Below are 72,089 nucleotides of genomic sequence, written 5' to 3'. Positions count from 1 at the left end.
AGATTGGCTTTGGAAAGACAGATCCTAGCCATAGAAAGGGAAAGACAAGAGATGGGCCTAGGACCCATCAATGGTGGCAGCAACATAACTAGGGTCAGAGATTCTCCTGACATGTTGAAAATCCCCAAAGGGATTGTAACTAAATATGAAGATGGTGATGACATCACCAAATGGTTCACAGCTTTTGAGAGGGCTTGTGTAAACAGAAAAGTGAACAAATCTCAATGGGGTGCTCTCCTTTGGGAAATGTTCACAGGAAAGTGTAGGGATAGACTCCTCACACTCTCTGGAAAAGATGCAGAATCTTATGACCTCATGAAGGGTACCCTGATTGAGGGCTTTGGATTCTCCACTGAGGAGTATAGGATTAGATTCAGGGGGGCTCAAAAATCCTCGAGCCAGACCTGGGTTGACTTTGTAAACTACTCAGTAAAAACACTAGATGGTTGGATTCAAGGCAGTGGTGTAAGTAATTATGATGGGCTGTACAATTTATTTGTGAAAGAACACCTGTTAAGTAATTGTTTCAATGACAAACTGCATCAGCATCTGGTGGACCTAGGACCAATTTCTCCCCAAGAATTGGGAAAGAAGGCGGACCATTGGGTCAAGACTAGGGTGTCCAAAACTTCCACAGGGGGTGACCAAAAGAAAGGGGTCACAAAACCTCCCCAGGGGAAAGGTGGTGAGACAACCAAAAATAAAAATAGTAAAGAGTCTTCTACAGGCCCCCAAAAACCTGCACAGGAGGGTGGGCCCAGAGCCTCTTCACAAAACAATCCTGGGTACAAGGGTAAAAACTTTGATCCCAAAAAGGCCTGGTGTCGTAGCTGTAATCAGCCTGGACACCAAACTGGAGACAAGGCCTGTCCCAAGAAAGGTTCCACTCCAAACTCCAATCCAGGTAACACTGGAATGGCTAGTCTCCAAGTGGGATCAACAGTGTGCCCAGAGCAAATCAGGGTCCACACTGAAGCTACTCTAGTCTCTGAGGGTGGGGTGGATTTAGCCACACTAGCTGCCTGGCCGCCTAACATGCAAAAATACAGGCAGCAGCTCTTTATTAATGGGACAAGTGTAGAAGGCCTGAGGGATACAGGTGCCAGTGTCACCATGGTGACAGAGAAACTGGTTTCCCCTGGCCAATACCTGACTGGAAAAACCTATACAGTCACCAACGCTGACAATCAGACTAAAGCACATCCCATGGCAATGGTAACTTTAGAATGGGGAGGGGTCAATGGCCTGAAACAGGTGGTGGTCTCCTCAAACATCCCAGTAGACTGTCTGCTTGGAAATGACCTGGAGTCCTCAGCTTGGGCTGAGGTAGAACTAAAAACCCATGCAGCCATGCTGGGTATCCCTGAACTGGTGTGTGTAAAAACAAGAGCACAATGCAAGGCACAGGGTGAAAAAGTAGAGCTGGAGTCTGGAAAAATGGCCCAGCCTACCAAGAGAAAAGGAAAGTCAGTTGGGAAACCAACTGCAACACAGTCAGAAAAAGAGAACCTCTCTTCTCAGGAAGAAGTTCTGCCCTCTGAGGGAACTGAGCCTTTGGAGCTTGAACCTTATCAGGTTGAGCTCTTAGGCCCAGGGGGACACTCAAGGGAGGAGCTGTGTAAGGGACAAGAAACCTGTCCCTCTCTTGAAGGCCTTAGGCAGCAAGCTGCTGAAGAGTCCAAGGGCAAGAAAAATGGAACACATAGGGTCTATTGGGAAGATGGACTCCTGTACACTGAGGCCAGAGACCCCAAACCTGGTGCCACTAGGAGAGTGGTAGTGCCTCAGTCGTTCAGAGAGTTTATTCTGACCTTAGCCCATGATATTCCCCTTGCTGGGCATTTGGGACAAACCAAGACGTGGGAGAGGTTAGTCAACCACTTCTACTGGCCCAATATGTCCCAGAAGGTTAAGGAGTTTTGCCTCTCCTGCCCCACCTGTCAATCCAGTGGTAAGACAGGTGGGCACCCAAAGGCCCCCCTCATTCCACTTCCAGTGGTGGGGGTCCCCTTTGAAAGAGTTGGTGTGGACATAGTTGGTCCACTAGAACCTCCCACAGCCTCAGGAAATATGTATATCCTAGTAGTAGTGGATCATGCTACTAGGTATCCTGAAGCTATTCCCCTTAGGTCAACTACTGCCCCTGCAGTAGCCAAGGCCCTCATTGGTATCTTTACCAGAGTGGGTTTCCCTAAGGAGGTGGTGTCTGACAGAGGTACCAACTTCATGTCAGCATACCTAAAACACATGTGGAATGAGTGTGGAGTGACTTACAAATTCACTACACCATACCATCCACAAACTAATGGCTTAGTTGAGAGATTCAACAAGACATTAAAAGGCATGATCATGGGGCTCCCAGAAAAGCTCAAAAGGAGATGGGATGTCCTCTTGCCATGTCTGCTTTTCGCTTACAGAGAGGTGCCACAGAAGGGAGTAGGATTCTCACCCTTTGAACTTCTGTTTGGTCACCCTGTAAGGGGACCACTTGCTCTTGTTAAAGAAGGCTGGGAGAGACCTCTTCATGAGCCTAAACAGGACATAGTGGACTATGTACTTGGCCTTCGCTCTAGAATGGCAGAGTACATGGAAAAGGCAAGCAAAAACCTTGAGGCCAGCCAACAGCTCCAGAAGTTTTGGTATGACCAAAAGGCTGCAATGGTTGAGTTCCAACCAGGGCAGAAAGTCTGGGTTCTGGAGCCTGTGGCTCCCAGGGCACTTCAGGACAAATGGAGTGGCCCTTACCCAGTGCTAGAAAGGAAGAGTCAGGTCACCTACCTGGTGGACCTGGGCACAAGCAGGAGCCCCAAGAGGGTGATCCATGTGAACCGCCTTAAGCTCTTCCATGACAGGGCTGATGTAAATCTGTTGATGGTAACAGATGAGGATCAGGAGGCAGAGAGTGAACCTCTCCCTGATCTTCTGTCATCAGACCCAAAAGATGGCTCAGTAGATGGAGTGATCTACTCAGACACCCTCTCTGGCCAACAGCAAGCTGATTGTAGGAGAGTCCTACAACAGTTTCCTGAACTCTTCTCCCTAACCCCTAGTCAGACACACCTGTGTACCCATGATGTGGACACAGGAGACAGCATGCCTGTCAAAAACAAAATTTTTAGACAGTCTGACCATGTTAAGGAAAGCATCAAGGTGGAAGTCCACAAGATGCTGGAATTGGGAGTAATTGAGCGCTCTGACAGCCCCTGGGCTAGCCCAGTGGTCTTAGTCCCCAAACCTCACACCAAAGATGGAAAGAAAGAGATGAGGTTTTGTGTGGAGTACAGAGGGCTCAACTCTGTCACCAAGACAGACGCCCATCCAATTCCTAGAGCTGATGAGCTCATAGACAAATCAGGTGCTGCCAAATTCTTAAGTACCTTTGACTTGACAGCAGGGTACTGGCAAATAAAAATGGCACCTGGAGCAAAAGAGAAAACAGCATTCTCCACACCTGATGGGCATTATCAGTTTACTGTTATGCCCTTTGGTTTAAAGAATGCCCCTGCCACCTTCCAAAATCAAATCAAATCAAATCAAATCATTAACATTTATAAAGCGCGCTACTCACCCGTGCGGGTCTCAAGGCGCTAGGGGGGAAAGGGGGGGTTATCGCTGCTCGAACAGCCAAGTCTTTAGGAGTCTCCGGAAAGCGGAGTGGTCCTGGGTGGTCCTGAGGCTGGTGGGGAGGGAGTTCCAGGTCTTGGCCGCCAGGAAGGAGAAAGATCTCCCACCCGCCGTGGAGCGGCGGGTGCGAGGGACGGCAGCAAGTGCGAGGCCAGCGGAGCGGAGGGGGCGGGTGGGGACGTAGAAGCTGAGGCGTCTGTTGAGGTATTCCGGTCCCTTGTTGTGGAGGGCTTTGTGTGCGTGGGTGAGAAGACGGAAGGTGATCCTTTTGCTGACTGGGAGCCAATGCAGGTGTCTCAGGTGTGCGGAGATGTGGCTGTTGCGGGGTACGTCGAGGATGAGGCGGGCCGAGGCGTTTTGGATGCGTTGCAGGCGGTTTTGGAGTTTGGCGGTGGTCCCGGCGTAGAGGGTGTTGCCGTAGTCCAGGCGACTCGTGACAAGGGCGTGGGTCACGGTTTTTCTGGTGTCGGCGGGGATCCAGCGGAAGATCTTGCGGAGCATGCGGAGAGTGAGGAAGCAGGCGGAGGACACGGCGTTGACTTGCTTGGTCATGGGGAGAAGAGGGTCCAAGATGAAGCCGAGGTTGCGGGTGTGGTCTGCGGGGGTCGGTGCGGTGCCGAGGGCCGTGGGCCACCAGGAGTCGTCCCAGGCGGACGGGGTGTTGCCGAGGATGAGGACTTCCATTTTTTCAGAGTTCAGCTTTAGGCGGCTGAGCCTCATCCAATCTGCGACGTCCTTCATACCCTCTTGTAGGTTGGTCTTGGCGCTGGCGGGGTCCTTGGTGAGGGAGAGTACAAGTTGGGTGTCGTCGGCGTAGGAGGTGATGATGATGTCGTGCTTGCGTACGATGTCGGCGAGGGGGCTCATGTAGACATTGAAGAGTGTCGGGCTGAGCGATGAGCCTTGAGGTACGCCGCAGATGATCTTGGTGGGTTCTGAGCGAAACGGAGGGAGGTAAACTCTTTGGGAGCGGTTAGCGAGGAAGGAGGCGATCCAGTCCAGGGCCTGGCCTTGGATCCCGGTGGAGCGTAGGCGGGTGATTAGGGTGCAGTGACAGACGGTGTCAAAGGCAGCCGAGAGGTCGAGGAGAATGAGGGCGACTGTTTCACCGTTGTCCATCAGGGTTCTGATGTCGTCTGTGACTGAGATGAGGGCGGTTTCCGTGCTGTGGTTGGTTCGGAATCCGGTTTGTGAAGGGTCGAGCAGGTTGTTGTCTTCCAGGAAGGTGGTCAGCTGTTTGTTGACGGTCTTTTCTATTACCTTGGCTGGGAAAGGTAGAAGAGAGATGGGGCGGAAGTTTTTCAGGTCGCTTGGGTCAGCCGTAGGTTTCTTTAGTAGGGCGTTGACTTCAGCGTGCTTCCAGCATTCGGGGAAGGTAGCAGAAGAAAAAGAAGAGTTGATGACGGTCTGGAGGTGCGGGGCGATGATGTCGTCGGCTTTGTTAAAGATGAAGTGCGGGCAGGGGTCCGAAGGGGCGCCGGAGTGGATAGAGTTCATGATGGATTTGGTTTCTTCCGTGTTGATGTGGGTCCAGTTGTTGAGGGTGATGTCCGGGGAAGCGGGTTCAGTGGTGTATGGTTGGGTCTGGTGTCCGAAGCTGTCGTGGAGGTCGCTGATCTTGCGATGGAAGAAAGTGGCGAGGGATTCGCACAAATCCTGTGAGGGCGTGACGGCGTTGGCGCTGGCGCTGGGGTTGGAGAACTCTTTGACGATGCTGAAGAGTTCTCTGCTGTTGTGGCTGTTTTTGTCTAGTCTGTCGGTGAAAAAGTTCCTTTTGGCAGTGCGGATCAGGTGGTGGTGTTCGCGTGTAGCGTTCTTGAGGGCGGTCATGTTGTCAGCAGTGTGGTCCTTGCGCCAGGCCTTCTCAAGGGCACGACAAGTTTTCTTTGATTCTTTGAGGGTGTCAGAGAACCAGAGAGGTTTTTTGGTGTTGGTCTGTCGATGCGTGCGTTTGAGGGGAGCAAGGTTGTCAGCGCAGTTGGAGATCCAGTTTGTGAGGTTGAGAGCTGCGTCGTTGGGGTCGGTGGTGAGGGTGGGTTGGTTGGCGGCGAGAGCGGAGAAGAGTTGCTCTTCAGGGATCTTGTTCCACTGTCGACGAGGGATGGGTTGAGTGCGGAGGTGGGAGGTCTCGCGTCGGAATGTGAAGTGGACGCAGCTGTGGTCGGTCCAGTGTAGGGCAGAGGTGTGGCTGAAGAAGACGTGTTTGCTGGCGGAGAAGATAGGGTCGAGCGTGTGTCCGGCGATGTGGGTGGCGGTGTTCACCAGTTGTTTGAGGCCGAGGTTGGCGAGGTTGTCGAGCAGGGTGGTGGTGTTGGGGTCGTTGTTTTGTTCCAGATGGAAGTTGAGGTCGCCTAGGAGGATGTAGTCCGGTGAGGCGAGGGCGTGCGGGGAGATGAAGTCGGCGATGGCGTCGCTGAAAGAGGCGCGAGGTCCGGGAGGACGGTAGACGAGGGATCCTCTGAGGGTGGTCCTTGGGTCGGTGCAAATCTGAAAATGCAGGTGTTCAGCGGCGAGGGGGGGGTCTTCGGTGGAGGTGGTGACGCTGATGGAGTCTTTGAAGATGATGGCGACACCTCCTCCTACTTGGTTGGTGCGGTCTTTTCTGGAGATCTTGTAGCCTTCGGGGATGGCGGGTAGCGATGTCTGGAGCAGAGGAGGCGTTCATCCATGTCTCCGTGATGAAGGCGACGTCCGGGGCTGTGGAGTCCAGGAGGTCCCAAAGTTCAACGGCGTGCTTGTGGACGGAACGAGCGTTGACCAGGATGCACTTGAGGTGGTTGATGGCGCGTGGGCTTGTGGTCGTGGTAGTTGCGTGGTGGAAGATGCGTTTGCAGGAGTTGCAGGCGAAGGGTCCATGGGTGCGTTTGGGGTGAGCTAGGAAGCAGGTTTTGGAGCGCCCTGGGTTGAGGGCGTGGAGGGTGGTGGGGTCGTAGCGGATCAGCGGGGCTTGGGGGAGCTGGGGACCAGGGGTCGTGGCGCTAGGCGTGGGCCAGGCGCGGACGGGCGCCATAAGAGGTAGGAGGGGGGGGGGAGGGGTCAGCTGGGGGCGAATGGGAGCTGGGGGGCGGGGGCGTGCAGGAGGTCGCGGCGGGAAAGCGCGAGGGAGGGGGGGGACAGGTAGAGTGAGAGGAGCTGGGGGAGGGGGTTTAGGGTGGAGGAGGGTGAGTGTTAGGAGGTTTGGAGATTAGGGAGAGAGATAGGAGTAGGGTTGTGAAGATAGGGGAGGGGGGGTTGTAGAGGTGGGTGAGGGAGAGAGGTAGAGTGAGAGGATAGGGAGATAGGTAGTAGAGGGGGTGGCGGGAGGGGGGGAGAGATAGAGAAATAGATAGAGAAAATAGATAGAGAAGTCGATAGATAGGGAAATAGATAGATAGACAGATAGGTAGGTAGGAGGAGGTGGAGAGTGGGGGAGTTAGATAGTGAGATAGGGAGCTAGAGAGATAGGAAGATAGGAGGAGTGAGGGAGGTAGATAGCGAACGGGTTAGCTAGGGGTGAGAGAGGGGGAGGCGAGTGAGGGAGGGGGATGAGGAAGGAGCAGGAGGGCAGGCTCGGGGGAAGAAGACGGAGGAGGTAGAAGAGCCGAAGACAGGAGAACAGAAGACAGAAGAACAGAAGACAGAAGAACAGAAGACCGGAAGAGCAGAAGACAGAAGAACAGAAGAACAGAAGACAGAAGCACAGAAGATCGGAAGAGCAGAAGAACAGAGAAGAACAGAGAAGAACACAGAAGAACAGAGAAGAACAGAGAAGAACACAGAAGAACACAGAAGAACACAGAAGAACCGAGAAGAAGAACACAGAAGCACAGAGAAGAACAGAGAAGAAGAACACAGAAGACCGGAAGAACACAGAAGAACAGAAGGGAAGAACAGAAGAACAGAAGGGAAGAACAGAAGAACACAGAAGAAGATTGCAGAGGGGGAGCGAGGAGGAAGAGACAGAGAGGAGGAAAAGAAGCAGGAGCAGGAGAGAAGGTGAGTGGCGCGGGGCAGGGCGAGGGGCTGGGAGGAGGGGGGTACTTACAGTTAGGTGGGTCTCAGGAACACAGGAACTCGGGAACTTGGAGGAGCTGCAGCGGCAGGGGGAGCGACCTACCCTTGGGTCAAGGGTCGCTACCACTGTCGCGCAGCGGCCGCCATAAGAGGTAGGAGGGGGGGGAGGGGTCAGCTGGGGGCGAATGGGAGCTGGGGGGCGGGGGCGTGCAGGAGGTCGCGGCGGGAAAGCGCGAGGGAGGGGGGGGACAGGTAGAGTGAGAGGAGCTGGGGGAGGGGGTTTAGGGTGGAGGAGGGTGAGTGTTAGGAGGTTTGGAGATTAGGGAGAGAGATAGGAGTAGGGTTGTGAAGATAGGGGAGGGGGGGTTGTAGAGGTGGGTGAGGGAGAGAGGTAGAGTGAGAGGATAGGGAGATAGGTAGTAGAGGGGGTGGCGGGAGGGGGGGAGAGATAGAGAAATAGATAGAGAAAATAGATAGAGAAGTCGATAGATAGGGAAATAGATAGATAGACAGATAGGTAGGTAGGAGGAGGTGGAGAGTGGGGGAGTTAGATAGTGAGATAGGGAGCTAGAGAGATAGGAAGATAGGAGGAGTGAGGGAGGTAGATAGCGAACGGGTTAGCTAGGGGTGAGAGAGGGGGAGGCGAGTGAGGGAGGGGGATGAGGAAGGAGCAGGAGGGCAGGCTCGGGGGAAGAAGACGGAGGAGGTAGAAGAGCCGAAGACAGGAGAACAGAAGACAGAAGAACAGAAGACAGAAGAACAGAAGACCGGAAGAGCAGAAGACAGAAGAACAGAAGAACAGAAGACAGAAGCACAGAAGATCGGAAGAGCAGAAGAACAGAGAAGAACAGAGAAGAACACAGAAGAACAGAGAAGAACAGAGAAGAACACAGAAGAACACAGAAGAACATAGAAGAACCGAGAAGAAGAACACAGAAGCACAGAGAAGAACAGAGAAGAAGAACACAGAAGACCGGAAGAACACAGAAGAACAGAAGGGAAGAACAGAAGAACAGAAGGGAAGAACAGAAGAACACAGAAGAAGATTGCAGAGGGGGAGCGAGGAGGAAGAGACAGAGAGGAGGAAAAGAAGCAGGAGCAGGAGAGAAGGTGAGTGGCGCTGGGCAGGGCGAGGGGCTGGGAGGAGGGGGGTACTTACAGTTAGGTGGGTCTCAGGAACACAGGAACTCGGGAACTTGGAGGAGCTGCAGCGGCAGGGGGAGCGACCTACCCTTGGTTGGTGAATCAAGTCCTTGCTGGTTTGGAGTCCTTTAGCACAGCTTATCTTGATGATATTGCTGTCTTTAGCTCCACCTGGCAGGATCACCTGGTCCACCTGAAGAAGGTTTTGAAGGCTCTGCAATCTGCAGGCCTCTCTATCAAGGCATCCAAATGCCAGATAGGGCAGGAAACTGTGGTTTACTTGGGCCACCTTGTAGGTGGAGGCCAAGTTCAGCCACTCCAACCCAAGATCCAGACTATTCTGGACTGGGTAGCTCCAAAAACCCAGACTCAAGTCAGGGCATTCCTTGGCTTGACTGGGTATTACAGGAGGTTTGTGAAGGGATATGGATCTATTGTGACAGCCCTCACTGAACTCACCTCCAAGAAAATGCCCAAGAAAGTGAACTGGACTGTGGAATGCCAACAGGCCTTTGACACCCTGAAACAAGCAATGTGCTCAGCACCAGTTCTAAAAGCTCCAGATTATTCTAAGCAGTTCATTGTGCAGACAGATGCCTCTGAACATGGGATAGGGGCAGTTTTGTTCCAAACAAATGATGATGGCCTTGACCAGCCTGTTGCTTTCATTAGCAGGAGGCTACTCCCCAGGGAGCAGCGTTGGAGTGCCATTGAGAGGGAGGCCTTTGCTGTGGTTTGGTCCCTGAAGAAGCTGAGACCATACCTCTTTGGGACTCACTTCCTAGTTCAAACTGACCACAGACCTCTCAAATGGCTGATGCAAATGAAAGGTGAAAATCCAAAACTGTTGAGGTGGTCCATCTCCCTACAGGGAATGGACTTTATAGTGGAACACAGACCTGGGACTGCCCATGCCAATGCAGATGGCCTTTCCAGGTTCTTCCACTTAGAAAATGAAGACTCTCTTGGGAAAGGTTAGTCTCATCCTCTTTCGTTTGGGGGGGGGGTTGTGTAAGGAAATGCCTCCTTGGCATGGTTACCCCCTGACTTTTTGCCTTTGCTGATGCTATTTTTTTAATTGAAAGTGTGCTGAGGCCTGCTAACCAGGCCCCAGCACCAGTGTTCTTTCCCTAACCTGTACTTTTGATTCCACAATTGGCACACCCTGGCATCCAGATAAGTCCCTTGTAACTGGTACCTCTGGTACCAAGGGCCCTGATGCCAAGGAAGGTCCCTAAGGGCTGCAGCATGTATTATGCCACCCTAGAGACCCCTCACTCAGCACAGACACACTGCTTACCAGCTTGTGTGTGCTAGTGAGAACAAAATGAGTAAGTCGACATGGCACTCCCCTCAGGGTGCCATGCCAGCCTCTCACTGCCTATGCAGTATAGGTAAGACACCCCTCTAGCAGGCCTTACAGCCCTAAGGCAGGGTGCACTATACCATAGGTGAGGGTACCAGTGCATGAGCACTGTGCCCCTACAGTGTCAAAGCAAAACCTTAGACATTGTAAGTGCAGGGTAGCCATAAGAGTATATGGTCTGGGAGTCTGTTTTACACGAACTCCACAGCACCATAATGGCTACACTGAAAACTGGGAAGTTTGGTATCAAACTTCTCAGCACAATAAATGCACACTGATGCCAGTGTACATTTTATTGCAAAATACACCCCAGAGGGCACCTTAGAGGTGCCCCCTGAAACTGAACCGACTGTCTATGTAGGCTGACTAGTTCCAGCAGCCTGCCACACTAGAGACATGTTGCTGGCCTCATGGGGAGAGTGCCTTTGTCACTCTGAGGCCAGTAACAAAGCCTGCACTGGGTGGAGATGCTAACACCTCCCCCAGGCAGGAGCTGTAACACCTGGCGGTGAGCCTCAAAGGCTCACTCACCCCTTTGTCACAGCACCGCAGGACACTCCAGCTAGTGGAGTTGCCCGCCCCCTCCGGCCCGGCCCCCACTTTTGGCGGCGAGGCCGGAGAAAATAATGAGAATAACAAGGAGGAGTCACTGGCCAGTCAGGACAGCCCCTAAGGTGTCCTGAGCTGAGGTGACTCTAACTTTTAGAAATCCTCCATCTTGCAGATGGAGGATTCCCCCAATAGGGTTAGGATTGTGACCCCCTCCCCTTGGGAGGAGGCACAAAGAGGGTGTACCCACCCTCAGGGCTAGTAGCCATTGGCTACTAACCCCCCAGACCTAAACACGCCCTTAAATTTAGTATTTAAGGGCTACCCTGAACCCTAGAAAATCAGATTCCTGCAACAACAAGAAGAAGGACTGCCTAGCTGAAAACCCCTGCAGAGGAAGACCAGAAGACAACAACTGCCTTGGCTCCGGAAACTCACCGGCCTGTCTCCTGCCTTCCAAAGAACTCTGCTCCAGCGACGCCTTCCAAAGGGACCAGCGACCTCTGAATCCTCTGAGGACTGCCCTGCTTTGACGACGACAAGAAACTCCCGAGGACAGCGGACCTGCTCCAAAAAGACTGCAACTTTATCCAAAGGAGCAGCTTTAAAGACCCTGCAATCTCCCCGCAAGAAGCGTGAGACTTGCAACACTGCACCCGGCGACCCCGACTCGGCTGGTGGAGAACCAACACCTCAGGGAGGACCCCCGGACTACTCTACGACTGTGAGTACCAAAACCTGTCCCCCCTGAGCCCCCACAGCGCCACCTGCAGAGGGAATCCCGAGGCTTCCCCTGACCGCGACTCTCTGAAACCTAAGTCCCGACGCCTGGAAAAGACCCTGCACCCGCAGCCCCCAGGACCTGAAGGACCGGACTTTCACTGCAGAAGTGACCCCCAGGAGTCCCTCTCCCTTGCCCAAGTGGAGGTTTCCCCGAGGAAGCCCCCCCTTGCCTGCCTGCAGCGCTAAAGAGATCCCTTGATCGCTCATTGACTTCCATTGCGAACCCGACGCTTGTTCTAACACTGCACCCGGCCGCCCCCGCGCCGCTGAGGGTGAAATTTCTGTGTGGGCTTGTGTCCCCCCCGGTGCCCTACAAAACCCCCCTGGTCTGCCCTCTGAAGACGCGGGTACTTACCTGCTGGCAGACTGGAACCGGGGCACCCCCTTCTCTCCATTGAAGCCTATGCGTTTTGGGCACCACTTTGAACTCTGCACCTGACCGGCCCTGAGCTGCTGGTGTGGTAACTTTGGGGTTGCTCTGAACCCCCAACGGTGGGCTACCTTGGACCAAGAACTGAACCCTGTAAGTGTCTTACTTACCTGGTAAAACTAACAAAAACTTACCTCCCCCAGGAACTGTGAAAATTGCACTGTGTCCACTTTTAAAGTAGCTATTTGTGAATAACTTGAAAAGTATACATACAATTGAAATGATTCAAAGTTCCTAATGTACTTACCTGCAATACCTTTCAAACAAGATATTACATGTTAAATTTGAACCTGTGGTTCTTAAAATAAACTAAGAAAAGATATTTTTCTATACAAAACCTATTGGCTGGATTTGTCTCTGAGTGTGTGTACCTCATTTATTGTCTATGTGTATGTACAACAAATGCTTAACACTACTCCTTGGATAAGCCTACTGCTCGACCACACTACCACGAAATAGAGCATTAGTATTATCTATTTTTACCACTATTTTACCTCTAAGGGGAACCCTTGGACTCTGTGCATGCTATTCCTTACTTTGAAATAGCACATACAGAGCCAACTTCCTACACCATGCTTGCCCCATGGTCTTCCCTATCCTCTAATAGAAAGGGTATGCATTCAAACTGATCAACTTTGCACTGTGTGCCTCCTAACCCTATAAAGTCACTGCAGTTCATTTAATACTACATTTTCAGTGGGAGTCTAGGGGACAATGGGTGCATAAAGATTCTCTGCATTAAATGCATTAAGACACAGGAAGGAAAAAAGAGTGAGTTTGAATAAAGCTAATTGTGTTATTAAAACCAGTTCACTGATTCTGGATACCACAATTCAGGCCAATGGGGCACATATTGTGGTCTATATTGTGGCTTCAGAAGCAGCAAAAGGCGGCTGACCACAGGTGACCCACCACCTCCGTCATTCACAGCAGCCAGTATGAAGACCAGCAGGGCTAAAGTGTAGGATCAACAAGTAGATCTACAACCTGTGCCCACACACACACTTAGCCCGCAGTCCTCACTCAATTCTCACACCAGCCTACGGCCTCAGATGCAGTGCTTCACTCTTAGACATCCAGCAGCTTTTGCCTGCATTCCCCTCCCACAATAAACACTCCCTTCCGGCTCTTCCCCACCGACTGAGACTGATCTCGCCCCTACACCAGTACACTCAGCCTTTGCCCAATCACCCTGCCCATTCTATCCACCAGCATCAGAATACTTTTCCGTCTTGCACCTGCCATGTGGTCCTGTGGTTATGAATGGAACTAAAAAGGTACTACTGGAAGAACAGATATTCTGTAAGTGCATTTGTGAGCATATGTGCATGTTTGAGTGTTGGGTAAGTTTATATGTGATGTGTGAGAGGTGTTCCCATGTATGTGCGGAGTGACTGTGAGTTGTGTGAGTACACACTTAGCATTGTGAACACTGAGTGAAAGGTGCGCCTATATGAGTGCTGAGTTGGTGGTGTGCCCATGTGGCAGCTGGATGACCACTGTGTGTATGTCTGTATGTAAGAGGAGAGTGAGCTGTGTGACTAATCGCGGAGTGGACAGTCATTGTGAATTCAAAACGATGTATCTCAAAATACTTTTAAGGAACTCATCATGTCATTCATGGTTGACAAGTGGGGTTTCAGGTGCAATTTAAACTAAGGTTATCATCATGTCAATCAGGCACTTAGGGTGGAGAAAATAAATTATCAGCTGATCATGCAATAAAATGTCAGAGTTTTTAGCAATTTCACTTTTCTAGAGGTGTCCGAGTCACTGAAGAGCCGGAGCCAAATCTAGTACTCTGACTCGGGAAGATGGATTTTTAGAACCTCGAGCCAAGACTTCATGTGGCAACTGCCACCCACCTCCCTTTGTCAGTAACTAAGCCCCTGCCTCTTCATCTAGTGGCTAAATTGTGCAACATCAAACAAGGATCCTGGTTTCCCTGTTTGACTAGATTGTAGGATCCTAAACAATTATCGTATTTCAAAATGCCACCTTTTCCTTTGTCCTCTCATTTGAGTGTACCTTTAAAATCCCTCATTTTAGAATGCGTGCTCTACAAAAACCTTGCTTGTATATGTTTGATAAATTTTAATGTTGCTCCGTACGTCATTCAAAACTCTTGCAGGGTTAATTTACTTATATCTTGGTTCACTAATGGCGAGATCCTTGGAGGTATTAATATATCTAGGTTTATGTTTAGAAACTGTGGGGTAGATTTACTAAAAAGCCCATTCAACTCAGCAACCAAAGTTGCAGCACTCCATTGTGTGAGAGTAGATATCTGTTAAGTTAGTGCTGATGAACAACCTGTGCAAGACGCACATCTTTACACGATAGTGCAAGACTGTGTGTGTGATGTGTGAAGTAGGATATGCACTGTAGACAAAATATTGTATCTAGGCAAAATTTTAAACTTTCCCCAATTTGGATGCATGTTGTACACTGCAGCACAGATGCTAAGTGGGAAACATTTGGATAAATAAAAATGTTTTCTCCTTTTCAACACTTGTCTGAAAGAGGCAATATTTTATGGCACATAGCCATGTCTATCATAGTTAGTAGATAGGGATTGGCATTAGAAACCATGGAAACATACAACAATCATGCACTACCCTTTGAACAGCACATTGACATAAAGTAAAGTAAAGCAGAACAAAGTGCTGTTTTGCATTACTTTTAGGCAATTTGCAGTGCAAAATAAGTTTTGCTTGCAAAGATCAATTCCATATAAACATTTACAAACACAGTGCATGAAGTTAGTAAATCTGCTTTAAGACTTCTGATAAATGTCACTTAATGCAGCAGTTCATTCTAGTGTTCTGGAGTGAAAGGCTTCACATTCAATAAATACACTTTTTGAAGAGTCTTTAGCACGTTTTTTACATCACCATTTACATACCATGCAGAGGGCTTTGTTTGCATTGTAGCGCTTTGAGCTAAGACTGATAATTTGTTGAGCTCTGGCTTAGCACTCCCTATTGATATTCTGCTTGCCTACATCTATATTGTCCCAGAAATATACTCCGGGCCACTGGAATATTGTTATTGTGCGGCTGCTGCAATTTTTGCATAATTGTGGACTTGACAGATTTGCCACCTAATCCATGGTCTGCCACATAAACTGCAGATTTTAATTAAAAAAATAGTTTCTAGCTCAAACGGTTCAAAAGTTACTAAAAATGCAGTGACACAAATTGTTGCACAGTGGAAGACCCATTGCAAAGGTTGACTGGTCATCTTTCTGTAGCTTGTTGCTAGTTTAGATGTTAAACTAGTACAATGCATTCCAAGACAGTGTTAACAAGTAAAAAAATGTCTAAATAATGAAGTAATCCTATCACAAAAAGCGCTGCATAATTTGCCTTTCCTTGTTGTACAGTTTACTTAACCTTTCTGCATAATTTAGTCCTCCCCTACTGCATAATTCCAGTGGCCTTAAATATACTCTCCCACTGTGGCAACAACAGCCCTTCCAAGAACGGGAGGGCAGGAAGCACAGGATAAAGTGAAAGTAGACAGAAGACTTGTTTTCAGTTAAATGGCCCTTTGAAGATCTGCAAAATATAGCAAATGCTTCTCTGTTGTCAGCCCCACCCCAGACTGGCCCACAATAGCTCAAGAACTGCCAGTGTCCTTTAAACAGAGGCTGTATATCGTGTGCTGTGGCAGACGATTGGGAGGGGATGGAGGGGGCTAATGACCTTTCAGCCCAATGGGCATTGAGCACCTGGTGGGTAATTTGGACAATGCGAGGAGGGTGGTTAATAGGGAAAGAAACAATATGGTCGAGGGAGCGGTGGGCAAATAAGGGGGTAGGGGTGGAAAGGGCTTGACAACAAAGTGAAATGAAGTTAAATTTTAGCAACTACATCTGGGGCAGAAATGGTCAGTATTTCATCAACATAGCATAGGTAACACACTGACTCTTCAAGTGAGGCACGTGAACATATAGGCTCATAAGAATATTGAATTTGAGGAGCTGGGCCACGTTTTGCAACAGTTTAGGCACACAAACTGGGGGTCTTGTTATGGGCAAATAAAGTGTTTAAAGAGCTTTACTAAAGTAGCCCATGAGGAGCTTCACTGACAATGACGTGAACAGATTAAAGAGACTACCTGCAGGACACTGCAGAGGAAAGACACTGACAACCGGAAGCAGTACTGGTTCGGGCTCCACAGCTCAATGAGAGGTGAGGAGGAGGAGCTGACGAATAAGAAGCAAAGAAATGAGAGGGATGTGAAAGCCAGCAATGGTAAGTAAATGTCTGTAATGGGCGGGTACTAGGCTGCTTTTAAGTTTGTGCAGGCGAAACCTAAATATAGTGTCACATTGTAGATAACAATAGAAACCTAGTAGTACAATACTTTTGTAAACTAGATTTAGGTTAATCATTTCTGTACGGCAACATATTTGTATACTATATTCTGGCACACAATAGGTAGGCTCCTGTAATTCTACTCACACTATACTGTGAAGTCCATAATCGTAGCACCTCATGTGGAAAAATATATTTGAGAGAGCTCTAGGCAACAGTGAAATAGGCAAAATATACTTCATTTCCAGCAAGAAAAATAAAGTAATTTTTGTTGCCATGACCCTATAAAAATGGATAAAACATGGGCTCAAACTGCCTGGGGTCGAAGCAATCTTATGCTCAAAATAAAATAGTTTCTGCCTACCAACAACTTCGACATGAACATGAAAGCAGTTGCACTCCCATATTGTTGGAGTGGTCTCCCTATTATGTGGTCTCACTGACACTACACTGACCCGGCTCAAAGGAATAGACAGAGTATCTAGAGAGTTATTATTTTATGACATCACACCTATATTGTGCAATCTATATTGGCTACTGCTTCTTGTGCACATTGCATAACTACTCCAATCATCATCTACGAAGGAGTACCAGAGAAGTTCTCTTCTCAGGCCATGCTCACACCAACCCTTAGCACAGGGGTCTTCAGACTGGGGGGTGGGCCCCCCTAGGGGGGCCTTAAGTGATCCCGGGGGAAGCTTCAAGCTCTGGTCAAAAGAGTCATCACACAAATAACAGTGTTTTGTTTTAAGTAGAAACATGTTATTGCATTTTTTAAAAGGTAACAGTACTTAACTGCAATGTTTAAATACATCCAGCCATATTTAAACATTGCCATCTTTATAAAATAATTGTGACGAAATTCTGAACGGGGGGCCCAGTAATTTGTATTTTTCAACTGGGGGGCACGGCATTAAAAAGTTTGGAGACCACTGCTTAGCACTATCAGATAATCCTGCAAATTCCCAAGCAAACACTCATTGACAAAGCCAACAGGGCTGGCCTTCATTTTCTGGTATAAGCAGGCCTATCGGCTTTGTCAATGCAATGCCTGGTTGCAGTATCAAAGGATGTTCTAGACACACTGAATGTACAATAAAGCAAATGGTAGATGCTTGACACACTGAATGTTATCAGTTGCCAAGTGGAAGTATCATAGAAAACAACAGGCGTGCTGACTTTTAGCACTACAGAAGGAGCAGGGTAGGTGCCAACATGCTGAATATTATCTTCCTTTTAGCAGCAGAGAAGCTGTGGGACTTATGAATGAGGTTGTCAAGGATGCTAAAAGGTCATTCTTCAAATGGAAACCTAATGCTATAATTACTGGAACAGTATTCTCATATTTCTAGCTAGCACATATAGTTACTGAAACTCCGAGTGCTGCAAGGAAAGAAGTGCACCGCAGCATCAAAGTGAGGTAGGAGGAAGTCTTCAGCGGAGCAGCATAAGGGGAGAGGAGGGTGGCTGGACTATTTCAAAAGGCCCTGTCACAGTTGTAAGAAGTATTTTGTGCCACACTCACCAAATTCTTCATGGAAACACAGTGCTAAAATATAAACATCTGATGACGCATTAGTGCTTACACTTTAATCTTTTAGTAAAGTTGTCAAAGGTTTTTCCCCATTGGTCATATGGACATTTGTTGGTTGGCTTGAAGTGATGTAAGGGAGATGACATTAGAAAGACATTTCCAACTCGTGAAGTCAATGTGAATTCATAGTAAGAGCCAGGAATCACCAATTGTGATTTAAGGAATTTTCTTTTAGGATATTTGAAATCTAGCGTATACATATAAAAAAAAAATACGTTCACAGGATACAATAATACAGCTAGTGAGCTGAAATATCTCAATGGGTTGAGCCATAATAAATTGAGATACAGAATAGTAACAACCACAACAATGATGAAACACATTGTTGTAAGTAGATGTTCCATTAAGGAACTATCAAAAAAATCTAATTAAAATTTATATTTAGAGGACCTAGAAGGTGTCAGCACAGCATAGACCTCTGTAAAAGTCTTAGAAAAAAGGAAATTGAGAGTTTAGCTTTACACTCTTAAGAAAGCTCATCAAGGGGGCTGTTCTCTCTCAGTCTAAAAACATCCTTATCTCTTCTTACACCACCAAGAAACAACCAAATTGTTAACTGAGAGGTGCATCCACACACTCCCTTGAGTTCCCATCCCATAGACACTGGGACTGCAGACTGCAATCTTGAGCATCCCTTAGTCCCGGTACGTGATAAACATAAGGGCTTCTTTGACCATTATTTCTCCAAGTCCACTGCCAGGTGTCTCCTGTCAGACCGCAGTATCAACAGTCTAATACAAACAATAAGCCATTTTCTAGTTAACAAAAAGCATGACAACACACCTTCAGAAGGAAAGAAATAACATACTCACAAGACTGAACACATTTTAAATGAGGTCTCTAGTCAGGCTAGGTTAACTCAGTATTGAATTGTAACTTCAAATACATAATTATACATACACATGTGTAGCTTTAATATTAAATGCAAAACATGATTAAAAGAAAAGCTGATTACATGGTTCAATTGAACATTTGTATTCTTGCATGTAAACCACTAATCTCCATAATGATTACATTCCATTAAAAGATTTAAATGCATCACACATATGCAAGAAATCAAGTCACAAAGTGAACATAATGTTGTGTATGAATATCTAACTGCATAATTGTGACATATAAAGGGTAGAGCCTAAATTATGCTGCTCCACAACTATGAAATGCAATGGCCTTGATGGGCAGTCTATCCAATCTATGCAAAACAAGAAAAATACTGCAGTGCCAATGGTCCAAAAGGGTTGACCAAAGGTCCACAATCTATACTTTGTTTTATTATTTGTTTATTTAAATTGGCACAAGTTATTGCAGCAGACAGCTACAGCTGGTGTTTTCATGTGCTGTAATTGGCAACTGTCTGAGGGATACTGTAGTTGTTTGCACTATTCCTTGTGTCTTCACATGATTGAGTCAGGTGTCACTTGTGAATCTAAGTTAAAGGCAGGTTTGTGTTCTCAAACTTCATCAGCTATTCATTTGCACAGCAGTTTATATTTCATGTCAGTAGAGAGTTTTCCTAAGAATCTAGCAAAGCTGGGGCTTAAAATACCTTTAATAATGTGAATTGTTTGTTTTAATTGATGAATGTGTATTGTAGGATGACATTTTCTAGAATTAGAAGTGAGATATCTGTCGAAGGAATATTTCACAGTCTGTGGAATTTGTTCTATTTAACATGTTTGTTGGAAGGTAAATCTCTAACAGGTCAACAGTCTAGCCAAAAATGGACAACATTACAGTGCATATCTGTGAAATAATGGCAGGGCCTGAGGGAAAAGAAATATCCTTATGGATTTGTGGTAGCAGTTTTTGGATTCCCTGCACTCATCTATTGAATCAACAGTATTTCAAAGTTTCAAGAAGCCTGGTATAACATAACATAGGGTAGCACACTGTCTACTGTACATTCATTTTTGGCCGCAGTTACTAAAGAGTATCAAACCATGAATGAACCACCTTGGCACTCAAATGAATTCCACCTTTCAGAAAATAAATATATGATAATTTATGACAGTACCCATGTTGAGTGATTTGACTTTGAATGAGATAAGTGTTATTAAAATAAATAATTTATAACCTCGCATATGACAAAATGTGGTATATAAAATTCATTTGAAATGAATAGGTGTAAGTAAAGACAGTTTTTTACCAATGGGTTCTGAGAAACATTATAGAAATCAGAAGTAAAGCTTGAGTTGATTGTGCTGTCATTCTGAACACCAAAGTAGAAAACATCCCCTTGTTGATGCCTTCCTCTCTACAATGTCATTCTGTTTTTTTCCGCCAAACCCCCACTCCTTTCCATCAGGAAGGCTACAAAGATCTAATGTACGTGGGTGAGTATGAGAGTCTATAGTAACCTACACATACAAGACAATAACGTACACAAATACAAGAGAAGACAAGACATACAAATACCTTACAAGAACAAGTCAAGTCATACAAATAGAATACAAGAACAATAATATGTCGCTGGTCACTGCCACCACCCCCCCAATCTTACCTCATTGATATGCCTAGCATTCTACCACTATCATTGAGCCCCATTCCTCTAACATATCTGTTGTCCTGCCACTCCCATACAACAAGGATAGTGCAGGTGCTCAAAGGAGATAACCTCTAGAACTGGAGAATGTTGGGATCGATAAATACTGATGCTACTGTGTCAAGATTCCAGGTTATTAAGTAAGTTGACAACAGAACAAAACCAAACGACTACCGCACATTCCTATATTTGAGAGTATGGTTGTGGTGCTCAAACATTCTAAACACGTCCGTTGTCAAACGTGTGTATAGGTACAGGAAAAACCTGTGCCAACAAGTTAATATTAATTAGAAAAAGAATGGAGCACACAGGGCATCAATTAATATATCAAACAAATTGCAACATTTTTGACCCAATAAATATATAAAAATGACAAATAATATGTACCTATCAAGGTGATATCAATATAGTGCCTAATCAATTTGACAGATTGTCAATGAGACTCATGATTGAATGATTGAATATATCATAAATGTAAGATTTAATGTGAACGTAGAAAAATATAGAAAATATTAAGAATAGAAAGGAGAACAGTGTCACAATTGACAATCAAAATATTCAATGGTACATGACCTATTTGTAAATCAAATGTAATCACCAACAAAAAATTGTCACATCAACCAATAAGTACTGAATCCCCTCTTTGGAGAAAAAATATATACAGATCTCATATAGTAGTGAGATGAGCAAAAGATGTCCATTCAAAAGAAATAACTGAAAGATGATGTCTTCATCCAGTTTGAGGAAGGAAGCTGAGATTCATCCGTATTCAGCCCCAAATTGAAAAGGAATAATAGAGTTCATCCGTATTCAGCCAATAATAAAGTTCATCTGTATTCAGCCGACACGTGTTTCGTCCACTATGGGACTTTATCAAGGCTTAAGATTTCAAAAAGATATTCAATCATTCAATCATGAGTCTCATTGACAATCTGTCAAATTGATTAGGCACTATATTGATATCACCTTGATAGGTACATATTATTTGTCATTTTTATATATTTATTGGGTCAAAAATGTTGCAATTTGTTTGATATATTAATTGATGCCCTGTGTGCTCCATTCTTTTTCTAATCAAGATTCCAGGTCATGCCTCAATCATCCACCACTCCAAACTCCTTATTTTGTGCTTCTGCGTACTTTTTCATTCTTGCTTTCTCCTATGTCTCTGTTTTCCTATATCTATGTTCCTCCTTCTATTTCCTTTATAGGTCTCATCTGCAGACAGCTTTAGCTGTCTGGCGAGGGTTCATGTCATAAAACACCACATTCCAACAAACACCACTATTTTTAACTGTTAACGGCTATTCAAGAAGCAAGGCAGTTTGTGAACACATGCACACACTTTTTGGATTACAGCCTACCAGATTGAGCAGTATACTGGCGGTAAGATATATATATTTTTTTCTAGTACACAACATCATTTAAATGAACTGTGTAAGTATTTTGGAGTATATCAGAATTATGAATGCACAAATGAAGTACATTTCTTTCTTGTTTCTGTAGTGTATTGGAAACAAATACTTTAATATGAGCAAAATGAATCATTAAACTAGGTGATGCAATTTCCACACTTTTTGCCTGAGCACTGTATAGTTTTAATAATAAAACTGTATGTCTCTGCAAATGTAATGGTCACTTTAGTTGACAATGTGTTGTCTGTAATGGCACTGTGCTACCACACTATGAATACTCCACTCTACATCACTACACTCTGCACCACTACACTCTACTCTGCATCACTCCACACCGCTGCTCTCTACTCTGCACCACTCCACTTTACACCACTCCACACCACTGCACTCTGCACCACTCCACTTTATGATACTGCACTCTATGCCACTTCATGCTACTTCATGTACTCCTCTTTACTCTACCCTGCACCACTCTACTCTATGCCAAAACACTCTTTGCCACTCTATTCTACACCACTTCACTCTTTGCTACTATGCTATACAACACTACAGTATATGCACACCAATCAACTCTGCACAACTCCACTCTGTGCAACTGTAGTCTATGCACTATATCCCACTGCACTTTACTCTGTAACAATCAACTCTATGCCCCTGCACTCCACTATAATCTACTCTGCACTACTGCACTCTATACCACTTTACGCCATTACAGTCTGTGCCACTCTATGCAACTGCACTCTACCCTGCACCAATCCACTCCACGCCACTTCACTCTACTCTGAAACAATCTACTGTAATCCAGTCTGTGCCACTCTACTTCAATCTGCACCACTCTGCTCCATGCCACTGCACCCCATGCATCTACTCTTAACTACTGCACTCTATGACAATGCACATTACACCACTTTACTCTGACACTCTACTCTGAAACATTGCACTCATAACCACTGAACTCTATGCCAGTCTTTTCAGCACTACTCTACTCTATGCCACTGCACTCAATGGCACTATTCTCTACTCTGCACCACTCTATGCTACTCTACTCTGCACAAATTTGTGCAACTGCACTTTACACCACTCAAATCTACTCTGTACTGTATGCCACTGCACTCTACTCTGCACCACTGCCCTCTGCATCACTCAGCTCTATGCCTCCCTACTCTTCACCACTCTATGCCACTTTACACTGCTGCACTTTATGCCACTGCGCTCTATACCACTCTACTCAGCACCACTTTACTCTGTGCCACTGTACTCTGCACCACTTCACTCTGTGCCACTCGGCACCACTGCTCTCTACTATGCACCACTATAATCCACTCCACAGCATTCTACGATTCAGCAATGTACGCCACTGAATTCAATGGCACTGCACTCCAAACCACTAAACTCTGCAATACTCTATGGCAGTGCACTCTACACCAGTCCATTCCACTCTATGCCACGCCAGTGTATGCCACTCTACGCGACTCTACATCGTACCAATCCAATACATAACACTCTCTACCACTCCACTCTTCAACACTCTACTCCACTTTTCACCATTCCATGCTACCACACTCCACCCCACTCTCATCTTTACCACTAACTTTTAGCCATGCCGAACAGCAGCCCCGCTGGTGAACAACATGGATAAAACACATTGACAAAGCCAATTTCTGTTGCATAGGTGAGACCTATTGGCTTTGCCAATGTTTTTTTAGTGCAGTAATCTAAGTGCTTTGCTACAGAAAGACCAACACCCTATGGGGTGAAATCGAGGCCTGGGTGGAATTAGCAGTGGGTTGAAAGCTGCCTGCTTGTATGCATTGCAATCAGACAACCTATACCTCTCCTACCTCATGTCAGAAGTAAAGCTCTTCATCTCATCAGCAGGGATGGGTGTAACGGAAGTGACTTTCAAAAGGCTTAGTGGTGAGCAGTGCGGTCCCCAAAAGGCCAGATGACGTTTTCTAGGCAAGTATTCAGTATTAAAGCATTGCTTTGCCTCTATTGTACCACCGTGGCGTCCCTTTTGAGGGCCGCGGTCGGGCCGGTGGTCCGCGTTTTGGGATGCCGGACCCGCTGCAACATATATTGTGGTCCTTGCCTGGCATTTTCTGCCATGGTGTGGCCCGGGAATCTCATCTTGGGCTCCAGGTCGCGCCCTGGCCCCTGGAAGCCTCCCTGATTTCCCTTTTCCCACTTACCTTCACTTGGGTCCTTTTCTTCTTTTTTCTTCTTTCTTCATGTCTTATTTCTTCTTGGGTGGCCATTTTATCTTCTTCTGTCTGTGGCTGACTTTCCCAGCATGCATTGTTTATTTCCTTTTCTACTTTGCCATTCTTCCCATTCATTTCTATGTGGCTTTTCCCATCCAAGATAGTGTCATGCATTCTTCCTTTTGTCACTTCCTGTCTGATGGTATATAAGCACTGCAGTTCCCTCTTTCCTTGCGTTGCAAACACTTCCGTCTTGGTGGTGATCCTTGCTACTGTCTCGAGTTTTTCCTACTCACTTCTTCCTATTTTCCTGCGGATTTGACTTGTATTTTTGCTTTTTTTTTTCATTGCTTTATCTTTTTTTTCAGGCGTTCCTGTGGTATAACTTGGATTTTTCCTCTGGGACTCCTTCTCGTGGTTACGGTCTGCCTTGGCATTTTCTAGTCAGCGGCACCATGGCTTCTGGAAGAGGTCACCCTTATCTTCGCCAATCTAGAACCAGTAAGGAACCAGACGTCCTTCCGAGTACTGCAGCCTACAGCAGTAAGAGATGTGCAGACCATACCAGACACCCAAAGAACTATGATACCCACAAACGTATTCATCCTCCCCACTTGGACCTATCTGTGTGACCTGACATGAAACTTTATCTCACTACGCCTCAGTTCTCTTATGTGGAAATATTTGTAAATGCTTGATAAGTGAAACACTGCTAGATGCTATATAAAACACTCCGCAAAGTAACTGTAATTGTTCATGAGATGCAGCTGAGCAAGATGTCCAGTGTTCAATCTAGCATCAGAAGTCCTTACAGCTAATAGAAGTGTTCTTTCTTCTCAGTGACCATATCTGGTCAGTCTGAGGGTGCTCAGTCATCAGCATGACTACGATGGTGCCTCTCTTCAAGGGCTCATGTCTGGCACGTTCTGAATGAAGGTTGTTCAAACAATGTGTGACAAGTTCTGGCTCGGAACATAACTACAGGGCTAAGAAGAATCGTCATTTCTTCCTTCATTTGCTCCTGCTTAATGCAAGCTGCCCTTCTCTGAATTACCCTTTTTATCTCTTAAGACATATAGGAATATTTCCAGGAGGCAAGGAATTAAGCCTGGTGTTGAATGGATGGGCAGCTGGCTGAGAAGGGCTTCTGGATACCCTCGACTCCAGGTGACACTGCAGCTTGTTGTATGTAAAGCTAATTTCCATTGTACACACTACTGATGCGAAGGGAAGATCTATTTTATTCAGGCTGGTGGAGGAATCAAGCTAAAGCTTATCACAGAAGTCAGTTTTCGTAGGGAGCTATGTCATATTGTGTGCCACGTTTTTAAGTTCCAACCAGAGCTTTATTTGAGCTGGTAATTTCCGGTGCTCGCCCCAGCACGTAACTTTTTAACACACTTTTGATAGTGTGCCACATAGTGGCGTTTTTTGTCGAAATTAGAGATGAACACAACAACAATTATTGCTTATTAATTCAATATTCACTAACGTGTCTAATACCTGCAGTCTAAGCCATTCTCGCAGCTTTGGCATCCTGAAATAAACCTGAATTGTCCCACTTTTAAGGCGGGATGGCTAGCAGTTATGTTGGTTCTGTCGTTTGCAGCCCTCGCAGGGCTAATGGGTAGTACAAGCTGCAGAGGCCCTGGCACTTATATTTTTAATATTAAGCACCTGTTCTGGCCCGTCAAACTGTAAAAAAAAATTAATTTAATAACTGCCGTATATTCCTACTCGAATTGATGGTTCTCACATATATGTTAAGTGTACTTTACTGAATGACGTGAAGTTTTTTGCAGATTTGCCTGAGATTTCTTAAGAGAGGATGATATGGCTTAAGACCCCCATTTCCCCCTCCCCACTTTTGCAAGATTGTTCTGTCTTCAGGGTAAAGGGTGAGTTCCACCCACGCAGCATAAGGCTCCTGTCTCGGATTGGCCTATAGGACAATAAGGTATTGCCCGATGGGCTGGAGTAAATGTCCGTGTGTGGGCCGGACGTCTTGCTGCTTGTGGGCCTGATTTATGGTCTGCTGGTTACTGTTGAGTTCCCTGATATCAAAACAAATATTATCTGCAGCAAGTTCAAATTCCTAGGCTTCCATACCTTGCAAAACACTTACTCAGTGTGTCTTTACAAGTTCAAAACTGATCCAATTTGCAAATGTGTGTAATTTTGTAACTAATTAACTAATGACTAATTAACTATTGAGAAACACTTTTACTTTTCTGTTTTCTATTCCAATACGACACTGCCTCCTACCGCCATGTAATGGAGCAGATTGCACTATGCCTGGCCTTTGTTATGCTGTAAACTCAAATAAATTAGCGTTCTTCAACAACAAGCTGGAAATAAGCATGAACACAAATGTACCTGTATTTAGAATGCCAAGTATATGCAAAATGTTCCCATTTTGCCACTTAGCTTCTCTATTGTGTATAGATTGTCAAGATCAGGCATTGTACTTCAAATAGTTCAAATTGATTTACAGCAATCGGTAGATAAAAAGGATGTGACCTTTCAGTTCCAGAAAATACGGGTCAATGGTGTATTTTCTGAGCTCGTATCTCAGGGACCCGTATCAGTTCCTGAAAAAGAAAAGGCGTAAAGGTACTTGTGCCTGCATCCTGTTCAAAAGGGCTAATGGACGTCAACTTTAAACCCATGCATCTGCGGAGATGTGCCAATTCACTCACTTTAGCAATGATAAAAGAAATAAAGGGGAAACACAAGTGTACCTATTTACTAAAAAACCCGGAACTATTTCCCTGCTCGGCTCATACAAACAGAATTTAAAACCACTGATGGAAAAGGAAGCATTAAACAGGTATTCGAAACTTAATTTTTATGTTCGTCCTCTCCCATGACATGTGAATACAGAAGTAACTGAAAAAGCTTTGCCCAGTTAGCTCTACACAATCATCACACATCAAGATGAAATATCTCGCCCTGTAGGTGCAGTGGTCATTTTTCGATGCTGTTGTAGCTGCCTTTGATTATATTTACTTCCATTAAATGGGATAACACAATTATACAACACTCAATTTGCTTTTTTTTCAAAAAGACGAACTGATGGGCCTGCTGCAGCGTTAGGTAAGTTTGGTTCTCTTGTTTAACTTCTGTCTAGACCTACCCTTTACCTAAAGAAATCAATTTAAGAGGATTGCGCTGTATAAGTGAAAAGAAGCCTGCTTTGCAGAACTTAATAGGATTATGGTATTGATCCAATCGCTACAATGCTAGAAAGTATTTGGTACTTAGGAACTGAAGACGATTATGTGAGTGAACACAGCGGAAGAGGGATTACTTTGTAAAAGAAAAAGCAGCATCCCTGTAGCCTTCGCTGAACCACATTAGAAGCACCCAAAAGACCCAAAGCCTTTCGATGTCAAAGTCTGGGTCCAACACATAATAAAGAGCAGTGCCTATTTTGAACCAGTGCTTGCAGGTGGGATCCACCGGCACTCATTTTTGAGGACTGACTCTTATTGTCTCTCATAAGGCTTTCACCCAGAGCTAGGGGCAGAAAAACTCAGAAGGGGGAAAGAGAACGATAATCAGTAACAAAGAGAGAAAGTGGGGGTGGCAATGAACCTGTAAGAGATAATCAGGTCATAGCTTCACTACCTTCACTGATTTAAAATGCTTGGGACACAACTGCATAGACATTTCATTGGTGAAAAAATGCAGCAAATGCTATTATCCACCTTTAGTGCTGCCTGCATAATAAATGGATTGAACAGGACCATTTTACATAAACATGTGTGACCCAGGATAAAAATTGAGACATGTTGTTAAACAATTGCAAAAAAATATTTTTGCTCTTGAATTATTCTACTTGGGTGACATATGAAACTGGGGCTTGATTGCATGGGTCTGCACATGTAGGCCCATATTTATACTTTTTGACGCAAACCAGCGCCGGCGCTGGTTTGCGTCAAAAATGTTACCGCCGGCTAACGCCATTCCTACGCACCATGCGGGCGCCTTATTTAAGGAATGACGTTAGCCGGCTCTGCGGACTGGTCAGAGTAAAAAAAAAAGACTCAAACTAGGCAGTGCCGGCGTAGGGGAAAATGGGGGTTGTGCGCCAAAAAACTGTGCAAGTCAGGTTTGAGGCAAAAATCATGCCTCAAACCGGACTTGTGCCATTGTTTGATGCACAACCCCCATTGAAATGACTCCTGTCTTAGCAAAGACAGGAGTCATGCCCCCTTGCCCAATGGCCATGCCCAGGGGACTTCTGTCCCCTGGGCATGGTCATTGGGCACGGTGGCATGTAGAGGGGCCCAAATTAGGCCCCCCATGCCACTTAAAAATGTTTAAAAAAAATACTTACCTATACGTACATGGGATGGGTCCCCCCATCCATGGGTGTCCTCCAGGGGTGGGCAAGGGTGGCAGGGGACCATGGAAGTGAGCCCACAGGTCCTTTAACGCCTGCCCTCACCCAGGCGTTAAAAAACGGCGTGCATCAGGCTGTGCGCCGTTTTTTAAGGCCTGCCCCCTCCTGGGAGTCAAAATGACGCTAGAGTATAAATAAGGCGCACTGGCCTTAAAGTCATTTTTTGGGTGGGAATGCCTACCTTGCATGTCATTAACGCAAGGCAGTTTCCCGCATCCCAAAAATGACGCACATGGAGGAATTTTGACGTCCGCGGGCTCGGGCGTCAAAGTTTAAATATGGTGCACAGTTTGCGCCGAATGTGCGACAAAATCTTTGACCCACATTCAGCGCAAAACAGAGTATAAATATGCCCCGTAGTCTTCACAGATATCCCATGACATAGCATGGAAATGACCCCTACTTCTTGATCTGGAAGTGATATGTTATGTTATACTAGTAATCTGTAAATTGCATGTCTATCCGACAGGCCTCCCAAAAGGGCCCCCCAGCACTGAAAGTTAAGTCCATCACATAGTGGCTAAACATTGGGTGACTCTTTCTAATAGATGTGTTTTAAGAAGTTTCCTAAATTTAGTTTCTTCTTTAATCATTCTCAAAGATAATGGCAGCGAGTTCCAAAGTTTCAGTGCCAGGTAGTCAATAGAGTGCCCACCACTCCTTGCTTTCTTAATTTTGAGCACAGTGAGAAGTCTCCGATCTGTATAGAGTAGTGATCTTTTGGGGATAGAGGGGGTTAGCAATCGCTGCTTTAAGGGAGAGCTTTTCTTATGTATCACCCGGTGGGCCAGACGGAGAGATTTAAATGTAATTCTCTAGAGTAATGGCAGCCAATGCAATCCTGCAAGGGATGAAGAAACCAAATGATGCTTAAGGATCTCTAAGAGAATGTGCTGCAGCATTCTGATTTTCTTGTAAATGCTTGATCATGTACTAAGGACTTCACAGAAAAACTGAGTGCCAGAGTTCGACATGGGAGAGTCCTAAACCCTGGACATAGTTAAAAAGAAAAGGAGCATTTCTACTCTCTCCTTGTGCTGGTGCACTGCATGTTGCCTAGCGCCAGCACAGACGCCCTTGCACCATAGTGCACTGTTGTCTGCATTACAGGCAGGATTGTTTTTTGTGCAGGAAGGGGCAAAGCCATGCAAGGCAGAGCGTATCGCACTTTGAATGGCTATTTAAATATTTCCTTGGCCTTTTCTTTGGCCTTGTGTTGCCTTGCTCAAAGCAAGACAACCCCAAAGCTTGATAAATCCGGGCCTATATGTTGTTGCCACCGTCACAGATACAGTGCACAAATACAGCATCTTGCTGCTTTTGTACTACAGATTTAGAAAAGACCTACCTTAGGACTATATACATATAGTAAAGACCAGAAAGTCACCAGTTAATGTTAGTAGTTAGCATGTTTTAATACACAGTACTCTCTGTACTCAATACTGTTGTGGTTGGTGCTGGCCAATGAATGTAATTGTGTGAATAATCTTTGTGCTCACTCAGACAGAACCTCACTTTTCAAACAAATAGTTTTGTTTTATGCTCCTCACATAGGTCCTGCTGATACAGTTCGGCCGTCACTGGCCTAATTCTGACAAACTAGCAATGGAAATAAAATATTTGCCATAACATGATGACTAGAAGGTTTTTGTAAAATGTCTAACTTTAAAGGGATTTACAAAGATCCAAAAGTACACCAGGAAAAGTACAACCGTAGCTGTTTTCTAAGAATACTTACATCACATAATGTTACTCATGCAAACTCTCCAGTGGGTGGAGAATTGGGCATAGGCGAATCTAACGTTGAAATCTATTTGCACAGATCAGTTTATTTCAGTATGACAGAATTGTTTCCCCCTGTGGATACATCCTTTCCCTATACACCTTTTAAATTAGGGAAAACCACTCAGCTTTCCCAACGGGAGAAGTACTTATTATTTCACTTGACTGGAGTAAATTTCTGAACATTTCCATGGTGAAAAAGTACCTTCTAGTAGCATTTCACTAACTTCAGGACCTCTCAGAGACTCCCACAAACCAACTCTGAACCATTGATAATTAGGACTGGTTTCTGGAAACACACCTGTGATACAAATACATTGGTAATAATTTATGCAGTGTGGGCTTTGGTCCTCACTTTCAACCTTTGGCTTAATTTAACCAGCCTCTTTTAGCCACTGGTTTGTGACTTTATCGTCCTTGCCTGGGCTCTGGCAAGTAGAGTGTTCATGTATGGCCTAATACTAATGACTGTTTCGGTCTATCTTTCCTCTGTTGGTTGAATGCGCACACTGATCTGCTTGAATGGCTCCTTTAAAACTCTAGCCCTCGCTTGCCACACCTGCTGACACCCTTCTATTTGTCTTGCTCTAATGTGCCATGGCTGCATTTGGTGGTACACTAATCCAAGAACTATTAGCTTCGCCAAAGCTTGTTGGTTGCTGAAATTGTGCCGTGATCGTGAAATAGCCATAGTCACAAATTGTATTTGCGGTTGTAAGATACTACAATTCCGCAGTCTGTGCATCAGCATCAGTAATTTAAATTGCAAATAGATTATTTTGGATAGTGATTTTCGTCTGAAGTTTGTAAATACACTTGTGAAACTGCCTATTAGAAGTAATTGTCGTCTAGGTCTTAAAATAAATTGAAAAAATGAAACAGAATCTAGAAACAACCAATGCCATCAATCCTTTCATGCAAAAATGTCCATCAATTTCTTCTATTTTCTGTCTTTTATTCTTTGTAATGATAACGATGCATTCGAGACACACTGTTTTATGACGTTAGTTCTCATTGAATGGACTGTTCTAATTATAACAACAGCACCCAATGGGCAACACACCTTCTTCAACCATTATTTTATTTTCTGAATGGGCATTTTTAATTATAGCAATAGCACAAAAAATAGCTACGCCTTCCTTCAACCCTTATTTAATTTTTCTGATGAAAAAAACTGCAATCTGTCTCATAGGTACACTGTATTGAGTTAAGAGAGGAATGTATTTGTGGCAAGAGGAGCTTGATGGCCATACCTTAATTGTGGTAGACAAAGGAGTGCTTCGCGAACAGTCCTGAGGGCACGTGGACAGAAAACAAAGGCATCCTAATGTTTCATCTCCCTGTTTTTTGTTTTGCAGTCCAATTTAAATAGAGCCTCAAGAATCCCAGTGCAGTGGAAGCATTACAATCTTTCGACAGAGCAGGACCCGGGGGTTATGAGTTAGTTATACGTACACACATGGAGATACAAGCACACAGTAATCTTTCATGTTATTATATTTGAGCCCAATCCACATATTTGACATTGATGAGAAAAAAGTACATGCTACTACTATCCCATTAGCACAGGCAGAAGTAATTCTGACTGTGCTTGCATACTTTTAAAGAACATGAATAGACCCCAATAATAGCATTATATGTGCACCAGAAAGCCATTATTCGTTTTTTTTCTGATCAGTTTTGTACAAGATTCTCATGGACAGTGCCAGCAGGCATAGTTGTGAATGGGAGTATATGGGCTGAAGTACAAAGAGACAGGCGACTAATACAATTTACAAACTGCGCACCAATGACTTGCTACCTGTCTCTGATTATGCATTGCCACCTGTATTTTAAAAAGTTGTGTTGCAAAATCTCCAATCACAAAGGGTCTCAGAAAGACCTGACTACTTGACATAAATTAATCAGCTTGTTACCTGTGATCCCGTCTGATTGGCTGTAAACATAGTGATGGTGGCCTCCTAGAAACACCATGCTGCCATCCTTACATTTGTATTGCACTGTATTGTACTGTAATTCTATTTATATAGCTCTAACTACCCCTGACGAAGCGTCAAAGTGCTTTTTGGCAAGCAGCACGCTACTCCGGAACCCAAAAGGATCAATGCTGGATTAGCATAGGGAAATATGAGTACAGCACTAGTATTAGTATGAGTTAATTTGAGCGCAGTACATGCAAGTTTGTTGGATTGAAGAGAATAATGGAGGGATAGAGAAGGTAAGAATCCAGAAATTTTAATTGGGAGTGTATAATAATAGGATGAGGCTTGGGATGAGTAAAGGACAGATGGAGAAGGGAAGAGTCTGTAGAAAGCGATTAGGGAGATCATAGTAGTAGAAAGGGGTTATGGATCAGTCAAAAGTGATATAAATGAGGGGGGACTTAGTGGTGTTGTCTGGGAGATCATAGTGAGTCAGAGAGTGGGGATGGAGGCTAGATTGATAGAGGTGTAGGGTGATGGGGAGACAGAGTAAAGGTTACAAGAGCATATTTTTGTTTCTCTTGTATACTACGACTAGAGTAATAAATAAATAGATACGTGGAAACATAGTAAGGGAATATATGTGTAAGGAATATAGTACTAGATATAATATTTTGATATTTATATTTGCATTGTATAAATGCAGACTTTCAAGATTTGCAATATTTGAAGTTAATTTAATTGTGTACTTTTCTAGCATTATTTTATCTGTCCTCAGTAGTTCAATAGTAAAATGCTTGTACATAAATAGTTACAATAACATGTGCTCATTGTGATAGATAAAATGAAAATAGAGATTCATAATTATCTAATATAACAACTTATCTAGGAACTATGCAATCACCTATGAACATATTAACCATAGAATAATATACACAATATGAAGACACACAGACATACACACATACATGCTTTATATACATTTTTAAATATACTTATATAAAAATATGCACACATATATACATACACACACATAGGCACGCACAAACATACACACATGTATACTTTTAACTGTGAGTAAAATAAACATTTGATAAACAGGCTTAAAGAGTATGCATTTATTTTGTTATTATAAAATAGTAATTATCCATATTTCTTAAAGAAATACACATATTTCGATATATCCACATAATCAAATTATACAAGTTTATCAACATATGCATATGCAGTGCATTGCTGTTTGGATATGGTGGTTATGTAGGAAAGAGCTGCCTCTTGAGGAGTCTTCTGAAGATAAAATAGCTATTACTGGATCTTATATTTGGGGATAAAGAATTCCATAGTTTGCTTGAACAGAGAAGGATGTACTACCGATTGTCTTTTTATTGTATGGTGGTGTTTGAAGGCGGAGTGTCAATCTAGAGCAGAGGTTTCTTTGTTGAATGTATTTGGTGATTTTATTCATGATGAAAAGTGGTCCTGTTCCATGTATTGCTTTGTGGGCGATACAAAGCAGCTTAAAGTTGGATCTTCTGGCATCCGGTAACCAATGTTGTGCCCTCAAGGCAGGGGAGATGTCATCTGGCAGCCAAGTTCTGAAAGCCTTGTAGTTTGTTCATGGGACATGGAGATGATCCATGGAACAGGACATTGGCATAATCCAGTTTAGAATGTACAAGAGATCTAGTAGCCTGCACCTTGTGAGGAAATCCGAGGGGGGGAAGATGTGTCACAGAGTTTTTAAGGTGATGAAGCTTGATCTTGCTAATTTTTCCACTTGGGCCTTCATTGTTATCTTGGAGTTCATGGTAATTCCATGTTTTTTTACTTCCTTAGATACTTGAGGAGATGGTCCCAGATCGTCAAGCCAGACGCAGAGTGGGTCATCATTTTTCCAGTTGCCACATGTGAGTATTTCCATTTTGGAAGCATTCAGTCTGAGATGGGTCCAAGTCATCCACTGATCAACGGCTCTGAGGCAACTTACGATTTGTGAGTTTCCAATGTCTCTGCAGTATTTGAATTTAAGGAGTGTGTGTGTGTCATTTGCATAGTTGTAGCAAGTGAGTTGAGATCATTGATCAGTTCCGGTAATGACATCATGTAGATGATGAAAAGCATAGGTGAGATGATTGAGCCTTAAGGGACCGCTGTTTTTGTGAAGTAGGGTTTGGAACAGAAAAGGGGAGAATAGATTACATTTGTTCCAGCTTTGTGGAGTCTTTCATTTAGAGTGCATTGGTCAACAGTGTCCACAGCAACTGATAGGTCCAAGAGAAGAAGTGCAGCAGCTTCATTGTAGTCGTCTGTGTTTTTAAGAACATCCCAGATGGCGATGAGGGCAGATTCAGTTTCTCTTCCTGGGTGTAATCGAGTTCAGTAGTCTGAGAGGATGGAGTTATCTTCAATTAATTGTGACATCCGGGCAACTGTTGCTCTTTCTATCAGCTTGCCCAGGAAAGGTCCATTTGTAATCAGTCTGTAGTTGTTGGGGTCATGTGAGTCCAGGTTTTTTTTCTTTACTAATGGACGTACATATGCCTTTTTAGGGTCTTCAGGAAAGGCTCTTGTAGTTAAAGAATTATTGATGATTCTTCTTACTCGTGTGGCGTTAGACGTAGATAAATAAATGTTCTGAAGATGTCTACTGGACAAGGATCAGAAGGGCAGCTGGAAGGCCTGTTTGCTTTAACCAAATCCCTAGATTCACTTTTTGATATTTGTTTAAAAAAATGCAGAGGCAGGGTTGGCTTACCCTTGGAGGCGATTTCAGGAAACTGCTTGGTGCTGGTGGTTTTCCTTTGTTTTATACAGGAGTTCAATATGTCTGCCTTGGTTGTGTAATGATTTGCCAGTTTGTCTGTGAATTCTTGAGTAATGGGATGGGTTTCTTTCATACATTTAGATTTTCCAAATTGATTGAGAATTTTATCAAATTCTTTATTTGCACAGTTAGCATTTTTAATTCTGCTGAGTAGTATCTTCTTTAGCTTTTTTGATGGATGACTTGTGTATTCTGTTAAGTTTGCATAGGTCAAGTTTGTCTTTAATGTTGTTTGCTTTGAGCCAGGTTTGTTGCAGCCTTCTGATTTGTTGTTTTAGCATTTTTAGTTCTGTATTTCTACAAGGTGTATGTTTTCGTTTGTCCTGTTTAGTGATTTTGAGTGGCATTAGGATAGCGAAAGCTTCTCGTAGCCACTCATAACGTATTTTAACAGAATTTATTGTGTCTAGATCTGTGTTTGCTGTTACCTGTGTTTCTAAATCTTCAAAACTGAGTTTGTTCCATGTCCGATAGAAGGATGTATGTAAGGTGCTCTTGGGTGTGTTGATCTGTGGTGTTTTATGTTAGAAAGTAACCAAATGATGGTCTGACCATGTGACTGCTGGTGTGATGCTTTGAACTTTTGAAAGGTAACAAGTTCTGGGTTTGCAAAAATGACGTCCAGCAAAGTGTGTGGAATTGTGTACAATCTGATGTAGATTCAATGTGACTGGGCCAGTTATGATAGTTTTTGGATGGGGCATATTGGGTTTGTGAAACCAAATATTTACTTCCCTAATAATGCATGAGTTGGAGAATAACATTATAAGGTTTGAAACTGTGTCTAAAAAATGTGTCTGGGAATGTTGAAATGTTAGGCCGTGGTCTGTAAAGGAGGAGGACATTACAGGAGGAAGTTGGTTTAGGGTTGCATCTGGTGATAAGGGCCTCACAACCTCGTTTGGAGATTTTGTCCGTTTTGCTGAGAGGTATTGTTTTTTTTAATATAATAGCTAGTTCACCTCCTCTTTTGCCTATACAGTTTTGTGTGATGGTTTGATAGCCTGTTGCGACCACCATTTTAGGACAAGGAGACTTGGTTGAAAAGTTGAAAGAAAAAATAAATAAGTTATAAGGAGGCAGGGTAGGGGTAAACTGACCCTGGACCTTGTGCTCCTCCAATTTAAAAAAAAAAGGTTTTGGGTGAGGGTGCCTCTGCTCTCTGCTCCCATGAGACTCTCTCAGGAGCTCACGGTCTGAGCTGGCTCCAGCAAGAGTCTCCGGAAAAATATTTTTGTGAAAGCAGGAGGACTCGTATGTCAGTGGGGGTTTGGTTGCATACGGGTGGTTGGACATGTGGCTAACCAATGCCAGGTTGGCTGCCCACAGCCAGTGCAACAGGGGGTTGGCGGCCAAATGGTGTGTAGGAAGGTAGCCTCTATCTAGCTTTGTTACCCCCACTTTTGGCCTGTTTGTGAGTATATGTCAGGGTGTTTTTACTGTCTCACTAGGATCCTGCTAGCCAGGGCCCAGTTCTCATAGTGAAAATCCTATGTTGTCAGTATGTTTGATATGTGTCACTGGGATCCTGCTAGCCAGGACCCCAGTGCTCATAAGTTTGTGGCCTGTATGTGTTCCCTGTGTGGTGCCTAACTGTATCACTGAGGCTCTGCTAACCAGAACCTCAGTGTTTATGCTCTCTCTGCTTTTAAAATTGTCACTGACTGATTTTACCAATTCTGATTGGCACACTGGAACACCCTTATAATTTCCTAGTATATGGTACCTAGGTACCCAGGGTATTGGGGTTCCAGGAGATCCCTATGGGCTGCAGCATTTCTTTTGCCACCCATAGGGAGCTCAGACAATTCTTACACAGGACTGCCACTGCAGCCTGAGTGAAATAGCGTCCACGTTATTTCACAGCCATTTTACACAGCACTTAAGTAACTTATAAGTCACCTATATGTCTAACCTTCACTTAGTGAAGGTTAGGTGCAAAGTTACTTAGTGTGAGGGCACCCTGGCACTAGCCAAGGTGACCCCACATTGCTCAAGGCAATTTCCCCAGACTTTGTGAGTGCGGGGAGACCATTACACGTGTGCACTACACATAGGTCAATATCTATATGTAGCGTCACCATGGTAACTCTGAACATGGCCATGTAACATGTCTAGGATCATGGAATTGTCACCACAATACCATTCTGGTATTAGGGCGACAATTCCATGCATCCCCAGGTCTCCAGCATACAGCCCGGGTACTGCCAAACTACCTTTCTGGGGTTTTCTCTGCAGCTACCGCTGCTACCAACCCTCAGACAGGTTTCTGCCCCCCTGGGGCCTGGGCAGCCCAGTCCCAGGAAGGCAGAACAAAGGATTTCCTCAGAGAGAGGGTGTTACACCCTCTCCCTTTGGAAATAGGTGTGAAGGGCCTGAGAGGAGTAGCCTCTCCTGGCCTCTGGAAATGCTTTGAAGGGCACAGATGGTGCCCTCCTTGCATAAGCCAGTCTACACCAGTTCAGGGATCCCGCCAGCCCTGTTCTGGCATGAAACTGGACAAAGGAAAGGGGAGTGACCACTCCCCTGACCAGCACCTCTCAGGGGAGGTGCCCAGAGCTCTTCCAGTGTGTCCCAGACCTCTGCCATCTTGGATGCAGAGGTGTGAGGGCACAATGGACAGCTCTGAGTGGCCAGTGCCAGCAGGTGATGTCAGAGACCCCTCCTGACAGGTGCTTACCTTTCTCTGCAGCCAATCCTCCTCTGAGGGCTATTTGGGGTCTCCCCTGTGGGTATCTCACCAGATAATGAATGCAAGAGCTCACCAGAGTTCCTCTGCACTTCCCTCTTTGACTTCTGCCAAGGATCGACCACTGACTGCTCCAGGACGCCTGCAAAAGTGCAACAAAGTAGCAAGAAGACTACCAGCAACATTGTAGTGCCTCATCCTGCTGGCTTTCTCGACTGTTTCCTGGTGGTGCATGCTCTGAGCGCTGTCTGCCTTCACCCTGCACTAGAAGCCAAGAAGAAATCTCCTGTGAGTCGACGGAATCTTCCCCCTGCCAACGCAGGCACCAAACTTCTGCATCACCAGTCCTCTGGGTCCCCTCTCATCTTGACGAGCATGGTCCCTGGAACACAGGAGCTGGGTCCAAGTGCCCCCGACAGTCCAGTGGCCCTTCTGTCCAAATTTGGTGGAGGTAAGTCCTTGCAGCCCCATGCCAGACAGTAATCCTGTGTACTGTGTGAACTGCAGCTGCTAGGGCTTTTGTTTACTTTTGCAAGACTTTCTTTGTGCACAGCCTAGCCCAGGTCCCCAGCACTTCGTCCTGCATTGCCCATCTCGCTGAGTTGGACTCCGACTTCTTGGGACTCCCTTTTGTTGTGCTGAGTTGACCGTTGTGCTCAGATCTTCTGAACACCTGTTCAGGTGCTTCTGCGGGTGCTGCCTGCTTTTGTGTGACTCTCCATATTGCTCAGTGCCCCCTCTGTCTCCTCCTCCAAGGGGCGATCTCCTGGTCCTTCCTGGGCCCTGACAGCACCCAAAATCTATAACTGAGACTTTTGAAGCTAGCAAGGCTTGTTTGCGGTCTTTCTATGTGGAAAAAACTCTGCATCGTCCAGCAAGCCGTGGGACATCTTCTAACCAAAGGAGAAGTTCCTGGCACCTTCCGTTGTTACAGAATCTTTGGCTTCTTCCACCCAGAGGCAGCCCTTTTGCACCTTCATCCGTGGTTTAGTGGGCTCCTGCCCCCCCTGGACACTTGCGTGACTCTTGGACTTGGTCCCCTTCCTTTGCAGGTCCTCAGGTCCAGGAATCTGTCTTCAGTGCTTTGCAGTCAGTTGTTGTCCTTGCAGAATCCCCTATCTCAACTTTACTGTCTTTCTGGGGTAGTAGGGTAACTTTACTCCTACTTTTCAGGGTCTTGGGTTGGGGTATCTTGGACACCCTTAGTGTTTTCTTACACTCCCAGAGACCCTATACACACTACACTATGTCTGGGGTCCATTCATGGTTCGCATTTCACTTTTGGAGTATATGGTTTGTGTTGCCCCTAGGCCTATTGTCTCCTATGGCATTCTATTGTGTTCTACACTGTGTGCACTAACTTTCTATCTGTTTACTTACCTGATTTTGGTTGTGTGTGTATATTTTGTGATTATTACTTACCTCCTAAGGGAGTATATCCTCTGAGATACTTTTGTCATATTGTCACTAAAATAAAGTACCTTTATTTTTAGTAACTCTGAGTATAGTGCTAAGTGATATAAGTGGTATAGTAGGAGCTTTGCATGTCTCCTAGTTCAGCCTAAGCTGCTCTGCTATAGTTACCTCTATCAGCCTAAGCTGCTAGAACACCTCTAATCTACTAATATGGGATAACTGGACCTGGCACAACATGCAAGTACCACAAGGTACCCACTATAAGCCAGGCCAGCCTCCTACAAGGTGGCATTACGTATGCTAATAAAATATTATATTATTAAAAATCAAATATGGCTATGTTTAAAAAAAAAACTCCGAAATTCAATGAAAAGACCAAAGGTTAAAGTGACATAATAGTTTGAATAAAAAGTCAGTCCGAGAGTAACATTTTAAACTTTAAAAAAAATTAATCCCCACAGAGGAATTTTTTTTTTAAATGCAGCCCGTATTCCATAAAGGAACCAATTTAAATAAATGATCTGAGTTTGGTAAGTCTAGACCGCTAGACCACTGCTTGTACCCCTGTGATATCCTACAAAGCAAATCCACGCAAACCAAGAAAACTAACCCTTTGCAAAAGCATTACCACCTCATTTGAGGAGTCAGCAACTTTTCAATGGATTGCACCTGAAGTCACAACTCATTGGTACATCTCACTGCAAAACACATTTAGGAGTAATGTCTCTTTGAGGACACTTTCTTAGTCTGATTCATAGAGTCAGTAAATCCATTTTACAATTTGGGATGCCTTTTCTGAATGGTAAAATTAGTTTGGTAGATAGCAGAACCCAATTTTGCCCTCATATTCCTTGTAATTTTGTGAATTTCACGGTTGGTGATTGCAAAATGGCTTTGTGCTTCAGGTTCACACTTCTAAAATTAACAAAGACTCAAGCCTCAATTACAAAGTAATTTGGATGGGTCCGGAAAGGATGAAACAATCTGTAGTTGCCAGGTGGAAATCTGGAAAGAAATTACGATTAAACAGGGGAACAGGGACCAGAATTTCCAAATAGTCTGGCTATTTCTCACCTTTAGGGGAACCCTCATGGCACCCGTTTCTAATCACCATTACCTTTCTGCCCTGGAGATACTAGAGCCCCATTATTGGTAACTCATGGGGGGGTGGTTTTAAGAGTTAACTGGCCTAATTCAGGGACCTTATAATTAAAACCTTAAATGAGTGCACCCGCTGAACACTCACATACTCACTTTCCCTCTCTTACAGCCACTCAAATACCCACTTATTGCACCAATGCACCCTCTCACACAGCCACACCCTCACCCATACCATCAATCATGCATTCAAATTCCTCACTATACAGGAACTGATTCAACCACTCATTCAGCCATAGAGCCACTCGCCACTTGCACAGCCACTCAGAGATCCATACAACCGCTTTCAGTCACTGGATGATATCATCAGGGATGTCATCAGTGCTGTCACTGACCATGTCATGAGTGATGTAATATATATGGGGTCATAAGTAGTGCATTACGGGGGTGGAAGCTATAGTTATCTCCAGTAACTATAACTGCTGAATTTCTATGGTTTTGTAAGTGTGAAATGTGAGCCTAACTATAACATTCATGTAGCCTTTGTTTTTTTCAGTGAATTTCTATGTTTTTTTAAATTCTATTTCCTAGCTATAACGTCCCTGTAACCTTTGGGTTTTTTCAGTGAATTTTTTTGTTTTAATGTAAAGTAAATTCTTTACTCTACATTAACTAAACCATCATCGTGGCCAGACCCTGTGCCAGAACCCAATAATTACACAACCCTGCACTGCCTACAGCCTTCTTGAAACGTACACAGATTTTTAAAAGCTATCTCCTAACTATAACATCTCTGTAACCTTTGTTTCTTCCTGTGAAATTTTTAGGTGTTTTTTTTTTTAATTCGATTTCCTAACTAAAATGATTCTATAACATTTGCTCTTATAAGTGAATTTCTATGTTCTTTAATTGTACTTGCTAACCATAAGGTCTGTCTAACCTTTTGTTTTTTTAAAGAACATTTCTGTTGTTTTTTCAATTTTAGTTTGTAACTTATCTCTAATCTTTTATATTTTAGTAAATGATGTCTCAATTTGTTATTCATGAAAGGTCTAAATGTGAATATCAACAACATGAGCGAATATATCTGCAATTTATTTTTTAATATGCTGTGGAGTTGCATCCTCGTTGCAAATATCCGCATTAGAGACTCAACTCTACTATATTTCTAATACTTTTAAAATATATATTTAAGCATGTCCTGAATTTAGATTAGATTCAGATAATCTGTTAAAAACTATTAGAAAACACATTTTTGATTTAAAAATGTATTATATTGGTGGTTTTAATACTTTCTGGGGAGTCACGATGCATATTCAATTTGTGTGGCACTAATTTTGCTTGCAAATGACAGATTAAGATCATTTTATTAATCTCCTCCACAAACTAACTACACTAGCAAGCTCTTCTTTCTAGATGACAAATAAGTCATTTATAAATCTGACCATAGTATTATGGGGCCAGAGCAGGTTCCCATTCCTGTCCCTTGCTGTTGCTCAGAAGGATTCCCATTAAACAAAAATATATTTTTGGGTGAACAATATTTGATCACTTTCGATAATATGTCATTGTGATTGAAAAGCCTAATAGGTTTCGCTCTCAAGAAGTGCTTGATGGCTCTTAGCCCGCCTGTATGAATTTTACTAGTATATAATGAAGCAACATCAAAGGCCTGTCTACTCAATATCAAAAATACACCCGAAACATCTGTGGAGTCCTTCAAGTATGATGGCAGGCCTTCTACAAAGGGCCTGAGAAAAAAAATCTATAGACTTGGAAGTATTTGCACACAGGCTAAGCTGGGCTGATATAAAAAGTCTCCCTGGTGGTTTCATGGGGTTCTTGTGTATCGTAGGTATGAGGTAAAGGTCAAATTGTAGAAAATCAGTTCTTAAAAGCTTCCTCACCCTTAGCCAACAAATCAGAATCATACCATTCTTTAAGTTTGGTGTGACATTCTGCTTTTGTTCTCACATATTCACCAATATCCATTCTTCTGTGGCAGCATATAGAGTTTAGATGATAATATGGTTCTTCCAAATACATGCTCTTTGGCCATAAGACCACATTACCACCCTTATCACATTCCTTATTAAACAGTCTTTGGCATTGACTAACTTCTCAAGTAGATTTTTAATTTAAATTAGCTTCTTCTTGTTCCCTTTGTCGAACCTCTATTTTCTTTGGAGAGATTTTAGATAATTGACAACAGCTTCTGAAAATAATGTAATGTTATATCTAACTGAATGTGGGTTATTAGAGGCCTTGGCCCTACAATTTGAGCTCCCCTTCTGATACATTTGCTCTTCAAAATCAGATGTCTCTCTCTCTCTGCACTTGCCTTGCATTCTTGTACTAGAGCAAATGGGGCCAAAGTTATTACCAAACCAAAAAACGCTCAATAAATGGAAAAGCAGACCTAACTATAATTACCTGCTAGCAACCGTTTGCTATTAACTTTGGCCCTGTTTGACAAATCTTCAGGAATCTTTTCACAAAAAGTTCATCTACCTTAGCTCATTCCTGGAAAAGTTTGATGTGATCAGTCAATTTGGGGGGCAAGATAAAAGGGGTGGCACAACATAAAATCCCTGTGCATGTTCCATAGATCTTAGACACAGGTACAGCAAAAACTGCTGAACAGAATTGCACAAAATTCAGCAGGAAGCTAGATCTTGGTCCGCAGATTGTGCTTTTTGTCTATTGGTGTAAATCTGTTTTGTAGTTTTTGAGGACTTAAGGGTGAAATATAATTGCATATTTGGATGCTTGGGCTTGCAAGAATCATGCAGGTGTCCTGTGGGTGTCCAATGGGTGTCCCACTGGAGTCCCGCTGGAGACCAAATTTAAAAATGGAGGCTTGTGATTGATCAAGAGGCCGATTTTTCCTGTGATCCTTCATACTCCTATGGGAGTGAGAAGCTCCCATGAGTCTCACGACAGCGAGCGCCCTGATTGGCTGGCTGCTAGAACATTAGAAATGAAATGGCAGCAATTGCTGTTTACTGTTGAGGTGTTATGTAAATGAAATAAAAACGCTATGTAAGGGTGCAGGAGAAAGGCATGCTGTCCCCCTGAGATTAGAGAGTAGGTTTCTAAGGTATAAGTCCTGTGATGAAAATTCAAGTATATTATTTTTAACTATTTTTTATGATCTTACTGGACCCTTATGAGATTGTGAATGATAAAAAATAGTCAGATAAACTTTGAATACACTCCATTAGTAGGAATGCATATTGTGGTCATTGTTTTTTAGAGGAAGTGTGTAGGAGAAAAGTACTGTTGTTAGAAAAGGTTTAATTCAGATTTTCTAAAGAAATTATGGCCCTGCAAGGATCATTAACAGTAGAAAGGAGTAGGTGATCTTTGAATAGACTGTAGAATGTACACTGGCTACTGTAGGAAGAAGTATTACTGGAAATGAGATTTGTCAGTGTACTACTTATCCCCATCAGATTTGTAAGGGTGTGAGTAGGGAATAGTCTCTTCCCACACTCGACTATGTACATCAGTTATCAGAGAGAGGGGTGTTAGCAGGGGGACAGTCCTTGGAGAGAACCTACTATGCACACCTGTCTTCCAAGAGAGAGGTCTCAGCGGAGAGGCCAGTCTCTCTCCACACACCCTACTACACACACCTGTTATCTGAGACAGAGTTGTGACAGAAGAGGCAAATCCATTTAAGCAGCCTAATGCACTCACCTGTCATCTGAGAGAGCGTTCTGGCAGGAGAGGCTAGCCCATGTTCTCACCATGCTATGCACAGCCATCATCTGAGGCAAAGGTCTGACAGAAGAGGCTAGTCAATGTATACACCCTACTAATCACACCCATCATCTGAGACAGAGGTCTCACTGGGAAGACCAATCTAGCTCCACACACATTATTACTCACCCCGGCATCTGAGAGAGAGGTCTGAAGGAGAGGGTAGTACATGTATATACACCCTACTAAGAACAGCCATCATCTGAGACAGAGGGGTGATAGAAGATGCCAGTCCATGTACGCACACCCTAATACATACACCTGTCATCTGAGAGAGGAGTTAGTGGAGACGCAGTCTCTTTCTCCATACACCCTACTATGCAAACCTATCATCTGTGAAAGAGGTGTGGAAGGAGAGGGCAGTCTACGCAGACACTGTACTATGCACACCTTTCATGTGGGAGGGGTCTGAGGGAGAAGACCTGTCTCTCCTCACACCCTACTGTACACACCTATCATCCAAGTGATGGGTCTCAATGGGGTTGCCAGTCCCTTCATGCACACAACTAATTAAAGCCATACCTGCCAGTAGACCTGATTCATGTGGAATACTCAATTTTATAAGCCAATAATAGCTTTATTTTGTCTGCCTCAGCCTATAAATTACCTCTTCTTTAATACATTCTCATGATAATTTTTTCAGAATCTCCCAATTTCCTATGTGCGTCTTGGTTGGGTGCAGTGTTTTACTATAAGCCAGGCCCTGTGCCCAACCTCACACTATACATGGCTGAAAGCTGGGAGCAGTGTGGGGTAGGGCACCCGCAGGGGGGTGGGCACAGGGTAATGTCACAAGTGATGTAAATTGTTAGATCATAAGCAATGCATGGCTTGGGTGCAAGTTATAATAAACTCACTGAACAAGAACTGGTGAGGTTGAGTTTTTTTTGTTTTTTAGACATTAGTTTTTTACTCATTTCGACAGCTAATTATAATGTCACTTTTATGTCTGCATTTTTGCAGTGAATTTCTGAAGATTTTCTATGAAAAAAAGGAAAATAATTCTAGCATACCTAAATATAATGTCCCTTAAACTTTTGTTTTTTTTCTCAGTGAATTTCTGTTTATAGTCATATTAAGTCAATTTCCCAACTGAACATTGATTTTGGCCATGCACAGTAGGGGGCTGGCTCAGATTCACCCTGTGGGTCACCAACCCACAGCAACATCCCCTCTATGATCAGCTTACTGCCCAGCCACCTTCCTGTTTGCTCTTCATTCTCTGTCTGCATGGCCCTGTCTCCTCCTTTCTGCCCTCTGTGGACAGCTTGCTGCCCCAGCACTGTTCCTGCCTGCCTTCTGTTTTCCTTCAATGTGACTGGGTCCCCTTGCATCTGTCCCTCGTGGTTAGCTTGCTGCCCCTGCCGATGCTGACCTGACTCTGTGTTCTGCTTGTTGCCCATCCACATCCCCCTGCTATCCCTACCTGTGCCCTTTTTCCCTCTTTCCTGCCCTCTGTGGTCTGTGTTGCCACCCCTGCCTGTGCCAGCCTTCCTAAGCCTTGCCCATGCCACTGCCCCAGTCACCTGCCCTCCCTGTTCTGCTGCTGCCCCTTTTACCCCTCCCCCTGCCTTCTGCTGTGTGTGTTTCTGTCATCTCCCTCCTCCTCTCAATGGTTCATTGTGCTACACTGCCACATGCCCTGCTTAGTTAGTTTCCTGCCCCCACACCCTGCCCTTTGCTGTCTGTGTGCATACCCCTTCCCCCACCCTCCTGCCATGCCTAGTCCATTGTGCTATCACTGCCCCACTAACTGGTTAGCTTGCTGTCTCTGTCCCTCTCCCCCTGCCCTAAATGGTCAGTGTGTGTGCCACAGCCTCCTCCTGGCCTCTGCAATACATTGTTCTGCCACTACACCTGCCACTTACACTCACTGGTCAGCTTTCTGCTCCTTCCCCTGCCCTCCGTTGTGCACGTACATGCTCATGCTTGCTCCCTCCAGCCTTCCATAGACCTTTGGGCTGCCACTGCCCCTACAGCCTCCCCTGCCTGGTCAGCTTGTTGCCAATGTCCCTGGTCAGCCTTTCCCCTGTCCCTCCCCCTGCTCCATTGTTCATTAATGTGTCTCTGACCCTCACTTCTCCCTTCCACGATTCATTGTGCTGTCTCTGCCTCCTTCACTCCCTGGTCCGCCTCCAGCTTTTGCAACTTTCCTCATGCTTGCCCTCTGAGAAGGTTAAGAGGGGGAGTCTGTGGCCCAAATTTCCTTTATTTGTTATATTTGGTCAGGTCTAGCACTTTTGATAAATCTGGGAATGCATCTCCCTGGGGCAGAATAACATAGCGCAGCAATACATTCAGATTCATGAAGCCACTCGTGGCCATTCAAGATGACCTTGTGTGGCTTCATAAATTGCATTTTTGAGTTGTGTTGCACATGCAGCATGTTGTATGGTGCAAGTGTGATGTAACTAGCCTCATACATATGACCCTCTGTTTACAAAAGTAACACACTTCAGTAGGACCAACCACGACTCATACCTAATCATATTTGTGTGTCATTCACAGATGATGACTAGATCCAAGTCAATTGCTTGCAGGGAATTGTGTAATTTTTTTATTTCCTAGCATGAAATTATATACGAGAACAGAGAGGGGAGATAATGAATGTCATCTGCAAGTGAATGATCAGAGAAGATAAAGGAAGCAATGATCCCCGAGAGGAGGTAGTGACCTAAAATAGTACCTAAAATAGTAAGGGAGAAATTATAAGATCTTGTTGATATCCTGTTCGTGGGAGGTGGGAATGTACCACTCTAAGCAACAGGATACTGAGAAGGTGCAGTTGTAAAGGTGATAGGTAGATCCCTTTAGAGGGGTATCTTCAATAACAAGGGAATGGTGCACAGAATCAAGTGGCTGACCATATCAAATGTGCTTCATGGGTAAGGAAGTATGAGAATAGAAGCGTAGAGCGACATAGACATGAGGGAGAGTCTAAGGCCCTCATTACGAGTAACATTGTTTCACCAGGAGTAGTCACAAATCAAAATTACAATGTTTCAGGGTTTGGAATTATTGGGCTCAAAATCATTAGACCCAATAATTCTGGGACCAGAAACCATTAGTCCGGTAGAGCAGCTAAATGGGCTGAGGCATTGCTAATCAGATTTCCACAGCTCTGTCGGCTGCCTGTTGCAGTCCTCACCATTATTTAAGCTGACATTTTCTAACTGCTCAGCCTGACAGAAAATGTCAGGATTTTTTGTTATGTCATTTGGTTCCCTGTTGTTTTTTCTAATTTCTGCCTGTTATTCTAGAATGCTGACCTGACCTATGTGATGTCATACACTAAGGATATAGTAGAGGGAGAAGAGAGAGCAGAGCCTGGAGTCTGCACTGGATGTGTGTTCTGGTTTTGAGGACTGTGTCTGGGCTGTCCTTTTTATATTCCCACCACTTGCATAAAATATATCTTCTCTATCTCATGGATGTCTCCTGAATTGAGCAAAGCCATGAACGGAGCAACCTCTTAAAAATTATTTTCACCTAAATTGTGAAAAGCACCAGACAAATCAGAATAAGAGCAGGTATTCCACATTTTGGGGAAAAAGCTTATAATGACTGGTGTGTGATCTAGAGATACTGCATAGTCAACTTAATTCTGGCCCTCTTGTATCTTCGCTGCAAACTATGGTCTAGTAGTAATGAGGTCCTCAGTGGTCTAGGCAGCATGTAAGCCTGACTGAAGAGGCCTGGTTAGGGTAATTGAGGATAGAGAGTGGATGTAAATGTTGACAACACAGCAAAGGAGAAGAAAGGCAGATGGGTCATAGGGTTGAAGTTTGAGAGAGCACGAGCTTTAGGCAATGGTTTCTTCGAAACTGGTAAAACCATGACAGAGCAAGAGCCACACTGGCACATTTCAGTCACAAGTGAAATATAAATTTTGCAGGACAGTGAGGAAAATAGTGCTCTAAGAGAGAGAAATAGATTTGGCAATTTGAGAACTGATGTATGTAAAGGAGGCATATGAGGAATAAACAGATTAAAAAATTAGTATGGGAGGCAAAGAAGTGAAAAGTGATTACAAAAATGATGTGAGGCTTACAAGTGTGAGTGTGAAGGTGATGTGGCAATTAGAGTGATTGGCATGGTTATGATATGAATATCTGAGTGTAAAAGAATTAGTGAAGTTGTTACCTTTGAGGGTAAATGAGGTTGCATGCTATTATATGGGAGAGGCTTTTTGTATAGCTGGAGAGAAGAAAGAGAATTTTAAGAAAAACCTAACTTTGGAGTTTATAGAGGATGCTAGGAAGGGAGATGAACAAGTGGTTGGATACCCTTATGAGATAGACTGTGTTAGAAATTGTGTCTCTAGTTGGTAGAGATATACACCATTGTCCAAGTAGGGACGACAATCCTAGCCAGTGCTCACCCTCTGTAGCTTGGCACACAGCTAAGCAAGTTTAACTTAGAAGGCAACGTGTAAAGTATTTGTTCAATAACTCATACAGTAACACAGTGAAAACACCACAAAAGCAATCCACACCAGTTCAGAAAAATAGATAATATTTATCTGAAAAACATAAGGTCAAAATGCCAAAACTCCAATGTATCCAAGCCAAAATATGAATTTTTGAAGATGAAATCCTAATGAAGCACTCAGAAATGCAATAGCTCCAACTGGGGCTGCAACAACGTGGTTGATGGAATTGTTCCCAATAGTCTGATGCCACTGTTGCCAGTCACGGAGTCACACGGACCCCCAGGCACAGTACCTTTGAAAACAAAGAAACAAATACATTGCACAGAGTCGTGGAGGTGAGGCTCTGCTAGAGCCGGTGCAGCGTCAGCCCCTTAAGGCATCCAGGGAGGTGAGGTGTCAGTTCTGTACTGCGAGGCAGGGGAGGCGAGGCATCGGTTCCTTGTGACCCAGTGGAGTCGATAAATCCAGTTGGTCAAGACATGAAGAGTTGACTTTGCAAGGCCCCAAACAAATGGCGGAACGTCAGCAGTGCCGTGGTGACACTGGACTTGCAGGCCACACTTGTTGCATGCAGCGAGGACCATGGATCTGATAGCACTGCAGTATCGGGCAGCCGTGTCGGTGCTGGAGTAGCTAAAGTATGTGAACTAGCTAGAAGTTAGTAAATGAAGTCTTTGTTGTCCCTGAGACTTCATAACAGGAGGCAAGTGCAATCCAAGCCCTTGGGGAGCACTTGTAGGGAAGGCAGAGTCAGAGGTCAGCAAAGAGCAGGGCAACAAGCAGGGCAGCAATCCTTCTCAGCAAAGCAGTCCAGATGAGTCCTTTGAGCAGCCAGGCAGTCGCTCTTACAGAGTCCAGGTGTAGATCCAGAAGTGTCTAAATTGGTGGGGTGAGACACCCAGTATATATACCCAAAAGTGCCTTTGAAATGGGTGATTTTAAAGTGCACAAGTTCCTCTTTCAGCCCAGACCTGTCTGCCAGTATCCCTCTAGGGGGGTTATCAGTCCTTTGTGTGAGTGGTAGGCCACAGGCCTTTGAAGTGTAAGAGAGAGTCCCTCCACCCTTCCTGCCCTGGGAGACCCATTCAGTATGCAGATGTGTCCTGTGTTATGGCTGTCTGGGTGGAATGCACAAGGGGAGCTGGCAACCAGCACAGACCAGACGTGGAATGGAGACAGGTTATAAGGCACAAATGGCAGCAAGTGCAGAGAAATGACCACTTACCAAAAGTGGCATTTCTAAAATAGTAGTATTAAATCCAACTTCACCAGTAAGCAGGAATTTCTATTACCATTCTAAACATGACAGGGCTAGTCCTTTCAGATCAGAATCTACCACTTAAAAGTATATTAGGGTAGCTCTAATGCTGGCCTATGAGAGGAGCAGGCCTCTCAGTAGTGGAAAACAAATGTGTGTGTTCTTCATTACCATAACATGTAAAACACATAAGTACACCTCCTGCCTTTTATTAACATAGCACCCTGCCCAATAATTAGGGCCTATCTTAGGGGTGACTTGTATGTAGTAAAAAGGGAGTTTAAGGGAGTTCACAGCTTGGCAAGTAGTTTTAAATGCCAATTTGAACTGGCAGTGAAACTGCACACGCACGCCTTGCAATGACAGGCCTGAGACAGGGTTAAGAGGCTACTTATGTGGTGGCACAATCAGTGCTGCAGGCCCAGTAGTAGCATTTAATTTGCAGGCCCTGGGCACCTCTGGTGCACATTAATAGGGACTTACAAGAATTGGGTATAAACCAATGTTGCCATGTTTAGGGGAGAGAGCACATGCACTTTAGCACTGGTCAGCAGTGGTAACGTGTGCAGAGTCCTAAAACCAGGAAAAACATGGGAAGAAAACTGAATGGAGGCAGGTAAAAAGTTAGGGAATGTCCACACTAAGGCTGTCAGGTCTAACAGCCTGTCATTTTAGTTATACCCACTTATTGTTTATTTTTTTAGTTACTAGATATTTATGGAAGAATAATGGGCTTTGAATAGTTATAAATTCACGCAAACCAAAGCATTAGTTGCTAGTGCATGACTTGAGAGATTCAGTATTATTTGAAAGGGAGGCTTTGTCCGCAAAATGGCGTGAATCAGAATCTCCATCCTTTTGAGAATTTTTTAGTGGCATACATATTTTTACCTTTAATCCTCAAGGAAGAAAGTGAAATTTGTGCCAGATTTACATGGGAGTAGATTGAGAAGGGCTGTTAGAATGTATGCTCTGGTCGCCTCTTTGCTGAGATGTGCTTTGGTTAGTACATGCTATTTGCTTTGAAAAATTCACAATTTCACTTGTTGTCGAATTTCTCGCAGATTTTATGGATAGGTAATTTATGTATCAGCTGCCCTTCTTCAAAACCAGGAAGAATGGGGTAGCCACATTCTGAACAAATCAACTTATCAATAAGAAATCAGTGGTGGAAAAAAATAACAGCACTGAAATACAAGTTTGTTTATTTCAACACAAGAAAGAAAACAAAGCACGATGCGAGGTAATGTCAGATTTTCCTTTATTATGTGATTAGTCTATAGGAGAGTGAAGGAGATGAAAATTGTGATGAATCCCATACTTTATCATAATTCCTGAAGCTACAGTTTAAACAATTTACAGGATATGAGATGGATAGATTTCACTCCTTTAATTTTATTACAAGAACGCAAAGAAATTCATGACATGCAATAAACGCTGCTTGCGTCAAGCACCAGAGCCAAGTAATGCAATATACACCTGTTATAAATGTATATTAGGTCTTCAATTGCCACAAATAAAGGGTAAGTGTGGTCTGATTTTCACCCTATAGTCCTCCAGGGGCTCTGCTGGATGTGTTATACTTAAAGTAGACCATACCAAGAGAATATTGTTGTCATTGTTACTGTTGAGAGAACTTATTGAGCGCACATACACCAAAAAGGTTTTTTGGGAGATACGCAAAAGGACAACTGAACAACTGTACTGCCTGGGAGATGTCCATATGCTTGTCTCAATAACCAAGTTTTCATCTGCTTTTTGAATGCCATCTAATTGGCATTGGACTGCAGATCTAGTGGGAGTGAGTGCCAAGAGTGGGGGACTGTCACTGAGAACCTAGGGCCATATGTACTAAAGCACTTTCCCATAGACACAGAATGGGTAAAACCCTTTGATACATCTTGCCCCTATTTCCTTCCAGCCTCTTCCTTTTACTTTTGGATACAGTCAACAGATTCAAGTGGGCTGATCGTGGGTGGCGATTAGGAATGTAGGACCGATACTGGTAGTTGTCACGCAGCACAGTGCAGTATCCAAAACAGGGAGAGAGCAGGAGAGCGCCATATTGACATAGAAAAGGCACTCTCCTCCCCTCTCCCTAGCGGTGGTGCTGATTTCAGCTGCCGTACACCCTGCACACACCTTAGCACCATAGTGCTAAGGTGCATCCCTGAGTCTAGCATAGGTACCCTACCTGAACAAAATACTATCTCTAGACAAGTGCAAATTCTTTTCACACTTTGTGTGTGTGCTGTACAGTGTGGCACACATGCAAAGTAGGAAAAGCAGGAAGAAATTGAAACATTTCTCGTTGTTGTGCCTGCTTTTAAAAGGCATTCATTTTTGGCACTAAACCCTTTCTTCTGATCTTTCAGAATACTATTTAGCGTCAAAAGCAAGGGCGGTAGCAAGGGTATACCCATGTACCACCCATGTAACGTCCCTTTGATGCAAAGTAATGCAAAGCAGCATTTTGCATTGCTTTGCGTTACTTTGCCACACAAACTAACACAAATAGCTATTTACGTTGGTTTGTGAATGCCAAAAAAGTTAAGGCCCATAGATATACTTTTTGCCGCAAACCAGCGCTGGCGCTGGTTTGCGTCAAAAAATGGACCTCCAGCTAACGCCATTTCAAACGCCAGGCGGTTGCCTTATTTATGGATTGACGTTAGCCGGCACTGCGGGCCGGTCAGAGTAAAAAAAAATGACTCTAACCAGGCAGCGCCAGCGTAGGGAAGAATGGGGGTTGTGCGTCAAAAAATGGTGCAGTTCAGGTTAGAGTAAAAAATCATGGCTCTAACCGGACTTGCACCATTTTTTGATGCACAACCCTCATTGAAATGACTCCTGTCTTAGCAAAGACAGGAGTCATGCCCCACTGCCCAATGGCCATGCCCAGGGGACTCCTGTCCCCTGGGCGTGGCCATTGGGCACAGTGGCATGTAGGGGGGCCCAAGATAGACCCCCTATGCCACTTAAAAAAAAAAAAAACACTTACCTCATCTTACCTGGGATGGGTCCCCCTATCCATGGGTGTCCTCCAGGGGTGGGTGGGGTGGCAGGGGGTGTCCCTGGGGGCAGGGAAGGGCCAGAGACCATGGAAATGAGCCCACAGGTCCCTTAACGCCTGCCCTGACCCAGGCGTTAAAGAACGACGCAAATCAGGCTGTGCGCCATTTTTTAAGGCCCGCCCCTCCTGTGCGTCAAAATGACGTGGGAGTATAAATAAGGCGCATGGGTGTTGAAGTCATTTTTTGGACGGGAACGCCTACCTTGCATGTCATTAATGCAAGGCGGTTTCTCACATCCAGAAAATAACGCACACTGCTGAATTCTGACGTTTGCAGGCTCAGGCGTCAAACTATAAATATGGTGTTAGGTTTGCGCTGAATTTGCGTCCAAATTTTTCACGCAAACTCGGCGCAAACAGAGTATAAATATGCCCCTAAGTGTCTGTTTAGCGTTAACAAAGCAACGCTAACTGACGCAAAACCTTTGAATATCTGGGCAGCAAAGCTGAATTCTTGTAGAGATAAAAGCAGGTTAAAGATAGTCAAAGGAAATGTAGACTTTATTTTTATAAAGTACGTGTGGGACAGAAAAATATACTTATTTTCACTCTTGTCTCTGTTAGAAACATTTACCTTTGAATCCATCTGCGATATAAGGAGAAGGAAGAACACGGTACCAGCATTCCATCTACACTGGGTCACAGTATAGTGTGTTTATTCTGGAGTGATCGAACCACAAAAGGCAGGCACAGCACAACACAGCAAAGTTAAATGAAAAATTAATTTATTCTTTCTGTCAGCAGAATTGCAAGAAGTGAAATGCAGCATTATATTGGGATTGCTGCGCCTGAAGCATAACAAAGAAAAAAAATACATTAACGGGGTGTCTTAGTAGCGGGTATTTAAGAGTTTGTTTCTAATAAGTCATCATATCGTGACCAGAGTACTGAAAGCATAGCAATGTCAGTTGCAATGCAAAGTAATCATAAATGTAAGGAAAAGGGAAATTGTGGCTCTGGAACACTTCCATCCTTGTCTGCCGTGAACATAATGGTGCCAACGAATTTCAATAATTTGCCTTATTTATTTTTGAGTACTTTGTCTTATCATATTAATCTGCAGAGAACAAAGTAGCCTTTGTACATCCATTCATCTGAAAAGCAGCGGACGCCATTCTATAGGACTAGTGGAAATATCCCATCCAAAATGGAAAACTGCCTTTCAGGTTGCTTCTTGCAGGAGGGGCTTCTTAATTAAGGATAGTGTTTTCTTATCAAAAAATTACATTGAAGCCTAAATACAGATGGCACATTTTTAATTAACAGCCACACATTTTTAAACTTGCAAAGAACATTGTAAAATTGTGATGATCAAGTCTGTTTTTCAAAATCTCGAAATTGTAATAAATGGTATGTCTTTTGAAGGGGGGTGATGGCATTCACTTTGGAGCTCGAAACATATTTTGAACTTATTTATAAAAGGCATCCTTTCCGTTAGGTAAAACATTGACAACAAGCTCCTCTTTGTCAAGGTGTGTGTTGTTAGGTTTGAAAAATGGTGGGATGTTTTGATAAGTAATTTTGGTTCAAAATCACGATTAATCACGATAATTTCTAAAGACCTCATAAATGTTACTTAGAAACATAACTATACAGCCTTAGCAATGACACAAAACTACAAGGGTGACTGGCATGTATGGGCGAAAGTTGATGGTGCCCATTATTCATGGGAGGAGGAGGAGGAGAAGGCCAGAAACATATCAGCAAAGGGCCGAATGTTCCGTGATGAAGGATGATCAGATTATGTTTTCTTGGGCATTAGCAGAGAGTTTAATTGTGCATGTGTGTCTCTGGGCGATGTTTCATTCACACTGAAAAAAAGGCAGAGCCCCCTACGTAAAGATTGAACTTGTTATCTGCCCTGGTGTGCTTTAGCCCAGGATGGAGTAAGCAATGTAGAGCTCCATAGCAACATGTAAGAGTATGGAAGAGGATTGCGTTAAATTGGGGTCAGGTCGGTGGCACCAGGTTGGAAAAGGTGGTAGGTAGTGAGAGTGAGGTTGGATGTGGAAAAGGGCTAGGGAGAAGTCCTGCAGCAACATTATTTTCAGCATTGTCAATGAAGTACGGAAATAGGGAGTGACTGCTGTCTTCTACACTTTCCTAGGGGTTGCTTTGAAGTGTGCAGCCAGTGAATGTTCGTGTTGTGCTTTGGCACTGGCTGCCAGTTTGTTTGCTGTCATGTGCAACCCTGCGTTATAGTTTGCTTGGCCACTGAACCCAAATGTACAAAACAAAGGTGGAGCCTACAGTGGCCCAAAGGCTTCCATTTCATAATTTCCAGAATCCAGCACTGCTGTTTTTCACTGCACTTTTGGATTTGTAGTCCTCATTTCATAATGGGATCAACAGAACTAAACATTTCAGACAGCAAAGACAAAAAAGCAGGACTGAGTGAGCTGTTCACACATATTCCTGGGAAGCATAAGAACTTTGGAGTGAATGCCACTGATCCAGAGTCAGCAAATAACTCTTCTAGTCTACAGTCAGAAGCCTTGCCTCTGGCCTCTCATCCAGCAGGGTTCACATTAGGAATGGCCATTAACTTTAGGCCAGAATACAGCACCCAGGCATGAACGAGTCAGCAGTGGCTGACCGGAAGGAGAAAGACTTGGGGCCAGAGTTACAAGGCCCTATCGCCACCAGAGTGTCACTTTTTGCAACGCTCCAGTGGCTCTTATCACTGCTCCACATTTACAAGGAGGTGTGACGCCACTTTTTGTGGCAGTTAGAAATTGGGTCTTTGGTTGACAGTCAGGTTACCCCATGTCCAAGCAAAGACCTTCACTTTAGTCAGGGTAAAGGAGAATCACACTCAGTTAGCCTCTGCTCACCCCCTTGGTAGCTTGGCACAAGCAGACAGGGTTAACTTCAGAAGCAATATGTAAAGTATTTGTACTAACACCCACAGTAATACAGTGAAAACACTACAAAATGGACACCACACGAGTTTAGAAAAGTAGGTAATATATATCAAAATAAAACAAGACCAAAACAACAAAAATCCAACATACACAAGTCAAGATATGAATTTTCAAAAGTATGAGAGTGTTCATCCTTCGAAAACAATGAGAATGCTGTTGTTATAGAAAGTACCTGGTTAGCGTAAAAAATAAAGCCTGTGGGTGAGCGTGCGTCAGAAAAGACAGCAATGCATCGATTCCTTACATGCAAGAGAGGCCGTGCATCATTTACTTCTCCAATCGGGTCACAATGTGTTTTTTTTCTCCCTCGCAAGAGAGCAATTTGTTGATTTCCGGATGGGGCACATCAGATCTGTGCAGAGTTAGGTTGACTTGGACACCCAGGGACGATGCGTGAAAAATCCAGTTGCATGGTATCAGAAAACCGCGCTGTTTGCCTTCGTAAGCGGGTGTTGTGGATCGTTTCTCCAGCCGCGATGTGTCGATCTCCCAGCCGCGATGCAGGTGGAGCATCAATTTCAGCCATGAAGCTGGTGGCAGGTTGTTTATCAGCCGCTTTAAGGAAGGTGCATAAAAAATGTCCTCGCACGGCACCCAGTGTGTGGATTTTCAGTTCTTGTCTGCCAACTTCACCTTTCAAGGGCCCAGGGACTGGATAGGGTGCCACATGGCAGGACAGGAGTCTCAGCAAAGAGTCCAGGTGCTGGCAGGAGAAGTCTTTGATGGCCCTGAGACTTCAGCAACAGGAGGCAAGCTCAGTTCAATCTCTTGGAGATTCTTCTCAAGCAGGAACGCACAACAAAGTCCAGTCTGCGTCCCTTTTCACAGGCAGAAGCAGCAACCTCAGGATAGCCCAACAAAGCACAGTCACAGGCAGCACTTCTCCTCAGCTCTTCAGCTCTTCTCCTTGGCAGAGGTTCCTCTTAAGTCCAGAATGATCTAATTTTCAGGAGTTTTGGGTGCACTACTTATACCCCTTTCTGCCTTTGAAGTAGGAAAACTTAAAGAAAAGTCTCTCTTGTTTGTAAGATCCTACCTTGCCCAGGCCAGGAACCAGACACACACCAGGGGGCTGGTGACTGCATTGTATTGTATTGTATTGTAATAATATTTATATAGTGCTTACTACCCCTGATGAGGCATCAAAGCGATTTTTGGCGAGTAGCACGCTACTCCTAAACCCAAGTGCAATTAGTGGTGGATTAGTATAGGGAAGAATGAGTACAGTTTCAGTATTATTATGAGTTAATTTGAGCAGAGGATATGTGAGTTTGTTGGATTGACTAGAGTAATGGAGGGACAGAGGAGGGAAGAATCCAGAAGTGTTAATTGGGAGTTTATAGTAATAGGATGAGGCTTGGGATGAGTAAAGTAGAGATGGAGGAGGGAAGAGTCTGTGGAAAGGGATAGGGAGATCATAGTAGCAAGAGGGGTTTTGGATGAGTCAAAGGTGAGATAAATGAGGGAGAATTTAGTAGGGTTGTTTGGGAGATCATGGTAATAAAGTGAGGTTTGGGTGAGCTAGATGTGGAAGAGGAGGGAAGAGCTTAGGGAGGGTTATTTTTGGAGATGAAAGTAGTCGAATGGGTTTTTGATGAGTCAGAGTGGGGATGTAGGATAGATTGATAGAGACAGGTCATGTGGTGATGGGTAGGCAAAGTACGGCTTACAAGAGAATACATTTATATTATTTTCATTTATTTATAATCTCATATGTATATATATATATATATATATATATACACACTTTCATCATTATTTTATTTTTCATTAAATAATTTTTTTTTTTTTTTGTAACTTTAATTTACTTATTTATAATTAGAATTTTATTTACAGATTTTATTTTAGTTATTTTTATTCATACACACACATATACACACACAAACATATATATGTATGTATATATATATATATATATATATATATATATATATATATATATATATATATATATAATTGTGAGTAAATATACATTTGTTAAACACGTTTAAAGAGTATGTGTGTAATTTATTGTAATGACATAGAAGCGATACATATTTCCTAAAGAACTATACATATCTAGAATATACAAATATTCAGATTAAAAATATTTAGCAACACAGGCATATGCAGTTTGAATATGGTGGTTATGAAGGAAAGAGACAACTCTTGAGTAGTCTTCAGAAGACAAGATAGTTATCTGTGGAAATTATATTTGGGGGTAATGAATTCCATATTTTGGTTGCTTGAACGGAGAAGGCTGTACCACCTATAGTTTTTTTCTTGTATGCTGGTGTTCTAAGGCGGGGTTAGAAACCATAGGAGACATATTTCAGGATGGACAACTGTTATCCTTGAAGGTACTCAGCCCACACCACAACTACCCTAAGCTCACTTACAGGCATGCAAAGTGCTGCTCCACACTCTGCACACTTTATGACATGTCCATCGAGGGAACCACCCAGCCAAGAAATACTACAATATGTTTACATCATGGGAGTGGGCAATCATCTCACAAGGTTACTGTACAGAGCATCTGTGGACCCACACCCACACACACACAAAAAATGGCCCTGACATAGAGCACAAGATGTGGACCTACCACACATGTTTTGGACATATATTGCACACTCCACCTTTAGGTCAATAACCTGCAAAGCTGGGACATCTGATCATTAGGATTATTTAAACGCTCGAAAAAGCATTATTTTTTGGCTCAATTCCTGGATCTAGCCCTATTAATAGCCAAATGTGGCAAAACGTGTCTTTGGGAAGCCTGTGAGGGATGGCAACAGATGGTAAAGGCTAAAGGCATCCAAAATGTCTCCTTAAGCCTTTAATGGGATGAGCTAACAACTCTATTTGTATCTAATACCAAGGTTGACAAGTATCAACCTTAAAGCCACACTCATGCATTACTGGCACACCATAAAGCAATGCACTCCCCCATGACGCCCTTCTGGCAAGCAGTGATCGTCGGCGACCATGTCAACTAAAGGGCCCTTCAGCATTGAGGATTCTCCATTCACCTTGTCTAGTTCCTCTTGGGCTATAGGTTACTCATTTTTTTCTTGAATATAATGAATCCTGCTAATCAATGCGTGAGAACCATGTTCTCCTTTGCCCGAAAGCAAATCACACATATAACCTATGCCTGGCACACGCTTCGTCAAGGACCCTCTTTTCCACCTCTGTGGTTACCAAGTTGTTCTCCCCCTTTCTTTTTTAGAATTGTATATCTCATCCTCATTATTTTCTTTCTGTTATAAAATCTGACTACTCTTATACAGTGCATTAGACAGCACAGCAATCCTGAGCACTAAGAATGTGTGCTTATCAACAACTATACCACTACGCATGTTACTGTAACCCACTGTCAGACTCTCTTGCCAATTGCTATGTGCTAAGTTGATGAAATGAGTTGTGATGTATTGAAACTGTGTTGAGCACCTAAAATGTTTAATAAAATATATTAAAAAAGACTGCAAGAAAGAGCTACATTTTTTCCAATGGCCAATCAGCTAGCCTCTTGACAAAACCAATGCACATCAGAAGTGTGCCACAAAATGGCTCACTGTAAGCATGTCCACATGTCTGTAATAATCTCAAGGTGTGTGCACCCTTCCTTGGCAGGGATAAATTGCCAATTTCAAGATGGTGGATATCAGAGGCTTTGGTCACATGTACACTAGGGCGAACTGTTATTTAAGCTATGTAGTTTGGTGAATTCAGGGAACTCTGTACTTCTTGTAAAAGTTCTAAGTTCCCAAAGTTTACCCTGTGAGGCATAATTAAAATGAACCAAGTTCTTGCATTCTGCTGTCTCATCTCTAATGGACAAAATATCAGGCTGTAGGACTTTCTTTGGCCCTGTTGATATTCCTTTATCTTCATTCTAGGGAAGTACCAATGTCATTAGTGACTCCCCTGAACAAGATTTGTGGTGCAGCCAAGTGCAACTCCTCTCCCTGCGTGGCAACAGGAAAATTCATTCTGTGCCACGGGACTGCATTTTCTCACATTCATTCCTTTGAAAAATGTTGCTAGCTTCACATTTCATGAACATGGCAACTGTTTTGTTTTCTGAAATCAGAAAGAGAATAGTCTTTACAGCCATAGTGATCGGCAGCAATAATTCTATAGGACAACACACTCAATATATTTTAATGCTGTATTTTTCTTATGGGGGCTGTACACAAACTTTAGTTATTTATTTTAAGGAGGTGGTCTCTCTTTTTTAACAGGCCATTTGTAACTGCACTATGCTTTGTACGCCAAGTTCAAGAGCATTTAGTACATCTTATGCCAAGTTCATCTTTCTGGAGCTATCGGCGACTTGTTAGTCAAGCTAAATCTCGGCTGTTTGTTCTATGCACAATAACTGTTTATGTTACTCAGACTTAGGCACTCATTACAAGTGGGCTGAAAAAATCTCAAGTATTTCTTTCGCACTCTGAGATGCGCACCACCAAACAAACTGGTGTACCGATAATTCTGGGGTTGGGGAGCATAACTGGGATCACATGATTTTGTAAATAACACTTGGGACCCGGATTTTCCTGAATGTTCTTCCCTGGTATCCCTCCATGAGACTTTGCCTACTGTTTACAATATCACTGAGTGGTATTCGTGCGGTACTCATTACCCGGATGGGACAGAAACTACTGTTACCACATCTGTCAGGATCATGGGGCCATTCCTGGTGAGGCCATCAGTCTTTGTCCTGAGAAACTTTTCATTTTCAGAGTAAAACAAAGCTGCATGTGCAGTGGATGCAAAGTAAAAGGCATCTTACTGGTGACAATAGCTGAGTCACATGACGTAGCTAGACAATTTGTGTACATACTGCCACCTAATGCTCAGGTTAGAAAACCCTCCCTTTTTTCTTATACATTTGAATTGCCAATATTAGCAATATAAGTGTCTATAGCAAGACTCTTCTATGATGTTAACTGGTGCTCCACAATGCACCAGGTTAATGCCATCCTTAGACTTCATTTTTCCAACCAATGTAACTATGTGTTGGTATCAGTAATGACTTTATAACTTGTAGAGGCATCAGGGGTATGAGCATTGGATCACATTAGCTCGTGTTGTATGTAGGAACAAGCATAAATCTAATGCATATTTTGATTTTGTAAAGTTCCTATGGTGGTGGGTTTGAGGCTCCAGTTATTGAACACACTCTTATCTACCACTTGTGCCACATGTGTATGTCTCCAGGGCGGGGCAAAGTACTAGCTCTCTTCTTGTTTGCATCAGCTGCCTCAGAAAAGGGCAACTTTTCCCAGTAGAGCCAGTTCCAGCCTGCATGTTTCCGATATGTGGGAGGAGACCAATACCTTTCAGAATCCTTCCCAAGGAAGATACAATGATGAAGATCAAAAACTCGAGAAGGAGCAGCAAATGTTCAAATGAGGCAAAGTCTAGGCACTGAAGCATCCCAGACTTGATGGAGCAAAAGCCTCACAGAACCCAGAATCGGGGCCCAGAAAAGAGGGAAGCTCTGTAAGGACAAAAAAGCAACTGACTGAGTGATCAGCTTGTAGAAAAAGACTTGGAATGCGTTGGATCACATTTTCTCCCAGAACTGACCTCCTGATAAATGGACAAAACAGGGGGTGTTTGTAGGAGTCTGGCCTGGTTTGTAGTGGTCTAGCAGCTTAGGCTGATAGAGATAGCTATAGCAGAGTAGCTTAGGCTGAACTAGAAGACATGCAAAGCTCATGCAATACCACTTATAGTTACACAGTACTTATACACAAGTAAAGACAATACTCAGTGTTACCAAAAATAAAGGTATTTATTTGGGTGACACAGTACCAAAAATTTCTTAGCGACAATACTCCTTCTGGAGGTAAGTATTATACACAATATATACACTAGACACCAACATTAGACAAGTAAATAGTCATAGAACAGTGCAAACAGCAGGAAATCCTATAGAATGCAATGGGAGAAAATAGATCTAGGGGCAACACAAACCATATACTAAAAAAGTGGAATGTGAATCACAAATTCCCTCCTAGACAAGTGTAGGGTGTGCAGAATCGCTGAAAGAGTAAAAATACAGTAAAGGTAAGTAAATTACTCCACCCCAGAGCCTAGAAAAGCAGGTGTAAAGTACTGCAAGTTTCCTTAGGACACACTACACCTCGTTTTGGGGATTTTGCAGCAGCCAACAAAGTCTGCAAAGAACAACTGCTGGATGATTGGAGCTGGAGACCTGCAAAGGAAGGGGACCAAGTCCAGAAGTCGAAAGAAGTTCCAGGAAGGACAAGAGCCTCTGCCAACAGGGTGCAAAGGAAGAGTCCTGGGTTAGTTGAAGACTGCAGAAATGCACCCGAGGAAGATGCCAGCAGGTTACTGCATAATGCAAAAGATGTCCCACGGTGTGAAGATTGTTGCAGATGAGATTTTGTGTTGGAAGATGCCAACAAGCCTTGGCTACGGCAAAAGTACATTTTCATCAAAATGGCGCGGGATGGATCCAGGCTGGACCTGGGGGCCTCAATTCTGTGTGAGGAGGTAGAGGGGGCTCTAAGCACTTCAGAGAGCCCTCAGTATGCCAGCAATCACCCCAGAAGCCACAGGATCTGGGTGCAAAGGAGGTGTAAAATCTGGTTGATGCAGCACAACAAAAGAAGGTCCCAGGTCGCCGAAGTACAACTCAGCAAGTTGAGCATTGCATGGTGGAGTCCTGGGGAACTGGGCCAGGCTGTCTATGAAGGAATTTTGCAAAGAGTGTACAGAGGCCTCAGGAGGCAAAGATCACACAATACATAGGGTTACCATCGTTCTTGGGGAAGACAAGGTCTTACCTCCTCCAAATTGTGTCAGCAGGACCTCAGGACAGTCCATGTTGATGATGTCCATGCTCTGTGTCATTAGGAACAGGCTCATCACCGTGAGAGGAGTCTCAGGCTACCAGTTGTCACCTTGGAAGGTGCCTGCTTGGAGTAGGGGGGTGACTCCTTCACTCCACTGGAGATTTCTTTGTTCCTTCTGGTGCAGGATGAAGACAGGAAGTCCCCAGAGCATGCACACCATGGAAACTTTTGACGTTGCTGACTTGGAGCTGAGGTTGCTAAAGAAAAGTGTCTCTTGTAGACACTTTGTTGCAGATACAGCGTTTCTTGGAGCAGGCTGGGGTTGATCCGAGGTCAGAAGAGTCTGAAGTTGTTGCAGAGGATTCCTGAAGGAAACTTGCAAGCGGGAATCTGAAGAGAACCCCCAAGAGAGACCCTAAATAGCCCTGAGAGAGGGATTGTCTACCTTATCTGGAGGGGTCTCTGACGTCACCTGCTGGCACTGGCCGCTCAGAGCCTTCCAGAGTGCCCCCACACCTTGCACACCAAGATGGCTGGAGTCTGGGACACACTGGAGGAGCTCTGGGCACCACCCCTGGGGTGGTGATGGACAGGGGAGTTGTCATTCCCCTTTCCTTTGTCCAGTTTCCCACCAGAGCAGGGGAGAACTGGTCCCTGAACCGGTGTAGACTGGTTTATGCAAGGAGGGCACCATCTGTGCCCTTCAAAGCATTTCCAGAGGCTGGGGGAGGCTACCCCTCCCCAGCATTTAACACCTATTTCCAAAGGGAGAGTGGGTAACACCCTGCTCTCAGAGGAAATGCTTTGTTCTGCCCTCCTGGGATTGGGCCGCCCAGATCCCAGGAGGGCAGAACCCTGACTGTGAGGTGGCAGCAGCGGTAGCTGCAGCGCAAGCCTCAGAGAGCTGGTTTGGCAGTACTCGCGGTCCATGGTGGAGCCCACAGGATGCATGGAATTGGCTCCCCAATACCAGATTTGGAATGGGGGGGACAATTCCATGATCTTAGACATGTTACCTGGCCATATTCGGAGTTACCATTGTGAAGCTACATATAGGTATTGACATATATGTAGTGCACATGTGTAATGGCACTCCCGCAAAGTCCAGGGAAATCGCCTTGAACTATGTGGGGGCACCTTTGCTAGTGCAAGGGTGCCCTCACACCTAGTAACTTTGCACCTAACCTTCAGCAAGTGAAGGTTAGACATATAGGTGACTTATATGTTACTTAAGTGCAGGGAAAATGGCTGTGTTATAACGTGTGTATTATTTCACGCAGGCTGCAATGGCAGGCCTGTGCAAGGGTTTGTCTGAGTTCCTTATTGGTGACAAAAGAAATGCTGCAACCCATATGGATCTCCTGGAACCCCAATGCCCTGGGTAGCTAGGCACCATGAACTAGTGACTTCTAAGTGGGGGTCCAGTATGCCAATTGAAATTGGTAAATGAAGTCACTGGACTACAGTGACAAATTTAAAAGCAGTGAGAGCATGAGCAATGTGGTTCTGGTTAGCAGAGCTTCAGTGACACAGTTAGGCACTACACAGGCATACACATTAGGCCACAAATTATGAGCACTGGGGTACTGGCTAGCAGGGTCCCAGTGAGACAGGCAAAAAACCCTGACATTTTTATCTATGAGAACTGGGGTCCTGGCTAGCAGGATCCCAGTGACACAGTAAAAACACAGTGACACACACTCACAAACAGGCTAAAAGTGGGGGCAACCATGCTAGAAACAGGCTACTTTCCTACAGTGTTGTCTAAGAAAATTTACCAGCAGCTGAATTTATGTCAAAAGTCAAAACTGTGAACCATATGTGAGCAATATTTCGCACCTAAGGCGAATCAAAAATATGTGTATTTCAAACTGGTTGCCATCACAAATGTGTCTTCTTGCAGCAGCAAGACTGCAGTCATTAGTCTGAATTCTGTGCTTGAATTCGCCAGGTGAGGCTCCTACGATTAACCCTGTTCTAGAATCAGTTTAGAATCAGGAGGCAGGTGTAGAATACTATTTTGTAACTTGGCTTCCTTGCAGAAGAATACCTTTACCCCCACTCAAACAGTAATAACGTGCTCATGTTTTTCATGTACAATGGCACTGGTCTGTTCTTTGGAAACATACTGAGAAGAATATAGGGGTGTAGCCATTTGCTTGCAGTAGTCAGTTTCAGTTCAGGTGGCAGTATCTCAATCATTCCCTTTCTGCAAGAACTCCAGCTGAAGGCATTGCTTTGTTGGGGTGTATGCAATTCTGGCCCAGTTTTGCTTCTTTCTCAGATTGGAATACCGTGGTGCTCTGTGGTTGGGATGCAGATCCCCTCCTGGTTTACGTCACTGGTGACTAAACTCTTGCTTTATTTGAAAGGTCATTTTACTAAAAACAACAATAGAATTAGCAGTTTTTATAGGATGGTCGTTTGACATGAAGAATGTGGTGGAAATAGGCCAACCTCACGAGAGAGCTGCTGATTCATTTCCTGAAAAGAAGCAAGGTGAGGCCTTTTCTTTTAAATACAAGGGTACCTGGATATAAAAAAAATACCTGTGATAGAGGCGCCACTTTTACAGGTACATTTTACTGTCTGGGTGTTGTTTCATTGTACAAAATATAATTAAAGATTCATGACAAACATGTTTGCTTCTAGAATGGGTACTTTGCTCACTGGTGAGATAATGAGCCATTTACTGCACACTGTGTGACAACAGATCGTAAAAAAAGATTGTTTGTGCCGAGCTGAAAATGAAAACCTTGACAAACACAAAAGTAACATCTTCAAACTAATGCACGTATTTTCACCCAAATTAGTGTTGAATAAGCTGCTCATTAAACATGGTCTCGTGATTTTTCGAATGTTTTAAAAGAGCCCCTTTGAAAGAAGAAATGTTTTTGAATTTCTCACGTAAATCCTCTTTCACTTTAGACTATAAATAGGCTCCACAATTCACAGCGACCTCATGGGCGGGGTTCCTGGCACCCACACCTATACGACTCAACATGGTCTCACCTGCAGTGCAGGGTCATGATGTTTAAGAATGCAGGTTGAAAAGTAAAGGGAAAAAGAGGTCTTGTGTGTCAACACTGATCTGACCCAAGCACAGAGTGATGGTCCCAATTCTTACAAGTGGGTATTTCCAAACGATTCTTCTTGTGATATCTGGACCTTGATAAAGCTGGAGCTTCACATTGGCCATCCACTGAAAGGTATACCATTACTGCCAACTTGCGAAAACATCTTTCGTAAGAGTCCCCTGTAGTGGAAGGAGTACATTATAGTAGGTAAGCATTATAACTGGTCTCTGTACTTCACCAGCAGCAACTGCAATCAACTTATAAAAGAGGGTTTGGACTATGCAGCAGACACTTGAGGCTGCCGTATTAGACCAGTCACAACAAATCAGTACAGAGATGTTTCGATATGTGTGCTTGCTTGAAGAGTTAATCTCTTGCTGAAGTTAAGTGCTTATGAGTAGCCTGGCATGAGATCCATCCGTGAGGTCAATCACCACCCATGGCATAGGTACCACAAAAACACAAATGGACTTTGTGAAATGGTCACCTGTCCCTTGAAGCATGATGACAGTAGAAGCGTCTTCTCAATGCCTGCCAGGAGGTGCTATAGGGGTTCACTGGACTCGGATCCCTTGAGCTTCTCTACATGTGGAGGGTGAAAGATTGATATAGTTTAATTTAGGATGGTTGGCACTGTAAGAACAAAGACCAAGCTGCACCCACAGTTCCTTCTGTTATTAACATAAGTGAACATCAGCAGGAATTTTTAGTTTTCGACAACAGAGAGGCTGAAGAATGGAGAACAGAAGGTGCAAGATGATTTTCTTTTTTGTGTCAACTCCTACAAGCAAAGGCAGGAGACCTAACTCCTGGTCCCTGGGAAGCAGAACAAGAAGGACTCTGTCTGAACTCTACAAAGGAAAGGGGACCATAATCCTGGTCCTTGGGAGACACAACAAGGAGGTCTCTGTCTGAACTAGAGTCCACAAGGTGGTCAAAATGTGAAGTGACCTCGACAATGTATTAGATACTGAGATGACCTTGATGGAATGTGGCCAAGAGGACTCAGACAGATGCAAGGGGGGCTGCCTACAGAGGAGCTCTCAGAAATACAGATGGCAGCACTACTATCCACTTCGTAGGCCAACTGTTTCAGTAAGCCTGGTGCAGTGAAGGATAGGGAGCACAACAGGGACCTCCGTGACATCACATGTATTTTGTTCCTTACCGGACCACACTAGTAACCATGATGGACCTACTGGTCATAAGAACATGAATCAGACTACCACAGCTGATGTCTGTGGTGTATGAAATGCTTGACAAAATGTTGTCTTCCCAGTTAATTTCTAACACAGATTGCACAGGAGATACAGGCAAGTGAAGTTATGAAAGGCTCCAATGAGTTCTGGCTTTCCTTGCACCCTGGTCCGTGGAGAGTCCTAGGCTGAGACATTTGTCATGAAGAATGCCCCACTGGTCTGGAGCTATGTAAGTGTCATAGCCTTCCCAAATGACAAAACCTTTTTCGAGTCCTATCTTCAGCACATAATCATTGTGCTGACCAGGATGAGTGACACAGCTCTGAGTGTGATGGCAGAGAAGTGCTAGTCTGTGATGCATGGACAGCTACCTGGTCCATGCCTTAAAACCTGAACAGGTGAAAATTAAATCCATTAAAGCCTGGTACATGCTTCGTTTCCCAGCCAAGTTAGGGGCTTCAGTGGCACCGTTTATTTTATTCACTCATTAATGAGCAACAGGACCATGAGCAAAAGAAGAATCCCCAAAGGGAGTTATCCTTATTCAGCTGTCAGGCAACCCCACTGTGTACATGTTCAGTGAGCCTCTGCCTGAATAGTAAAGCTGGTCTACAACAGAGAAAGAACATTTATCCTTGGTCTTGGCTCTGAAAAAACTGCAGCCACACATCTCCCGCAGTAAATGTGGTCACCTGCATCAGAGGGTTGAAGACTCTCTCTGGAGCAGAGATGGCACTAAAAACGTCAATGCACTGGCCTGACAAACATCTTGACTGGGGTCCCAAGTAGTTCCAACATGATGTTGGTATCATTTCTCAAGACAGTCACTTCCAATAAGAACCGGCACTGGACAGCCTAGTTGTCGTGATACACCTGCAGACAGTCTCTTTTTTTAAGCAGATGGTCTCTTCCCCTGCTTGAAATGGGGATGGAGGCTGAAACAACCTTGACAACCACAGTGAGCCTACAGAGGAGGAGGGAATGGCTCATCAACAGCAGCTGAGTGACTCTGTTGATTGGTTTCACTCTGCTGTTCATGTTTTGAAAAAATGCACCTGATGCTTGAAAGCGTTGCTCCGATCATAGGAAGGTTAGCAACTTGTGCTTGTTGAGGACCTGAACATGCCGTGTGGCAGGTTTTGTGTGCACTGGCGGAAGACTACTCCAAAGTCATGCGTAAACACTGCCATTAGTAGACAGCTGATAACAGGTGGCTGGCTAACTCCAAACATCACACTTCACTCCCAAACATATGTCTCTACCTTTGGATTTCCCCCATATCGATTTCCAAGTCCTAACCACCAATTTAGGGTCTGCAAACATCCATATTTATGAGTGGATAAAGCATGGTATGAACACATGAGGAAAGTTTGCCAAGACATTTTTATCCACTTTTTAGCACTGTTTAGAGGGGGTCCGCTCTGCCCTAGTGTGGTCAAGCTTTACCAGGTAGCTACTGGAAAGGGTGGAAGGTAACCCAGTTAGTCTAATTCAAATCCTTATCAACACACCTGGCCCCAGTGATGATGGGCTAGAGAACTTCCCCTGCCGCAGGAGTGTCTGATGAGAGCTTGGGAGCACACATGGAAGTATAATTGGTCTGGGAAAATAAGGAATTCAGTTTATTGCTTCTGAAATGTGATGGAGAAAAGGGGGGGCTGCTGAGTGCCGCAGCCCTTTTTCCTGTATCACCGCCATGGTACCCAGAGGAGCTGATGAATCTCCTGTGCTGAGTGTGCCTTGTAAGGAACTTTTTTGTACGTATTCCTTGATATTGCATCAGAAATGATCGCTGGTACACAGGAACTAACAATTTAAGCAACTTTTGATATGATTACGGTTCTTGCTTAATGTAGCACTAAACAGATTATTTTTAACACACCTCTTTGTTTACTATTTGGTGAATTGATTAAGCCTCCAGTCCACGGTAAAGATAAAATCTTAGGGAGGGCTATAAATGAGGTGACCTTTTACTACTGAATCCCTCCCTCACAGATCTTTCTGTCTTGAAAACATCAAAGCCAAAGATGCCAGTTCACTGATCCATCTTTATGTGGATGATTTGGAATACAGTTGTTTAGAAGAACAAGAACAGAACTAATAAGGAATGTGGATGTGTCCCTTTCCATGGCCATTAGAGACAAACAATCAAAAAAACTGTCTGCTCCTTACACAGAAGAAAAACACAAGAAAAATTTGAAAAAAACAATACATTCACGTCTTCTTTAATCTTTAATACTTTATTCGGTTCATAAAAACCATAAAAGGCACACAATACATACATAAATACAACATTTTGGCAATGAGTTAGCAAAATAACATTATTGATGCAACTTTCGAATTCTAAGAGCAGCATATATATAATTTAACACAGCCTGTATCTTCTCTATGTCACCCAAATCATGTAAGTGCAAAATAGCAAGGCAGCTAGTTCTAATGCTTTTAGACAGAAAAATAGCCAGTAAAAAGCTTTTTCTTGGGGTGTCATAGAAAGTGCAAAAGAGTATAAAGTGCAAAGTGCTTTGAGATGTTTTTCCATCACAGCAACACAGTGGAAGGTTCTTAAACCAGTTCCCGCCAGTAGGAAATGCTACCAGATGGTGTATTAAATTCAGATGTAACCTGGTAAGTAGGAACCTTTGTCATTCGAAATTAGTAATATCCAAATATAGCTTTGGATAAAATTGCTGGGATTGGATCCTCTCCTTATCTTTTTCTTTCCCTGTATAAATCAGATATTTAGTTCCAATATATTTCCTTTACCCTTCTAATGTCCCGCTTTGACAGTAATTCCGGTTTAAGGAAAAACTCCCCCAAACCAAGGGAAGAGAGAATAGATTGAACATATCTAAGCCAGGGTATGTCCAGTGACCGAGATAGTAAGAGGCAGTCCTGGATCACCATTCTACATAAGTGGGCTTCAGGTTTTGCCCAAATTTTAACCATAACAATGCAGGTTGAAGCTTTATATGATCGGATATATTTCTCAAGCCCACTCCTTCATGACAGAATGCTACTGAAGTTGATTGCAGAACTGCCAGTAGCATCCTTAGGAACTTATTTTCCACAACCTGGAGGCTCGAGCATTCAGCATGACCCCAGACCCCTGCTCCAAATGTTGTAATGGAAAGACATTTGCTAATAAAAACAGTCACCATCTCTTTTACAGGTTTGTGTCCCAACTTTTTCGAAAATCTAAAAACAGCATCTATGGCTCTTTGAAATTGAGTTGAACGCATGTTTACTAAAAATTTCCAATTAAAATCAACATCAATGGTGATCCCCAAATACGTTAAAAAAAAAGGGACCTTGAGTATTTCTTCCCCTTCCAAAATATATTTTTTTTGTTTTTGCTAACTTTGGCCGACTCTTCATCACAAATGACTTTGATCTATTAGTTTTAAGGCCGAGGTTTCCCATAAATGTATTTAAAGCATTCAATAAAATTTGGAGACCATTCTCTGTCCTAGCAATAAGTACGGCATCATCTGCGTACAAAAGTACTGGGATCGGTGAATTGTTAATAATTGGCAGATCCTTTCCCTGTTCACATAAAAAACTTCTCTAGCCCGTTTCTATAAAGAATGAAAAGAAAGGGGGCCAGCACACATTCCCTGCCTAACCCCCTATAATGAGGGGAATTTTTCTGTCAGATCCCCTTCCCGAGAGTATCGTACTCGTGCAGAAGTACAGGTGTGAAGTCTACTAAGTAAGACTATTATATCTTTGTCCCCCCCCATGTTCAGCACAGCCGTCCACAATTTCTCTCCAATAACTGTATCAAAAGCACTCGAAAGGTCCATGAATGCTAAATGTACGCGTCCCCTTTAATGCTTTTGTATATTTTTGGACAATCAAAGTCAGATTGAGTGTTTGTTCGACTGTGCCCAGCCCTGGTCGAAACCCAAATTGCACCTCTGATAAGCAATTTGTCTCCATTGCTCAGTTTTCCAGTTTGTTTAAGAGCACTCGCCCTAAAATTTTAACTGAGCTATCCAGAAGGGAGATTGGGCGATAACATACAGGATCAGCCCTATCCCCCTTCTTGAAGATCGGGACAATAATCGCCTCTCTCCAAGTGTCTACTAATGGGCCAGTCATGGCAGATCTCAGAACATTAGTAAGCAACGGACCCCAAAAATCTGGGAGAGCTTTATATAAATCAGACAGAATTCTGTCCGGGCCCAGGGCTTTATCAGAGGGACAATCTTGGATAGCCTGTTTTACATCAGCTACACATACTGTGTTAGTAAAAGCCACACTGATTGGGACATCTGTCAATGTCAAAAAATAGGTCGCATTATCTTGGGGGGCATTATTCTCTAGAGTAAAAGTTTTAAAAAAATGATCCACCCAGGTTTGTGCTGGAATAACAGTGTCCATACTCATTTTCATCTGATCATTCAATAGAGGAGAATTGACCACTCGCCAAAAAGTGGTTGTATCTCTATTTTTACTCGCTTCAATCAATTCAGCCCAAGCAGACTCACTCAGTTCGGCCTTTCTAGTAGCAAGTACATCCTTATATTTATTTCTTGCAATTTTAATAGTATGTCGGTCTTGGGGAGAAAAATTGGTTGTTCTCTTTAAGATTTTTAATGCAGAGGTACATGCATGATTAAACCATTGAGGTCCTCTTTTCCTATTAGTACTAGGACACTGCAGCTTTTCGGCCATATACCTCATCAATGAAGAAAAGACAAGAATTATTTCGCCCATTAGATCTTAAAGCTATTATTATCTATTTTTCCCCTTTTAGTAGTTAGGCCTTTCCGCATTGAGAGCTTCATGTCTGGGTGTTGTTCCTCTACTCTTAGATCACTATTTAGACCCAAGTTTGTTTCCTGAATTAGAGGGTTATGGTCGCTAACACAGGTTAGTGTCACCCTAAACTACCCAACAAAGGGGGCAGGTTCTCTAGAATAAACAATCAAATCAATTATAGTGTGTGCATCTCCCCTTATGAATGTTGGTACCCCCTTTGTTAATGGTGTTGGAAAGAGCAAAGCACTAGCTGCTATCACACGATTGAGAGCGTTCCCATAAGGAGAGTGTTTAAAATGCTGCATAGGGCAATCATATTCATCAAGCAGCCCACAGTAATCTAAATACTCTATTTCACATAAATGGGAATTAAAATCACCAACCCATATTATTCTTAATTCCCTCTTGCCTATATTCATTGCCTTATGTATCGTCATCTCAAGATTGTCTATCACACTGGTATTTGCAGGATCAAAAGTGTTATTTTAATAGTTAATCAACAATACATTTAAAGATTCTGCTAATTTCAGAAATAAAACCAAAAAAGAAGGAGATGTGCCCATAACACGCACATCCACCCCCTTTGCCATTACTGATACAAAGGTGACCAAACCTCCCTTAGCTCTACCCATGGAGGACTTGGTGGCAGGAACGCTATATGTAGTGTAGCAATAAATATAAGGGGGC

Source organism: Pleurodeles waltl, chromosome 1_2 (genome assembly GCF_031143425.1).
Source record: "Pleurodeles waltl isolate 20211129_DDA chromosome 1_2, aPleWal1.hap1.20221129, whole genome shotgun sequence".
Taxonomy (NCBI): domain Eukaryota; kingdom Metazoa; phylum Chordata; class Amphibia; order Caudata; family Salamandridae; genus Pleurodeles; species Pleurodeles waltl.
This window is presented reverse-complemented; position numbering follows the sequence as displayed.